This window comes from Salmo salar, chromosome 09, assembly GCF_965601325.2.
Source record: "Salmo salar chromosome 09, fSalSal1, whole genome shotgun sequence".
NCBI classification, from domain to species: Eukaryota; Metazoa; Chordata; class Actinopteri; order Salmoniformes; family Salmonidae; genus Salmo; species Salmo salar.
In genome coordinates this window covers 18,399,711-18,471,799 of record NC_138299.1, presented here as the reverse complement: position 1 = coordinate 18,471,799, position 72,089 = coordinate 18,399,711, and the positions used below count along the sequence as shown (strand labels likewise).

The window sequence follows — 72,089 nt, the reverse complement described above, 5'->3', positions numbered from 1 at the left end:
ACATGTTTCACCCCCGCTCCACCGGCCGTGGTGGAGGCCTCGCTGTACAACTCCAAAATCAAAATAACTGACCCTGATTTCAATTCTGTTCTGGACTGTTTCAATATTATCCAACATGTCAATTTTCCCACTCACATCAACGGACACATACTTGACCTTGTCTGCTCTTTTTTCCTCAACCTAAGTCATATTTCCCCCTCCCTGTTCCCACTGTCTGACTACAATATCCTTCATTTCTCTCTACCTCATATTCACCCCACAACACTGACAAACGCCTCATCTCCTTCCGCAACGTCAAAGCTGTTGACCCCCTCAAACTCTCTGATGCCATCTGCTCTGCCCTGCCCCTTGACCACGCCCCCAACTCATTCAATCGCTCCCTATCCCAGTCTGCTGTCCCCACATGCTTCAAGATGGCCACAATTGTTCCTGTACCCAAGAAGGCAAAAATAACTGAACTAAATGACTATCGCCCCGTAGCACTCACTTCTGTCATCATGAAGTGATTTGAGAGACTAGTCAAGGATCATATCACCTCCACCTTACCGGCCACCCTAGACCCACTTCAGTTTGCTTACCGCCCCAAAAGGTCCACAGACGATGCAATCGCCATCACACTGCCCTTTCCCATCTGGACAAGAGGAATACCTATGTAAGAATGCATTCAACACCATAGTACCCTCCAAGCTCATCATCAAGCTTGAGGACCTGGGTCTCAACCCCGCCCTGCGCAATTGGGTCCTGGACTTTGACGGCCGCCCCCAGGTGCTGAAGGTAGGAAACAACATCTCCACTTCACTGACCCGCAACACTGGGGCCCTACAAGGGTACGTGCTCAGCCCCCTCCTGTGACTCCCTGTTCACCCATGACTGCGTGGCCATGCACGCCTCCAACTCAATCATCAAGTTTGCAGACGACACAACAGTAGTGGGCTTGATTACCAACAACGACGAGACAGCCTACAGGGAGGAGGTGAGGGCTCTGGGAGTGTGGTGTCAGGAAAACAACCTCTCAATGTCAACAAAACAAAGGAGATGATCGTGGACTTCAGGAAACAGCAGAGGGAGCACCCCCCTATCCACATTGAAGGGACAGTAGTGGAGAAGGTGGAAAGTTTTAAGTTCCTCGGCGTACACATCACAGACAAACTGAAATGGTCCACTCACACAGACAGTGTGGTGAAGAATGCGCAACAGCGCCTCTTCAACCTCAGGAGGCTGAAGAAATTCGGCTTGTCACCCAAAACCCTGACAAACTTTTACAGATGCACAATCGAGAGCATCCTGTCGGGCTGTATTACACGGCAACTGCACCTCCCTCAACCGCAAGGCTCTCCAGAGGGTAGTGCGGTCTGCACAATGCATCACCGGAGGCAAACTACCTGCCCTCCAGGACACCTACACCACCCGATGTCACAGGAAGGCAAAAAAGATCATCAAGGACAACAACCACCCGAGCCACTGCCTGTTCACACCGTTACCATCCAGAAGGTGAGGTCAGTACAGGTGCATCAAAGCTGGGACCGAGAGACCGGAAAACAGCTTCTATCTCAAGGCCATCAGACTGCTAAACAGCAATCACGAACTCACAGAGGCTGCTGCCTACATTGAGAACCAATCACTGGCCACTTTAATAAATGGATCACTAGTCACTTTAAACAATGCCACTTTAAATAATGTTTACATATCTTACATTACCTATATCATATGTATATACTGTATTTTATACCATCTATTACACCTTGCCTATGCCACTCAGCCACTGCTCATCCATATATTTATATGTACATATTCTCATTCACCCCTTTAGATGTGTGTATTAGGTAGTTGTTGGGAAATTGTTAGATTACTTGTTAGATATTACTGCACTGTCAGAAATAGAAGCACAAGCATTTCGCTACACTCGCATTAACATCTGCTAACCATGTGTACGTGACCAATCAAATTTAATTTGATGAACTAGCTGCCCAATTCAATACTGCTCTCCCTCAACTCTCTGGCCCCCGTCCAAACTAAACAAGTCTCCTTTTCCTTCCCCGGGTTTACCCCTGAACTCCGCGCCCTGAAGCAAGCTAGCCGCTGCCTGGAGCACCTTAGCAGGTAGTCTGGGCTCAAAATGTCCACACTGAGGCCTATAAACTCCACCTCTCCACCTACAGAAATGCCTTCAGTGCTGCAAGGTCCACCTACTTCTCCAACATCATCAACAGCTCCAATAAGAACTCCCAGACTACTTCAGCCCTGTGACAACAGCTTCTCTACTACCTCCAAGATCACCAAAATAAACTCATCACTGATCATCATCTCCCTCAGCTGCCCCACCCCGTCAGCCTCCCAGTCGTCACACCTAAAACCCGGCTGTCCGAATTTGCTCCCATTGACTCTCCCTAAATCTCAAAACTCATCATGTCATCCAAGAGTACAACTTGCTTCCTGGACCTTCTCCCCGCTGTTCTCATCAAAGCCTGCTCTCTGTTTATATATCACACACATCGTCAACCTCTCCCTCACCCATGTAACCGTCCCCTCCAACTACAAAACAGCTGCAGTCACCTCCATCTTAAAAAAGCCAGGACTGGACACCACCATCCTCAATAACTTCCGCCCCATTTCCAACCTCCCCTTTCTTGCTAAGACTCTGGAACATACTGTTGCCTCCCAATTACAAACTCACCTGCTAATCAACAACCTGTTCGAGCCCCTCCAGTCTGGTCTCAGCCCCCTCCACATTACTGAACCTGCACTCCTCAAAGTTGTCAATGAACTCCTCACCTCTGCTGACGCTGGTGCCCTCAACATCCTGATTCTCCTGGACCTGAGTGCCGCTTTTGACGCAGTGAGACATCAGATCCTCCTTATCAGGCTTGAGGGTCAAGGTGTTGAGGGATTTGCACTGTCCTGGCGACAATCATACCTCACAAACCAGACCACTACATCTCCCTCAATGGCCACACCTCAGACTCAACTGACTCTGAGGTGTGGCCAATGAGGGATAGGGTGACCCCCAGGGCTCTGTGCTGGGTCCTTTACTCCTCATTATCTACATCCTCCTTCTTGGTCAGATCCTCCGTCACGTCAACTTTGACTTCCACTGCTATACCGATGACACCCAGATCTACCTCAGCACCAAATCCCTCCTCAACCCACCTCTGGCCCACATTGAATCCTGCCTCTCTGCAATAAAAACATGGATGCAACAAAACTTCCTTAAGCTCAACTGTGACAAAATGGAACTCCTCCTCATAGGCAGGAAATCCACCCTCACCAAAGGTGGCAACCTCACCATTGACGACACCACGGTCTCTCCCTCCCTCCATGCACGCAACCTTGGTGTCATCCTGGACACCTACCTCTCATTTGACCACCACATAAGACACACTGTCAAATCCTCATTCTTCCACCTCCGCAACATTGCCAAAGTCAGGTCCTCCCTCTCCCGTCCTGCCGCTGAAATCCTCATACATGCATTCATGTCCTCCAGTCTTGACAACTGCAACTCACTACGCTCCGGGCATCAACTCGAGCTCCCTCCATAAACTCCAAATGGTTCAAAACTCTGCAGCCCAACTCCTCACCCACACTAAGTCCTGGCAGCACATCACCCCTGTCCTCTGTGAACTCCACAGGCTCCCTGTCTCACAATGCATTGATTACAAGATCTTCCTTCTGACCTACAAAGCCCTTCACCACCTTGCCCCCCCTTAGCTCTCAGACTTTCTTCTCCCCCCACCAACCCACACACATACTCCATTCCACCACAGCAGGCCACCTTGTCATCCCCAAGTCGTAGCTCCAGCGCTTCGGCCTTCTCCAGGGTTGGTCATAGGCTCTGGAACTCCATCCCTCCAGCCATCCATGACTCAGAGTCCATCACTATCTTTCAGTCCCTCCTAGAGCCCCACCTCTTTGACAAGGCCTACCCTTAAGCTCCCTGAATGTCCTGAATACAAAGCATTATGTCCTGAATACAAAGCATTATGTACTGAACACAAAGCATTATGTACTAAACACAAAGCATTATGTACTGAACACAAAGCATTATGTCCTGAACACAAAGTATTATGTTTGGGGCAAATCCGACAACATCATTGAGTACCACTTTTCATATTTTTAAGCATGGTTGTGGCTGCATCGTCTTATGTGTATGCTTGTCATCGACAAGGACTAGGGAGTTTTTTAGGATCAAAAGAAAGCAAAGGCAAACTCAGTGGCAGATGCTGTCATATCACCGTGTGGGACTGTGGGTCAATTAACCTTGTCGGAGTGGGCGTCCTGATTCTAGTTTGTGAGCTAGGCAGGCTACTGCCTGGGAAGGTCTCCCACTCAGAAGTATGAGATGGGGAGGGGGGCGGGGGTAGGTTGACCTCAGGTCTCCCCACTGGAAGCCCGAGGTAGGGGGAGTGGGGGAATCTATCAAATAGCACACCTCTAACTTTGTACAGTACTAATGCAATTATTAAAATCAGTCACACTACGAAATCCAACCAAATAAACCACAATTCATTCATAATACTGTGAATATATAGTTTCACAGACATATTGTTGCATTTTTTCTGGTTTGTGCGAAATCGTTAACAATAATATAAAATAGAGGTCGGCCGATTAATCGGAATGGGCGATTAATTAGGGCCGATTTCAAGCTTTCATAACAATCGGAAATCGGTATTTTTGGACGCCGATTTGGCCAATTTAACTAGGCAAGTCAGTTAAGAACACATTCTTATTTTCAATGACGGCCTAGGAACGGTGGGTTAACTACCTTGTTCAGGGGCAGAACGACAGATTTTTACCTTGTCAGCTCGGGGATTCAATCTTGCAACCTTACGGTTAACTAGTCCAACACTCTAACCACCTCCTTTACATTGCACTCCACGAGGAGCCTGCCTGTTACGCGAATGCAGTAAGAAGCCAAGGTAAGTTGCTAGCTAGCATTAAACTTATCTTATAAAAAACAATCAATCATAATCACTAGTTAACTACACATGGTTGATGATATTACTAGTTTATCTAACCTGTCCTGCGTTGCATATAATCGCTTAGGTACACGTTGCTCCAACCATAAACATCAATGCCTTTCTTAAAATCAATACACAAGTATATATTTTTAAACCTGCATATTTAGTTCATATTTCCTGCTAACATGAATTTCTTTAAACTAGGGAAAATGTGTCACTTCTCTTGCAAACAGAGTCAGGGTATATGAAGCAGTAGGGGCCGCCTGGCTCGTTGCGAACTGTGAAGACTATTTCTTCCTATCAAAGACAGCCGACTTCGCCAAACAGGGGATGATTTAACAAAAGCGCATTTGCGAAAAAAGCACAATCGTTGCACGACTGTACCTAACCATAAACATCAATGCCTTTCTTAAAATCAATACACAGAAGTATATATTTTTAAACCTGCATATTTAGATAAAAGAAATCCAGGTTAGCAGGCAATATTAACCAGGTGAAATTGTGTCATTTTGCGTTCATTGCACGCAGAGTCAGGGTATATGCAACAGTTTGGGCCGCCTGGCTCGTTGCGAACTAATTTGCCAGAATTTTACGTAATTATGACATAACATTGAAGGTTGTGCAATGTAACAGGAATATTTAGACTTAGGGATGCCACCCGTTAGATAAAATACGGAACGGTTCCGTATTTCACTGACAGGAAAAATGTTTTGTTTTCGAGATGATAGTTTCCGGATTCGACCATATTAATGACCTAAGGCTCGTATTTCTGTGTGTTATTATGTTATAATTAAGTCTATGATTTGATAGAGCAGTCTGACTGAGCGATGGTAGGCAGCAGCAGGCTCGTAAGCGTTCATTCAAACAGCACTATCGTGTGTTTACCATCAGTCCTTCGCAATGCATTGCGCTGTTTATGACTTCAAGCATGTCAACTCCCAAGATTAGGCTGGTGTATCCAATGTGAAATGGCTAGCTAGTTAGCCGGGTGCGCGCTAATAGCGTTTCAAACGTCACTCGCTCTGAGACTTGGAGTAGTTTTTCCCCTTGCTCTACATGGGTAACGCTGCTTCGAGGGTGGCTGTTGTCGATGTGTTCCTGGTTCGAGGCCAGGTAGGAGTGAGGAGAGGGACGGAAGCTATACTGTTACACTGGCAATACTAAAGTGCCTATAAGAACATCCAATAGTCAAAGGTATATGAAATACAAATCGTATAGAGAGAAATAGTCCTATAATTTCTATAATAACTACAACCTAAAACTTCTTACCTGGGAATATTGAAGACGCATGTTAAAAGGAACCACCAGCTTTCATATGTTCTCATGTTCTGAGCAAGGAACTTAAACGTTAGCTTTCTTACATGGCACATATTGCACTTTTACTTTCTTCTCCAACACTTTGTTTTTGCATTATTTAAACCAAATTGAACATGTTTCATTATTTATTTGAGGCTAAATTGATTTTATTGATGTATTATATTAAGTTAAAATAAGTGTTCATTCAGTATTGTTGTAATTGTCATTATTACAAATAAAAATTAAAATAAAATAAATAAAAAAATAGAAAAAAACGGCCGATTAATCGGTATCGGCTTTTTGGCCCCCCCAATAATCGGCATCGGTATCGGCGTTGAAAAATCCTAATCGGTCGACCTCTAATATAAAATCAGTCTGCAATCCACCAAGGTGAATTGGTTTAGTCTTGACCCTTGGTTGACAGTGTTGGAGGATGGGTAATGTATTGATGCTCGAGTGCCAAATCAACACAAATGGATAACAAAAGGTCTAAGCCATCAGGTGTCCAGTTTAGGAAAAAGAGGAAAGAAGAAGAGGAGAAACATGCAAAAGATAAAAGGTATGCAGCTATGTCATCTCTTTATGAGTATAATATTATGCATGTAATGAAATAGGCTAGTATAATACATTTGTTAGCCTATGTTGCTTGCTATGCTATTACACATCGGGCAACAATATTCCGTTTTCTGTCCAACTAGCTTACATAACATTGGATATAATTTCACACAGTTCCATCATGATAATGTGTGTAGCCTGCAGCAAAACGATTACAACCTAACTAGCACATTATTGATTTGGTTAACTTTCATTGAGGTGACATCATAAAGGTTTTCTGTGATTGTATTGACTAGGTCCTGAGCACAGTAAGGGGAATTTCCAATGCTGTAGGCTAACTTAAAAGACATCTATATTATGCATATTTTGTGATATATTGAGTCTTTTGGAGTGTCTTATGCCTAGAACTTGCCAAGGAGGTTAAATGGTTCATTTAGTTCCTATTCTGAAAGTTTGATAAATTGTGCATAATGACAGGTATATTTAATTGTACAACAAATGTATTTAGGGTGTCAGACTCATATATTGTATTTCAATGCAAATTCAGGGGCACTCCTGAAATATTTTGAAGCACACTCTGGCACTGGCCAGGATGAGGAGCCATCCACCTCCTCAGCCACACAGGTCTCTTCAGAATGATCTCGGAGCCTTGGGATGAGGAGCCATCCACCTCCTCAGCCACACAGGCCTCTTCAGAATGATCTCGGAGCCTTGGGATGAGGAGCCATCCACCTCCTCAGCCACACAGGCCTCTTCAGAAATGATCTCAGAGCCTCAGAATGAGGAGCCATCCACCTCCTCAGCCACACAGGCCTCTTCAGAATGATCTCGGAGCCTTGGGATGAGGAGCCATCCACCTCCTCAGCCACACAGGCCTCTTCAGAAATGATCTCAGAGCCTCAGAATGAGGAGCCATCCACCTCCTCAGCCACACAGGTCTCTTCAGAAATGATCTCGGAGCCTCAGGATGAGGAGCCATCCACCTCCTCAGCCACACAGGTGTCTTCACAAATGTTGTCTGAGCCTGAGGATGAAGACCCATTTGCTTCCACTTCTCCCCAGCAGGATTCTTCAGGTGTGTTTGTGCGCACGTGTGTGTATGTGTGGGTACACGCACATGTGTTTGTGTGTGCATCCCTGCATAACATAAAATAAAGAATTTCCCTTCTGCAAAGTTTTAAGTTTCCATATTGTAGGTAACAATGATGATTTTATTATTACTGGGTATGTATGTGGGATGTTCCACCAGTATAAATACTGTGAATAACATGTGTAAACTAATGCCCATGTGCTCTCCATTAGAAATGCCTGTAGCAGCATCCCCACCAAATCCTGCTGCTGAGGATGAACCACTGTCTACAGACACTGTCTACAGACCCTGCTGACTGGCCTTCAATAAACCAAAACACAAAGCCAAATATTCACCGGTGTTGCTTACCAAGAAGACATTGAATGTTCCTGAGTGGCTTAGTTATAGTTGTGACTTAACTCTGCTTGAAAATCTATGGCAAGAGCTTGTAGAAGTTTTTAAAGAATGTGTAAATATTGTACAAACCAGGTGTGCAAAGCTGTTAGAGACATACCCAGAAAGACTCACATCTGTAATCGCTACCAAAGGTGATTCTAACGTTAACTCAGGGATGTGTATATTTTTGTAAATGAGATGTTTCTGTATTTCATTTTAAATAAATTTGAAAACAATTCGAAAAACATGTTTTCACTTTGACATTATGGGGTATTGTGTGTAGATAGGAGAAAAAGTATAAAAGTAATCAATTATGAAATCAGGTTGTAAATGTAGAATAAGTCAAGGGGTATGCAACATTATCACAAAAGTATTCCAGCCTCAAATATCTAAACCAGTCATTGACAAAAAGCCTTTTCTTTGTCATTTCTCTCACGGACAAACAGACAAGCCTATGAGTGCGCCTACCGCTCGTGAGGCAGGCATGAGTAATCAAAGAGGAAATAAGACGTAGCGTCTGAGCGAGGCCAAGCACAGCTCTACAGATCTGGAGCCAGCCCATTGTTCTGGCCTGCTATTGTTTCCTCCACTGCCTTCAGAGTGGATACCTGCCCACCAAATATTATACAACACTGTACTGTACAGGTCTCAGACAGGCTAGAGTGGGCAGACGCTACCTGGCTGGGTGAGTGACTTGGGAGAGGAGGACATTATGTCACGTCAGGTGTGTCACAGGTAGAGTAGCGGGGAGAAGAGGGAGGTTACTGGCACATCAAAATGATAGCAGAAAGACAAGAAATACTATAAAAAGGAAAAACAGGAAATAAAAATATTGAAAATGAAAATAAAGTGGTTACATGAGGAATCGCAACATTAAACAACATCAGTACAGTATATCATGAATGCCACTTTATGAGGGGTGCACAGCACAGTCTGTAATACCTACAGGTTTCATGCAGACCACCATAGTCCCTGTGCCCAAGAACTATCACCCGTAGAACTCACATCTGTAGCCATGAAATGCTTTGAAAGGCTGGTCATGGCTCACAACACCATCATCCCAGACACCCTTTACCCACTTCGATTTGCACATCGCCCCAACAGATCCACAGTTGATGCAATCTTTATTGCACTCCACACTGCCTTTTGCCACTTGAACAAAAGGAACACCTACGTGAGAATGCTGTTCATTGACTACAGCTTAGCGTTCAACACCATAGTGCCCTACAAGTTCATCACTAAGCTAAGGACCCTGGGACTGAACACCTCCCTCTGCAACTGGATCCTGGACTTCCCCCAGGTGGTAAGGGTAGGCAACAACACATCCGCCACGTTGACCTTCAACACAGTGGTCCCTCAGTGGTGCGTGCTTAGTCCCCTCCTGTATTCCCTGTTCACCCACGACTGTGTGGTCGCGCACAACTCCAACACCATCATTAAGTTTGCAGATGACACGTTGGTGGTAGGCCTGATCACTGACAACAATGAGACAGCCTATAGGGAGGAGGTCAGTGACCTGGCAGTGTGGTGCCAGGACAACAAGCTCTTCCTCAACGTCAGCAAGACAAAGAAGCTGATTATGAACTACAGGAAATGGAGGGCCGAGCACGACCCCATTCACATCGCCGGGGCTGAAGTGGAGCGGGTCAAGAGCTTCAAGTTCCTCAGTGTCCACATCACTCAGGATCTATCATGGTCCAAACACACCAACACAGTCGTGAAGAGGGCATGACAACACCTCTTCCCCCTCAGGAGGCTGAAAAGATTTGGCATGGGCCATCAGATCAAAAAGTTCTATAGCGACACCATTGAGAGCATCTTGAATGGCTGCATCACCGCTTGATATGGCAACTGCATGGCATCCAACCACAAACCACATTCAAGATCCAAGATGGCGTAGAAGTCAGACGTCTTTGTCTTTGTCCTGTCGTGTCCCTTGTATATATCTTTTTATATATTTTTCTTCGCATATCTTTTTAAAATATTTTCCTAAACCTCAACTTCTAAATACTCTCCTGCAACCCGCCTCACCCAATGTGGCTTGGATCTGTTTTGTTTTCTAAAATATTTCTATTTACTCCGGATCTGGAATCCCTCAACTGAAGCTAGCCAGCTAACTACCTACCAGCTATCAGTCAGCAAACCACTGCTAGCGGTCATCAGTTAACCTTTAGCTCGGAAAGCTCTCGCCAGTTCGTACAACGTGACTCAAACCAGAGCATAACGGACCTATTTTTTTCTCTCCATATCCCTGGATTCCTACCGCAAACTCTGAACATTTTCATCTGGATCTTCGCAACTAGCTAACCGCAATCCCGGGTGACTACTCCTGGCTAGCGTTTCCATCCCGGAGCAAGCACCAATTAGCCTGAAGCTATCCCGGCTAGGGCTCCTGGGCTACCACCGAAGCCCACTCCTGGGCTACAATATCCGGACCCCTTCTACTGCCGGTACAGGGCACGGAACCCCGCCAATCCTCTATGACTGGAATACCGACAATCTGCCCGAGGATTCCAACAGGCCCCTCAGGCGCGACGTCCGCTGAAGGCCCATTCTGTTAACCACGGCCTGCTAGCTACCTAGAGCTACTTGGAACCCTACTAATCCACGACTGGTCTATCGACATCACCGCACGAAGAGGCAAAAACAGACATACCTCCATCGCGACGTCCCCCAAAGGCCCTTCTGCTAACTTGCTAGCCCCGGTCTGCTAACTGCTAGCTTGCTTGCCCCGGTCTGCTAACTGCTTGCTCTCATTTGTTGACTTCTGTAACCGTAAAAGCCTTGGTTTCATGCATGTTAACATTAGAAGCCTACTCTCTAAGTTTGTTTTACTCACAGCTTTAGCACACTCTGCCAACCCGGATGTCTTAGCCGTGTGTGAATCCTGGCTTAGGAAAACCACCAAAAACCCTGAAATCTCCATCCCTAACTATAACATTTTCCGCCAAGATAGAACTGCCAAAGGGGGCGGTGTTGCAATCTACTGCAAAGATAGCCTGCAGAGTTCTGTCTTACTATCCAGGTCTGTACCCAAACAATTCAAGCTTCTACTTCTAAAAATGAACCTTTCCAGAAACAAGTCTCTCACTGTTGCCGCTTGCTATAGACCTCCCTCTGCCCCCAGCTGTGCCCTCGACACTATATGTGAATTGATTGCCCCCCATCTATCTTCTGAGCTCGTGCTACTAGGTGACCTAAACTGGGACATGCTTAACACCCCGGCCATCCTACAATCTAAGCTTGATGCCCTCAATCTCACACAAATTATCAATGAACCTACCAGGTACAACCCCAAATCCGTAAACACAGGCACCCTCATAGATATCATCCTAACTAACTCGCCCTCCAAATACACCTCTGCTGTTTTCAGCGATCACTGCCTCAATGCCTGCATCCGTAATGGATCTGCAACCAAACGACCACCCCTTATCACTGTCAAACGCTCCCTAAAACACTTCTGCAAGCAGGCCTTTCTAATCAACCTGGCCGGGGTATCCTGGAATGACATTGACCTCATCCCGTCAGCAGAGGATGCCTGGTTATTCTTTAAAAAGTGCCTTCCTCACCATCTTAAATAAGCATGCCCCATTCAAAAAATGTATTACTAGGAATAGATATAGTCCTTGGTTCACTCCAGACCTGTCTGCCCTTGACCAGCACAAAAACATCCTGTGGCATTCTGCATTAGCATCGAATAGCCCCCGTGATATGCAACTTTTCAGGGAAGTTAGGAACAAATATACACAGGCAGTTAGGAAAGCTAAGCCTAGCTTTTTCAAACAGAAATTTGCATCCTGTAGTACAAACTCAAAAAGGTTCTGGGACACTGTAAATTCCATGGAGAATAAGAGCACCTCCTCCCAGCTGCCCACTGCTCTGAGGCTAGGAAACACTGTTACCACCGATAAATCCACTATAATTGAGAATTTCAATAAGCATTTCTCTACGGCTGGCCATGCTTTCCACCTGGCTATCCCTACCCCGGTCAACTGCCCGGCACCCTCCACTGCAACCCGCCAAAGCCCCCACCATTTCTCCTTCACCCAAATCCATATAGCTGATGTTCTGAAAGAGCTGCAAAATCTGGACCCCTACAAATCAGCCGGGCTAGACAATCTGGACCCTCCCTTTCTAAAATGATCTGCCGAAATTGTTGCAACCCCTATTACTAGCCTGTTCAACCTCTCTTTCATATCACCTGAGATCCCTAAACATTGGAAAGCTGCCGCGGTCATCCCCCTCTTCAAAGGGGGTGACACTCTAGACCCAAACTGCTACAGACCTATATCTATCCTACCCTGACTTTCTAAGGTCTTCGAAAGCCAAGTTAAACAGATTACCGACCATTTCGAATCCCACCGTACCTTCTCCGCTATGCAATCTGGCTTCAGAGCTGGTCATGGGTGCACCTCAGCCACGCTCAAGGTCCTAAACGATATCCTAACCACCATCGTGGGTGGTCATGGGTGCACCTATAAGAGACATTACTGTGCAGCCGTATTCATCGACCTGGCCAAGGCTTTAAACTGTCAATCACCACATTCTTATTGGCAGACTCGACAGCCTTGGTTTCTCAAATAATTGCCTCGCCTGGTTTACCAACTACTTCTCTGATAGAGTTCAGTGTGTCAAATCGGAGGGCCTGTTGTCCGGACCTCTGGCAGTCTCTATGGGGGTGCCACAGGGTTCAATTCTTGGGCCGACTCTCTTTTCTGTATACATCAATGATGTCGCTCTTGCTGCTGGTGATTCTCTGATCCACCTCTACGCAGACGACACCATTCTGTATACTTCTGGCCCCTCTTTGGACACTGTGTTAACTAACCTCCAGACGAGCTTCAATGCCATACAACTCTCCTTCCATGGCCTCCAACTGCTCTTAAATGCAAGTAAAACTAAATGCATGCTATTCATTCGATCACTGCCCGCACCTGCCCACCCGTCCAGCATCACTACTCTGGACGGCTCTGACTGAATACGTGGACAACTACAAATACCTAGGTGTCTGGTTAGACTGTAAACTCTCCTTCCAGACTCACATTAAGCATCTCCAATCCAAAATTAAATCTAGAATTGGCTTCCTATATCGCAACAAAGGGGGGCCAGCACAGAAAAAAAAATGTATGAAATGTATGTATTCACTACTGTAAGTCGCTCTGGATAAGAGCGTCTGCTAAATGACTAAAATGTAAAATGTAAAAGTATCCTTCACTCATGCTGCCAAGCATACCCTCGTAAACCTGACCATTCTACCAATCCTGGACTTCGGCGATGTCATCTATAAAATAGCCTCCAACACTCTACTCAACAAATTGGATGCAGTCTATGACAGTGATATCCGTTTTGTCACCAAAGCCCCATACACTACCCACCACTGCGACCTGTACGCTCTCGTTGGTTGGCCCTCGCTTCATACTCGTCGCCAAACCCACTGGCTACAAGTCTCTGCTAGGTAAAGCCTCGCCTTATCTCAGCTCACTGGTCACCATAGCAGCACCCACTCGTAGCACGCGCTCCAGCAGGTATATCTCACTGGTCACCCCCAAAGCCAATTCCTCCTTTGGTCGCCTTCCCTTCCAGTTCTCTGCTGCCAATGACTGGAACGAACTGCAAAAATCACTGAAACTGGAGACTCATATCCCCCTCACCAGCTTTAAGCACCAGCTGTCAGAGCAGCTCACAGATCACTGCACCTGTACATAGCCCATCTGTAAACAGCCCATCTATCTACCTACCTCATCCCCATACTGTATTTATTTATCTTGCTCCTTTGCACCCCAGTATCTCTACTTGCACATTCATCTTCTGCACATCTACCATTCCAGTGTTTAATTGCTATATTGTAATTACTTCACCACCATGGCCTATTTATTGCCTTAACTCCCTTATTTTACCTCATTTGCACTCACTGTATATAGACTTTTTTGTTTTCTATTTTTCTACTGTGTTATTGACTGTATGTTTTGTTAATTCCGTGTGTAACTCTGTGTTGTATGTGTCGAATTGCTATGCTTTATCTTGGCCAGGTCGCAGTTGCAAATGAGAACTTGTTCTCAACTAGCCTACCTGGTTAAATAAAGGTGAAATAAAAAAATTATAAAAAAATGTAAAAAAGGCGCTACTGCGTACGGCCCAGCTGAGCTCCCTGCCATCAAGGACCTCTATACCAGGTGGTGTCAGAATGCCCTAAAAATTGTCCAGCCACCCATCATAGACTGTTCTCTCTGCTACCGCACGGCAAGTGATACCGATGCACCAAGTCTTGAACCAACGGGACCCTGAACAGATTTATTACAGACAGAAATACTCCTCAGTTTCATCAGCTGTCCGGGTGGCTGGTCTCAGACGATCCCGCAGGTGAAGAAGCCGGATGTGGATGTCCTGGGGCTGGCATGGTTACACGTGGTCTGCGGTTGTGAGGCCGGTTGGACGTAGTGCCAAATTATCTAAAATGACATTGGAGGCGGCCTATGGTAGTTAAATGAACATTAAATTATCTGGCAACAGCTCTGGTGGACATTCCTGCAGTCAGCATGCCAATTGGACGCTCCCTCAAATCTTGAGACATCTGTGGCATTGTGTTGTGTGACAAATTCTGCACATTTTATAATGGCCTTTCATTATCCCCAGCACAAGGTGCACCTGTGTAAGGATCATGCTGTTTAATCAGCTTCTTGATATGCCCCACCTGTCCGGTGAATGGATTATCTTGGCAATGGAGAAATGCTCACTAACAGGGATGTAAACACATTTCTGCTCAAAATTTTTGAAAAATAAGCTTTTTGTGCATATGGAAAATTTCTGGGATATTTTATTTCAGCTCATTAAACATGGGACCAACACTTTAAATGTTGCATTTATATTTTTGTTCAGTATAGTTAACCAAATAGATATCTGTTCTGCATTGACTCTTTTTGCAGTAACTTTGACTCATCACATACACTGCTGCTACTGTTAACCATCTGTCACTTTATTCCTAGTTATATGTACATATCTACCTCAATTATCTCGTACCCCTGCACATCGACTCGGTACTGGTACCACTTGTATATAGCCAAGTTATTGTTACTCATTGTGTATCTATTATTACTGTTTTACTTTTCTATTATTTCTCTATTTTCTTTCTCTCTGCATTGTTGGGAAGGACCTGTAAGTAAGCATTTCATTGTTAGTCCACACCTGTTCTTTACGAAGCATGTGACGAATAAAATGTAATTTGATTTGACAGCAGACAGTGACTTTCATTGGGTCATCATCCATAAAATGCAGATAATTGTAAATGAGTATGATGCAATGGCTGACACTGTGGTCTACTACTGATGAGAGGGTTCCAAGTCAGACATGCTCATCAGCACGTTTACAGGGAAAAGAATACAGGCCCCTTTCTCAAACACCCTCAGAGGCTGCAGTTACAGAGCTTCAGAGGTAGAGGAGAGTTTTGGCCAAGGCACTGGAGTGGCACACACACACAGACCTGCTGATGACTGAGCAGAGATGGACACACACACACTGAAATGCCTCAGTCTGGTGCAGACGAGGTGTTGATTTTTACTGTAACCAGCGGCAACCAGGCCAATGGAGCTGTTTAATATGGGCTGGAGAGAACGGGGGAGGCTCTCTGTTTTATGATCTGTGGAAAAAAAGACACATTTCCAACCGATGCTCCGTCCCAGGTTATGCGGTTGAGCCACAGGAGAAATGGACCCGCTGGGCTTCCGTAGCTCAATGAGTCTACTGAGCATTGGGGCAGACAGAAAACAGGGACTATTCCAAAAATGGCACAGACACAAGCACACACACACAGACAAACGTCCCTTTCCCGGCAGACATCTCAGTGGAAAAATGTGGTCACAAAGTGAAGGCCCAGGAGCCTGAGGGAGAGCAGGACAGAGCAAGAGAAGGAGCAAGGACACGGTGGCTCTCTTATGGACTGGCCTGGGGAGAAGGCACCACACCCACCAGGGACAGAACCTAGAGGGGCAAGCTTGGGCAGGATATCCCATCCCAGGTCTCTGAACTCTCTATAGAGGATTTACTGGGATAGTGAGAGAAGATCAAACCAATATACTGATTTTCTGAGGCAGTCTTTCAGTTCAATTTATAGGCACTACAACAAGGAAGTATCATGAAATACAGGTGGATTGGTGTGTGTATGTGGGGGGGGGGCATGCATGCATGCGTCAAATGTGTGTTTCTCTGTGAGTCTGTGTCTGAGGCTTAACCCATGGCTGTTGTACCATCAAAGCCAGACTTACCCCAAAACTGCCATGATATGAAACAGTGAGGCTACAGAGCTTTTCACTGTAACCGAGGGGGACCTCAATCCTAATACATAGCTTTTATAAAAACAAGATGACCGCCTCTACGTCCCGGGAAACAGAACCAGACACCAGTGAACAACAAAACCGACCGGGCTCCTCCAACCTACGCTGCCTTTCAAGCCGCGCCAGCCAGGCGACCCAGCTCAGGGTTCTGGTACCAAATAACACTGATCCACTTCAGACCCTGTTCCACATTAGCCCAACCTCCCCTCCATCGTTAAAGGTACTGAACCACACCCTTGTTCAATCTCCTATTCTTTCTTCAGGAGGTCCTGTGCCGAGCCAGAGCCTTTACTGCAACATGTCCTGTGAGATTATCAGCAGACGGGGTTGAGTCTGGCCACAGAGATCACAGCTCCCTGCAACAAAGGAGCAGGCTAATATGGGCTTTGTGGAGGTCTTATGTTCAGAGCAGGCCTCCTGGTGAACTGACATCCTTCAGGAGTAACACTTTCCACCTTATTAATGGTTAAAGCATTTTGTCTAGCCGTCTGTTACTTACGTAAAGCCTGCACTGGGCCTAATTGAGGACTAAAAGCCATTAGGAGAGACAACCTGCCTCAGACACTCACGGAGGCCCTGTGTATTGTCTACTGTGGTAAAGCGGCAGGGCAATGGATATAGGCCGGGTTTTCCTTCCTTCTCCCCCTCCAGTGTTCATTTTAAATGCGATGGCATCCATTATGGCTCCTGGCGAGTAAAGTAGACACCTTGCTTTGGAGATCAGAGGACTGAGAAGCTGGGGGCGGAGGAGCACCCGCGGTAAGAGATCAGAGGTTCACTTTGGAGAGTGTCACACGGATCTCATGCGCCTGCTGTGATCTACTCCAGGGTTTCCCAAACTTGGTCCTGGGTGCACGTGTTGGTTTCTGCCCTAGCACTACACAGCTGATTCAAATAACCAACTCATCATCAAGCTTGGATTGTTTGAAATCAGCTGTGTAGTGCTAGGGTAAAAAACAAACGGGCACTTAGAGGGACAGCCAGACTGAGTTTGGGAAACCCTGCTATACTCTACTAACTGTGCTATGTTTGACCCTACTCTATTCTACTGAACAATGAGTATTCTCTACTCTACTCTTTTCTATCGAACACAATACTGTGCTCCAACACTCTACTCCACTATAGTTCTCTATATTGTGTTCTGCCCTACACTAAAGCATTCTGACAGTATAATCATCTCCTCGCCATATCTTTAAGTTGTGCTCTGAGTAAGTACTCTAGCTGTAGTTTCACCATGGAGACTCGGTAGGGAGGGGTAGGAGTCGAGTGAGCGTTTCTCTTTAATAGCCCTGGCCTCTGCAGTAGCTGGCGTGAAATGAAAGCCAGCAATTTGGAGATGGATGGCAGACCCAGCACTTCAAAGGCCTCTTCCCCCTGTATACCGTATGCCACAGGTCTAAAAAGGGAACCTGCTCATTCAGTTTAGTACAAAGACACACACAAACACGCACTCCCAGACACACACACGCCTCGGATTATCTGTTTGCTAAACATACTGGTGTTTCCTGGTTCTTTTCCAGGGAATAACATTGATACTTTTAGGTTCTATATGCTAAACATACGTATACAGGCTTAAACAAACACACTAGCATGCACGCACACACGCACACTCACACAGCAATAATTTGCCACATACCAGACAGATATGCCCTGCGGGCAACTCTGACACACTAGCATAGCATATAAATTGCAAGGTAAATCTTCTCGTGGGGGCGGAAAGAGGGGTGCTGACGGAGCAAGTCTTTTATGTCTAATAGTTTGTCACAGACAAAACAAAACAGACAGCTATTGTAATCTCATAAAGCCACCCTTCACAAATGACCAGACATACCAGTCAAGAAGAAGATACTTAACTCATGTAGAAGGCATGTAACTTATACACAAACTTCCTACAAAAGTGCTGACCGTAGAGGAGATGAGAACAATGGCAGGTTTCCCAGTGGTAGTTTCTTAAGTATGGGTAACTGCTAGTCGACTAAACTCAACTCCACAATTTACGATGGAGTTGAGCGGCGACTAGTGTAGCCGGACTCGAGTCCGACTTCACATAAAATTACGTTTTAATCAAACACTACTGATTTCAGCACCCAAAGAATAGCCCACAATAACATAGACCGTCAGCACTCCAGGCCGCACACATTAGTCACCACTCAACTTCATAGTAAATCATGGAGTTGAGTTTAGTCGGCTGGTAACCGCATACTCGGAGTGTGTGTCGGAAAGCGGGTGGATTAACAGTGATAGGTGTAACATCAGTGGGTGGATTAACAGAGATGGTTGTAACATCAGTGGGTGGATCAACAGAGATGGGTGTAACATCAGTGGGTGGATCAACAGAGATGGTTGTAACATCAGTGGGTGGATTAACAGAGATGGGTGTAACATCAGTGGGTGGATCAACAGAGATGGTTGTAACATCAGTGGGTGGATTAACAGAGATGGGTGTAACATCAGTGGGTGGATTAACAGTGATAGGTGTAACATCAGTGGGTGGATCAACAGAGATGGTTGTAACATCAGTGGGTGGATTAACAGAGATGGGTGTAACATCAGTGGGTGGATTAACAGAGATGGGTGTAACATCAGTGGGTGGATTAACAGCGATGGGTGTAACATCAGTGGGTGGATCAACAGAGATGGGTGTAACATCAGCGGGTGGATCAACAGCGATGGGTGTAACATCAGTGGGTGGATTAACAGTGATAGGTGTAACATCAGTGGGTGGATTAACAGCGATGGGTGGATCAACAGAGATGGTTGTAACATCAGTGGGTGGATCAACAGCGATGGTTGTAACATCAGTGGGTGGATCAACAGCGATGGTTGTAACATCAGAGGGTGGATCAACAGAGATGGTTGTAACATCAGTGGGTGGATCAACAGAGATGGGTGTAACATCAGAGGGTGGATCAACAGCGATGGTTGTAACATCAGTGGGTGGATCAACAGAGATGGGTGTAACATCAGCGGGTGGATCAACAGAGATGGGTGTAATATCAGTGGGTGGATTAACAGAGATGGGTGTAACATCAGCGGGTGGACTAACAGAGATGGGTGTAACATCAGCGGGTGGATCAACAGAGATGGGTGTAACATCAGTGGGTGGATTAACAGAGATGGGTGTAACATCAGTGGGTGGATTAACAGCGATGGGTGTAACATCAGCGGGTGGATCAACAGAGATGGGTGTAACATCAGCGGGTGGATCAACAGAGATGGGTGTAACATCAGCTCTTCATTATTGGTTAGACCAGCCATAGCCCGGAGCACCGCGGGTCAGCTTCAATGTTTACATAGCAGTTTAGGAAAACTAACGTAGCAGGTTAGGAGACTCATCGTGCAGCCCAATCAGCCACGAAAAACCGCCTTGAGCAGCAACAGATCTGCCCAATTAGCTTATTCGCTTTCCATACACCCACTTCTGTTGATCCACCCACTTATTTACCACGCCCACTTTCGCACACACTCCATGTATGCAGTTATCCATCGGTGAATCCCCCCACTCCTACCAACTCGCTCGGAGAGCCTTCTGTTGTCACATGTTGCTGACGAAACTCAGAGGGTGACTTCCAGGAAGTGGCGATGGGATCACTAAACCCATCAACTTCAGGACACACTCCTGGCTTGAACGATGCAATTCAAGTTCCACTTTTAAATAATAAAACAAGCATGAAATTCTAATAAACAAATCACCACTGTTGTTTTTACAATATATAAACCTATGTAATGTGTGTCAAGTCTCACAATCAGAGATAAACAAATGCACGTGGCATAATTAGGCCTATCCATTATTTTGTATGAAATTGCACAAACTCCAAACATATCGCAGTGCATGTCGGGATAGCACTTCGCTCTGCAGCCTCGGTCGAAGTTGATGAGGGTCTAATTAGCCCCTACACCCTCAATCATTTTCACTCCCTCAGCTTTGGGACACTTGTGCAAATGGCGGAGGCGTACATGAATGCGCAAATGGGGGGCGAGGGGCAACGGGAAGTGGGTGAGTTGGGATTCAGGCCATGACTCCAGTTTCTGCCAGTTCAGGAAAACTGTTCCCTCCAGGCTTGCTGTGGTACAGTGTCCTCTAGTGGGGCCTGAGGGGCTGTCTCACAGACCACCCTCCACAGACTGTAGTAGGCCCCTCACTGCCAGGCCAGCACAGAGCCACACTCACCACAACGTGTGAGTGAAGGGGCCAGAGGGGTGACACCAGACCAGCTCACTGGGCAGCCCAAAGGGACCACCACAACGCCCTATCTCCCACAAGAGTCCCCCATGCCCTGCTGAGAAACCTACCCTCTCTCCCACATCTTAATGAACCCTCAAACAAACAGTGTGCACACAAACCTGCCATGGCTAACTGCAGGCAATACAGGGAGCGGCTCCTCTGAATAGAAGTCTTTCCATTCGTAGACCGCCCTGTTAAGAGGATGGAGGGGTGACACGGCGCCACAATGCCATAAGCTGTGTGGTAACTGGCACAGAACTTGTATGTACATGCCCTTTAATGCTGATGTCACCCTGCTGTACCCCAGTCACATCTACTGTGTGTTACTGAGCCACTGGCCTGTAAATGAAACGGTCAACCATCAGAAGAAACATGTAACCAGTCAGTCAACTGCAGTTAACATCTGATAGCCCAATAATAAAACATTGACTTCTGATATAAACCAAAACTTAAAACACTTCATATGAAATTCTTAGCAGCACAGCAGAGAGACATACAGTAACTAGCCTACCCACAACCCCCCAGGGGAAAGGCCTATACCTCTGCTATTTAAGGTGATTGAGGCTGTATTTGTTGTAGAGCAGTAGGCCTACGCAGATAATAACAGACAAGGCCTCTAACACAGTCAAAAACAAATACGTAAGTCCTAGGAGCACGATACATGGTGCTTATGACTTTCCTAAAGCCGGATAGAGAAACACACCTTGTTGGAGGATCAACATGTCCAACTCACGGCGCTTTTCTTTCGCTAACAAGTCGCAGACACCATGTTTTTCTATAGGGACGTGTCGGATGCCAACATATTTTCTCCATAAAGCCAACACTGCCGAAGATGTAAGGCGCAGATAAAGTGCATGGAAAGCATTATGGGACTGTGAGATTTACAGAACTGGAGTCAGGGAGGAATGTTTCTGCCCCGTCGCCTTCCAAGAGCAACAACACACCGCGTGCCCGCCTTGCCAGAAGCGGGCGCTTTTCGCGTCTCGGGTGGGTTGGTGCGTGTGAGGGGTACGTTAACGTTTTTCAACAGGACAGCCTGGGCCTATACAGTGAAAGCTAAACACTGTGCTTTGTATTGCGGCCCGTGGCACAAATCAACAGTGAACAGCTCTTGGCAGTCAAAGTGGCAGCGCAAAAACGATAATGAAAATAATATTTGTCCATAAAAGTTAATTTAACACCAGTCTCTGTGCCTCTAATATAAACATGTTCTTCATCAGGAGCCATGGGGATGCGAAAGGCCAGATAATGACTATGAATGGCATTTTGTTTCATCAAGACGACAGTATAAATCCACTTTAGACTGTCTGGCTCTATCAAACTAAATTGGACTCAGCATAATTCAACTGTATTCAGTATAGAGAAGTGTGTAGGTTAAGATGGCCTGCTATCCCCTAATGTTGCCTTCCCATCAACAACCTGATGTCCCATTCTAGACCTAAGGTAACCAGAGGGTTGCAGGTTTAAAGCACAGTTGGGACATCACTATGTCCTTTTGAGTGAGATACTTTGCTCGGGTAAATATTTATCCAGCTGTATAAATGGGTGTTGTGTGGAATGTGTAAACTGTGCTGGCGCTGCCCTGGACAGGGTCTAATGCCAGGTACAGGCATAATAATACCTTACTGTGCTCTGAGATACCAGTCAGTCACTATGCGAACAGACATGAATTGGGAAATTTGGGAAAATATATTTTTTCTATTGGATTCTTGTGACAACAGATAAACAAGACATTCAGTTCTAAAGAACAAGGGTATTGGCTGAACAATTGTCTTAAGTGCATTTGATATTGTTTGGTAAAAAAAATAAAAATCCTTTCAACCACTTGCTAAAAAACATAATTTAACACTATTCATATGGCCATATAGTAACCAGACACATGTCATCTTCTCTCAGGAGACAAGGCCATTGCAGATCATGGTGACTGGCTCCCCCTGTTGGTCTTCTGGTTCCTGCTTCCATGTTCTCACCCGGAGCAGAGCAGACACTGGAACACAGTACGGGCTTAACATTTCGGACACACAACCCCTCCCCACACACAAATTACACAATTACCCTAATACACTATACCAACCTCCCCCCTAATGAATGTGTGGTCTGACTCTAAATGATAGCCAGCCTTGTTTTAGTCAGACAGAGACACAGACAGACACACACAGCTCCAGTCCATCTGTTTACGTCTGGGTGGATTTCCTCTGTGTGAGTTATGAGGAGAGACTGTGTGGCAATGCTATTCGGTTAAAAAAAAGAGAATGTCTGGGAGTGAAACACAATACTTTAATGATCTGGAGGGCACCCAACTGTACGCCCCCACACGTCTTCCTGCTTGCACAACTTTGGGAATTATCTGCGAGTAGAATTGACTTGTTTGTGCAGTGGAACAGAAGAGAATGAGAAGCAGACAGGCTCCAAAACATGAAGCTGGAGGCTGATTTTGAAGGCGTCTTCAGGGGGGAAGGAGGGGTTAGACATTCATTCCACTATAGTGAAAACTATGAAGAGGTCTATTAGTTAAAAAACTGGTCTTAGTCCAGCTCCTCTGTCTACCATCAATAACACATACTGTAACCAGTGGTGGAAAAAGTAGACATTCTATTTAAAATGTAAGTTACTCAAGTAAAAAAGTGACCCAGTAAAATAAGTAGTTGGAACCAAAATACTTTAAGTATAAAATGTAAACGTAATTGCAAAAATATACTTAAGTATCAAACAGTAAAAGTATAAATCATTTAAAATTCCTTATATTAAGCAAAGCAGACGGCACCATTTTCTTGTTTATATATATATATTATTTTTTTACGGATAGCCAGGAGCACACTCCAACACTCAGTATTTGCAAAAGATGCATGTGTTTAGTGAGTCCACCAGATCAGAGGCAGTAGGGGTGACCATGTGTTCTCTTGATAAGTGTGTGAACTGGACCATTTTCCTGTCCTGCTGAACATTCGATATGTAATGACTACTAAATAGTCATTATAGTAAAAAGCACAATATTTTCTTTAGGAATGTAAGGAAGTAAGTAGTCAAAAAAATATAAATAGTAAAGTACAGATACCCCCAAAAACAACTTAATACTTTAAAGTATTTTTACTTAAGTACTTTACACCACTGAATATAGCACAAGGACATACACTAACTGTAGGCCGCTAGGTCATTAGTCCAGTGGGGTGTTCCAGAAAGCAGGATCATTAGGTTAGCCAGCTAACTATGACAAGCAGTTAAATACATCTTGATTGTCTGATTCATTTAGGAAGCTTAACTTGTCTTGAATATGGGTTGTTGATTAATGAGTAAATTATAGCATGCAAATTCCAAATCTATATTCCTCAAAAATATGGTTATTTTTGCATTTTTAGGACAGTTAGCTGGCTAACTCATGGATCCTCTTTTCTGGAACAACCCCCAGGCAAATCACACCCACAAACCAGAGTGCCAATAATAGGTTTATTTCAATAATGTCAATATTGTTTTTTTTTTTAAAGCCATGACATAGCCTGGATCTTTTCTTCTGAAATGGACATACACATGTCGTAATTGCAGTGATTTTTGAAAAACGTTTGAGCTAGAGAAAACAAATAAGGCCAGAGGAGATGTCTTCTAGTACTAAAACCCAAGCAGGTAAAAAAGGCTCCCCCCCCCCCCACCCCAATTCAAACCAACCAATGAATGTATACAATTTACACATTGAACTCTGAATAATCAAAACAAATATTTACAAATCCTTTTATCAAATTTGTATTACAACAAACGTCTGAAAGGATGGCAAAACAAAACGATACATATTTTTGCTTTATTCACACTAAAGCATTTTCAAACTATGACAGAATATCCTTTGAAAGCATTCTAAATAATGAGAAAATAAAATCCTAAATGATAGTCATAACATAACCAGTCTCCTCTCCCCAATGCCTAGCCTCATAAATATCTTTAGTGTCACCTTTTCTGATGGCTGATTGGGGTTCGTCTGTATGCTATAGGAGAAAGATGGTGAGTGGGGTTCGTCTGTATGCTATAGGAGAAAGATGGTGAGTGGGGTTCGTCTGTATGCTATAGGAGAAAGATGGTGAGTGGGGTTCGTCTGTATGCTATAGGAGAAAGATGGTGAGTGGGGTTCGTCTGTATGCTATAGGAGAAAGATGGTGAGTGGGGTTCGTCTGTATGCTATAGGAGAAAGATGGTGAGTGGGGTTCGTCTGTATGCTATAGGAGAAAGATGGTGAGTGGGGTTCGTCTGTATGCTATAGGAGAAAGATGGTGAGTGGGGTTCGTCTGTATGCTATAGGAGAAAGATGGTGAGTGGGTGTTTTTTCGTTTGTTACTTCACTAGTTTATCTAAACAGGAGTCATTCAATCCACAGTGAGACCTGAATAAAATGTCCCCTTTTCGGTGGCTGAAGTATAATATAAAACTACCACTGCTGCCATCACAACTCAAGCTAAAGATTTCCCTTCGTACTGTACAGGAGAGAGAGAAAAAAAAGATGTTAATTTTGGGCAAATTGAGCATTACTGCCAGGAGTGTCAGTGTCTATATGGAGCAGTGATGAAGGGCAGTTTGTATTCCCATACAAGTCTAAATGGTTGATTTTGTTTGTTACATAGTACCTAATATTTCATGCATCTTAGGTTCCCTTGTTCTGAAAACATCTAATCTAAGGACCTGGCACAGCTACATCTAAGCCTACTGTAGACTGAGCTCAGGTAGCATAATTGTCATGGATGTTTGCACCATGTGTCCACATACAAGGTTGTGGAGTAAATGGTATCAGAGCATGGACAAAACAGGTAGCCTTACCTGTATTATAGTTATACCAATTGAATCAAGCAACGCAACAGTAAAATGAAGCATATCGCGCTGATATGTCAACTGTGGTTTGGCCTAGCGTCTAATGCAGTACATGCAGTGAAACCTGCCCTCATTTACTCTCTAGAGCCAAAAACACTGAAGCTTTCAACACTGTTTAAACCAACACAAAGTCAATAGCAAGCATGAAATGCAAATCAATATTGAACAGACAACAGAAAAAACACTTGCGACCATATTTCCGTGTGGAAACAGAGGGTCAGCCGGAAGGCCACTTTATAGTGTGTGTCGATGGCCCTCCAAAACTGATAAGCTCGGATACACACTAGCCTGCGTCCAATCTGGCAGGTAGCGCGACCGCCTCGCCAGTCAGATGCCTCGAAACAGTCATAACAAAAAGAAAACTAAAAAGCAATAACCAATGGACCTTTGAACTTCATGTACTCAATAAATCTTCCAAAAATAAAAAGGGAAAGGTAGGAACAGAGATTTATGCATTAGGTTTGCTTTAAATGAGTGGAGGAAAGGTAGTCCATAGTTCTTTCTCATGTCTGAACAGACCAGTCCCAGTGCTGGGGGGGGGGGGGGGGGGTCGTGGATGTGGAATAGCCCTATTTGACCAGCCTCTTGGCCACGTCTTGGTAGGCGATCTCAATCTCTTTGTCGCTGGGGCAGGTGTTGGTGAACTCCTCGCGCGTATAGACGTTCTGCAGGTACTGCCAGATGCCCGTCATGTCCTTGGGAATGTCAAAGCCTCTGTACTTCTTGGTCACCACCTGTGGATGGAGGTGGACATTGATGAAGTCAGTCTCAGAACAAACTTCTAGAGAACGCGTCCCTCTACAGGCCAAGAGTGGTACAACATGACTTGGTAGCAGAATTGCATATGCAAGATACCCATACATAAAAGATGTTTTGCAAACACCAGCATGCCAGCATTGTGCTACCTTATCAGCAAAATTAGCTTTGATAAGTGACCACTATAATAGTCGGTCAGGCTCACTTGGGGAATAATGGCGCTGGAGGAGATGGCTGCTGTTTTACGGGCTCCTAAAATATTCTGTAAGTAAGCATTTCACGGTAAGGTCTACACCGGTTGTATTCGGCACATGTGACAAATAAAAATAGATTTGGGGTGACGATGTGGCAGTCATTTTTTTTAGAGTTGGAAAATGTAGGATAGCAGTGCAGGACCGAGTTTGTGAAATGCACCCACAAAAGGGCTTTATAACAGACATTGGTTATATTTTCAGAATCACTGTATCAGGGGTTCCTTTTTAAAGCAATGTATACTGGTAATTCTGATATGTACCCTAGAGGTCAAAGGTCAAAGTTCTGTTGAAAAATTGGTCTGATGGATAGCTGTGAATCAAAACTTTCCAATTACACATGGTTAAAAAGGGTAGACGTGAGCAACAACTTCTTGTATACTGATATTGACCCTAATAGGGAAAAATGAATGGGAAGGAGGGAAGAAAGTGATAACCAGAGAAAGAACCACTTCCTGCACGACTACCATATATTTTCCAACTCTAGGACCATAGACGAAAGAACTCACTGAGACATTGTAACCCCAAGTGAGCCCAAAGGCATAAATTTGGGGGTCTGGCTCATGAACTATATGGAGTCTGCTAATGTGTGTGGAATATCCTGTTTAATACCCTCAATCTCACCTTGACGATGTGCAGCTTGGGCAGGAGGTTGCAGTCAGCCAGTGTCATCTCGTCACCGTCCAGGAACTTGCGAGTGGAGATTTTGATGTCCTCGATGCTGTTGTGGTCGATCTCGTCAGGCAGCGGGGAGCGCAGGTACTCGTCCAGCTTCTGCAGGGTCTTCAACAGCCCACGCTCCAGACCTACAGCACAAAAAGGAACGTTCATCTCTCATTACACCATCACAACAACTGACAACTGCATTATAGCATTCACAAACCAGCCTGCCTGCATTGTGTTGAATAATCTGGACTCCTTCCCAAACAGACACTACAGGAAACACACAGCAGAGGGCAGCATTTCATAGCAAGATGGCAGAACTAGAGCTGCCTGCGTAAGTACTTTCACAGACATCCCTCACTGACAGTTTTTAGCATTTTCTTGAGACCCCAAATAAGGCATGGTCCATGCAGCCAACATAGATAGCAGGGGTTGGACTCATTGTGGTTTATTGAGCAAATCCTACAGATTTCATTTGATTGTAGAGTATGTAGCCAGTTGGAGAGGGTGTGACGAGGCATGCGTTTTACATTTTAAAGTCTTATAAACAGGGCCTGCTTATCATTCAGATAGGACTGTCAGCAGTAGTGTTGACATAGCCTAGAAGGAATTCAAAGCCAAACATCACTATGGGTCAATATTACAGCAGGGTGGAGAATAGAAACCATACCATCCAAGATACAGTATCAGTTCATGTCCTTTGGTATGTCATAAAACAGCTGACCCCAGATTAACATAGCATACAGACAGAGAAACATTAGCCATTTTGACCGAGGCAAAGCTACAGTATACCATCACCTATTGTCTTGTACAAATCATGTCTTCCCATGGTCATAACACAATATGATAGGGAAGAGAGGTGCTTTGAGCTCATGTCCAGGCCATCTCTCTCGGTTGTTTTTTCCAGGCTGTTTGGAGAGCTCAGCCAGGTGACATGGGGGACAGGAATGGGCCTGGGGACAGAGTGAGGCCACCCCAGAGAACAAAAGCCCTGTGTTCCTGTGTCAGACCCCCACTCTCACCCAGCCACCAATCACCTCAGGCTAGCACTGTCGCTTAGCAACCACAGAACTCTTCCTGCACCACCAGTGTAACTCCATTTCTAAGTATTGCTTGTCCACTGACTTCTGAGTAGTAACCTGGAACTAAAATGTGTGTGTGTGTATATATATATATATATATCTCGTGTAGGGATGGAAAGCTCACCCTCGTTGGCATCTGGTTTGGAGTTCTTGATGAAGGCTGAGAACTTGGCAAAGATGTCCATCCCAACTGTGTTGGACTCAGGGTGTCTGGTGCCAAGCTTGGTGAACCTACACACACACAACACCGAAGATACACCTGGTTAGATCTGACAAGCAGAGTGTATACTGTATCGTAGGCATCTACTCGTGGAGGCAGTCTGATGTGAAGTGCCTACTGGGTGTGAAACACTGTCGCCAACCAGACGACTCACTTGGGTGGGCTGAGGACATCCTCTAGGAACTCCTCGATCCTGTTGACGTCGGTCTTGACCTCCCCATTGAAGGTGATGAAAGGAGGGTGTGTGCCTGGGGCCAGGTTCTGGAGGTCTGCAGGCTTCCTAGGGAGCAGAGAAGAGAGGGGATTTAGTGGCCATGTCACAACGCACTGGTAACAGCCAAACGATTATCTTATACTGTGTTAAGGGAGAGCCTGGCAGGTAGGCGCATTGGGCCAGTAACTGAAAGGGTCCTGGATCGAATCCCAGAGGTGACGAGGTAAAAATCTGTCATTCTGCCCCTGAGCAAGGCAGTTAACTCACTGTTCCCCAGGGGCCAATGATGTGGAAGTCGATTAAGGTAGCCCCCCACACCTCTCTGATTCAGAGGTTAAATGTGGAAGACACATTTCAGTTGAATGCATACAGTTGTACAACTGACAAGGTATCCCCCTTTCCCTCTCCTTGATGTTGTTGAAAAGGTCTGTCTTGTTTGTGTGGATGACTTCACTACAAAACCAAGTTTCCCCTATGGATAATAAAGTTCTCTACTCCAAAACTCAGCCATCACGGATTACTCACTAATCTATCATTTTATATCCCTATAATCCATCTGGTCTATCTACTCTTTAAAATCATCAAAGCGTTATTCTGTGTCTCCCAGGGCCCAGTTCTATTGCAGATCAGTGGAAGGGGCTGTGGCCAATAGGGACAGGGATGCGTGTCCTGTCTGTCTCATGCTAGACTGTTCCAGACCACTCTGGCCCTCTACAGTCCTCCCCACTCACACACCCTGGGCTGGACTTTATTTTCAACAGGGTCATGTATGCGCGTGTCCATGTGCATTCTTCTGTCCACAGTGCTCGTTTTGTTTTGTTTTGTTCCAGATGTCTCTGGGAGGCGAGATATGATGAACACACAGAACATAATGAGTGAGTGGTGAATGACCAATCAACAGCACATAGTCCTGAGTCATGTTCTATAATCACCCACAAAAACACATTTCCAAAGTAAAAGCAGATAAAAGTCATTGTGTCTGCTAATTATCAGGGTTGTCATGTCTGAGCAAAATTGAAAAAAAAGAAGTGAGGCGCAAATTAACTTTGATGCAGAGAACAGCCTACCACTGATGGAGCCATAGAGACTGCTTCACATGCAGGCCATGTCACCATGCAATGGTATGTGCAAAGTACAGCGGTTACGGTCTCCCTACAAGGGCAGCTGTGAAACAGACTCGTAAGACCAACTAGTCACGGGGGCACCAAAACAGGAAGTGATCTCAATCCTTTGGTATGAGCACAGGAAGCACCCTCGCCCCATGGCAACATTAAGGAACAGTGGAGGGGGTAAGTGTACTCTCAAAAAGATAAATAAAAATGCATTTATATGTTATTCAAATTGAGCCAAAAAGGCTTTTTGAATAGTTTTCCAAAGCAAGGTCATAACATTAAGGTTAGAAAATGTACTGTCCTTGAGTTCCATACAGCAATAAAACAAGATTAAATAGGACACATTTGTGCAATACTTTGTCTCGTTCTGTTGACTGGAGAGTGACCACACTACGGTGTGGAAAAAGTGAAGACTTTATCAGTCATTTAAAAAATTTAAAAAAAAGGCCAAAGCAGTATGTGGTCAGAACTGAACAAAGACATGTTTGACAAAAGAGGGGGAAACAGACACTTAAGCGGGCGGACATCCTCCACTGCCTTTTACAAGACCTCTGGAAGCTCGTTTCGTCTTACACACCCTCACACACAGTTATAGATACATATGCAAATACATTCAGATAGCCAAAGACAACTTCCCTGTGCTTCCAAACGTAAAAGAGAAGGTTGCTCTGTGTACTACCCCGTCTTGTTTCCAACTCTAGATTACCCACAGGACCAACCCTGGCAGAGGTAGCAGTGTTTGAGCTTTCTCAGGAGAAGAGATGCTAAGCGATGCATAAGTATCCGCATGGCTGAGCTATACCCTCTACAACACTTCGTCAGAGCCTCCTGTATACTATACTGTCAGTCAGACAGCAATGATTTAAGGCCCATGGAAATCAAGTCCATTACTATATCTGAAAATAAATCACACATACTGTATGGTAACAGCCCTGGCCTGGGAAGAGGAAAAACAATCAGGAAGTGATTAGATGATGCATTGAGGAATAATGGTTGGGCAAGGAGCTGCCAGGCAGCCTTCTACAGAACATGGACAAGAACGTTTACTGCAGTTCCAGCCAAGACTAAATAGACTTCAAATGACTTTGGGAGGGGAAGCTGATCCTTTTAGATTCTGCTTTGATTTTAGAGTAAGAAAAATACAATTTACCCCCAAAATCTAGGGAGGGAGTGAGGGCAACCTCAAATAGCCTCTCCAGAATGCAGCTTGTTTATTTTCCAGATTTCTCCGGGTTGGGAAAGGTCATGGGAAAAACAAATAAGCAGTAAGGGTGGTGAAAATGCTTGAGGTGGGGTTGGATCAGAATGTTAGTGGAGAGCCCAGAAAAGCTCTGAGAGACAGAGACAGCGAGAGAGAACATTCCCCTGGCTCTCCAGGAGCAGAGGAAGTGTAGAAGGCAGACCCCTTCTGGGGGAATGAGCTAGCTAGCGGGACGTGGTGGTGGTGGAGTGAGCGAGAAGGCTAGCGGGACGTGGTGGTGGAGTGAGCGAGAAGGCTAGCGGGACGTGGTGGTGGAGTGAGCGAGAAGGCTAGCGGGACGTGGTGGTGTGTATTCTCCCTCACCTTTTCAGGTCCACTGTGGTGACGTTGAAGACCACTCCCTTTAGCCACAGGATCATGAAGAGTCTCTGTGAGAACGGACAGTTCCCAATGCTCTCGCCATCACTTCCCGCCTGAGAGATAGGGAAGAAGGTCAGATTACGTCAGCATTATTTACAGATAATGGATGACACTCGCATGATTGTGTTTGTATGATAGCTCCTGTAAAACCAAATAAAATGCACCAGCCTGCATGGATTAGAGAAGTGGTTCTCAAACTTGACCCACAACCCCCCCCCCCCCCCCAAAAGTGGTTCAAACCTCAATCACTGCACACGCAAACAATCTCTGCGCAAACGTAGCCTGTCATCATAGCTAACAGTGATGCATTTTCAAAAAGCAAGATTAAAGACCGTTTTACACCTGCATTTTGAGCTGAATGGAATTCATGTTTGCAGCCAATATCAACTGGGGATATCATGTCATTTCTCTGGAGTCCAGAGCAGGATCAGACAGAAAGCATGGTCTGTCTGTCGCCTTTTTCTTCCTCACAAATAATACCGTCACCAGAATGTTACATCTTCATCCCATAATTATTGAAGGCAGTGTGGTGTTAGACATATGTGAATTCTGAAAATGATCAATGAAAAAGCAGTAGGTACCCCATTGTTCTGGTAAAGATGCATCGGTAGCAGACAAACGAGCGTTTTCTGGTCACTAATCTGGATATGCGCCCACCAATGCTGATGACTGGTCAACAGTCAAGATGCGGTTCTGAACGACAGGATGGTTTTTACATGAATTTGGTGCAGTACCGTAGTTCAATGTTATTAGCCAGATCGAATAGGCAAAGGTATGAATATAAAATACAAATATAAACCTAGTGTACAAAACATTATGAACACCTCTATCTATGACAGACTGACCAGGTGAATCCAGGTGAAAGCTGTGATCCCTTATTGATCACCTGTTAAATCCACTTCAAAATCAGTGTAGATGAAGTGGAGGAGACAGGTTTAATAAGGATTTTTAAGCCTTGAGACATGTATTGTGTATGTGTGTCATTCAGAGGGTGAATGGGCAAGACAAAAGATTGAAGTACCTTTGTACGGGGTATGGTAGTAGGTGCCAGGCGCACCGGTTTGAGTGCGTCAAAATTGCCACGCTGCTTGATTTTTCACTAACCGTTTCCAGAGTTCATGCCCCAATTGAGTCTGTTCTGAGGGCAAATACAGGGTGCAACTCAATAATAATAATAATAAAATGTTCCTAATGTTTCGTACACTCAGTGTATATAGCCTATTAAAATACTGTTTCACACTCAGGACCCCCAGTTTGATAACCACTGGAATAGAGGCAGACAATCAAACATGGCTGACAGATCTAAATGAGTCTTGTAAGCGGATCCCAATAAAGTCAAGGTTGAGCCTTAAATGCAGAAGGGTCTTGGAACACTGATATTATCAGACCTCGACTGTACACTTTCCAATGACCAGTGGCGTTTCACTACACTGACCCAGCACAGGCCTATTTTGAGCAGAAAATTATTCTTCCACACAGTTGAGAGACTAGCTCCTTGACACCCAGAGAGCAGGCTGACCTTTGTCTCAAACACTTTAGCACACTTCCACAGCAGCCTCCATTCTTCCACCCTGGCAGTCAGCCTGGCAGTCAGCCAAGTGGAACACAAACCCCAGATGTGACTAAGACGGAGCAGGACGGCGGTCTTGCGTTTCATTAGGCCGTGTATTAGAGTGAGAGGGGAAGGAGGATATGTCTGACAGTGCTTTAATCAGCCTGCTTGTCCTTCACATATGTTGAGTTGTAAAACATTTAGTTCTTAGAAGAACTGTTATCAGACCATCTCTGGACATGGGGGGGGGGGGGGGGGGGGGGGGAACAAGGAAGTACCCAGTAGTAGAGATCCCACCACCACCCAGGGGATTTTCCCCTTCCTCAAATAGATCTGTTACTTTTACCTCTGCTGTATGAAACTACTACTGTGCATTGGAATAATGTACACACAGACCTCCAGTCCAAGCAGTAAAAAGGAGGCAGTGAGCAGAATATACCAAACACTCCACTGGCAGACAGTGTCCTAGAAAACAGAGATATCTCCAACTACCACTGCTAGCAAACACTCCCCCTCACCCACTCCCCCCTCCTCAAGTGGGTCCATATCAATAGGGCTCTTCAGTACAGGCAAGTGCCAGTATCCAGTTTAGTGAGTGAGTGGGGTAATAGATGTGGGAGTGAGGAAGAGACGGGATCCCAAAGAAGGAGTTGAATGCAACTAACTTCTCATGTAATATTAATATGTTACACGTGTACAGTAATATTAATATGTTACACGTGTACAGTAATTACTAAATTAGGAAAGTGGGTAAGACTTTATTTGGATAGTTTGTAGAACATCTACAGATGGACTATCAGTAACATTTTAACTAAGCTTAATCCTAACCCCAAACGTAACACTTTAGCCTAACCCTTATTCTAAACCGTAACCTTAGCAAGCAGTTGCTTATCATCAGATTGTCTATCCAAGTAACCGGAAAGTGAAATTAAAATATGAGTAAAGATCTTGTGTAAGCAAACATAGTAGCCTTTGATTTCACTCCAGTAAATAGAGTACTTTCAGTTAAAGCCAACTCATTCTGAGTTTGTGCTTTGATTTCTGGCATTGACAGCGATACCATACTACTCACATCATCTTGCTACTCTCACTATTGATCGCTCTACAACTGTATTTTCTGACATCAGTCCAACTTCAATATGTTTTTCCCTCTTAAGCGGATCAACTCAAGCAGTCGCAGCCCCATCCACATGGTCGAAATCTTCCCCCTTCCCAGATTTACACAACTGGTTATGGAGTGCTCCATAGAGACCGTGAGCTCATAGAGGAAGGCCATTCTCAGAGCCAGTTCATTCTGAAGAATGCCCAGTATTCATCCATTCAGAAGGGCAGGGACTGAAGGTCATCAGAGCCTTGACGAAAAGGAATTTCTTCCCTCTCCCACTGTAACAAGTCTTCACTAAACTGAATGGTTGCACATTCCCTCTTGGATCTGTGTACTTCTCATCAGTCACTTTGTATCTGTTGATATCCTCTCGCCTATCCATCCTCGTCATATTTCTCTCTTGTGCCCGCTCTCCCTCTGACCAGTGCAGAGGGTATCTTGAGGAAAACTCCTCTCAGATTCAGTTCCAACATCAAAGACGTGCATACACTAATTAAAATAGCATACCACAGACTTGAGTTATGGACTGACGGACCTGTGCCAAGATGGGGCTTTCTGGAACGTGAATAAAATCGTATTACTTCACATGGATCTAACGTTCCCCTCTACCACTAGAAATATGTCCCACCCCCCAAAAAATTAAAAATAAAAACACGTTGCCAAAAATCTATTTTTTATTTTCAAGGTTTTTTGGACTAAAGTCATCCTATGAATGAATAGGGGACTTTCCAGACTGTTCCAGGCAGTGTGTCCAGCTAGCAGCAGCCTGCTGATTTGCTCTCTCTGTGGTGTGAAGGTCCGGTGTGTTCTCTCAGTTTGATCTGCCTGCTGCTAGAGGCTGGAGCTGCTGTTCAATATCTCAAAAAGGTTGTATTCGATCACAGCCTTTGTTCAATGTCCCCTCCTTTTGATTCCATTACTATCCTGTGTATAAAAGGTTTGCTATCAAATTGTCGTATTGCTCTGTTTGAAACCTCAGATAATTGTTAGCTACCAAGAGTCCAGAGAGATTAGTTCTTGTTGGTTAATGTGTCAGGGGTAGGAATGACCGTATGACATGGTGACTGTTCCCATGACAAGCCGCCCATAATAAAAAGAGATGATTATCATTTCAGAAGTTTCCATGTGAACGGCTTCAGAGAATAAAATGCTAAGTAGACATAAGACATGGATTTCAGCCATGTTTAGTATACAGTGCCTCCCCTCCTCTCAATCTACACACAATACCACATAATGACAAAGAAAAACGGGTTTAGAAATTTTTGCTAATTTATTAAAAATAAAACCGAAATATTACATTCACATAAGTATTCAGACCCTTTACTCAGTACTTCGTTGAAGCACCTTTGGCAGCGATTACAGCATCAAGTTTGATTGGGTAGGACACTACAAGCTCAGCCCACCTGTATTTGGGGAGTTTCTCCCATTCTTCTCTGCAGATCCTCTCAAGCTCTGTCAGGTTGGATGGGGAGCGTTGCTGCACAGCTATTTTCATGTCTCTACAGAGATGTACGATCGGGTTCAAGTTCGGGCTCTGGCTGGGCCACTCAAGGACATTCAGAGACATGTCCCGAACCCACTCCTGCGTTGTCTATGTACTTTGGGGTCGTTGTCTTGTTGGAAGGTGAACCTTCATCCCAGTCTGTGGTCCTGAGCCCTCTGAAGCAGGTTTTCATCAAGAATCTCTACTTTGTTCCGTTCATCTTTCCCTCGATCCGGACTAGTCTCCCAGTCCCTGCCACTGAAAAACATCCCCACAGCATGATGCTGCCACCACCATGCTTCACCGTAGGGATGGCGCCAGGTTTCCTCCAGACGTGACACTTGGCATTCAGGTCAAAGAGCTCAATCTTGGTTTCATCAGACCAGAGAATCTTGTTTCTTATGGTTTTAGAGTCTTTAGTTGCCTTTTGGCAAACTCCAAGCGGGCTGTCATGTGCCTTTCACTGAGGAGTGGCTACCGTCTGGCCACTCTACCATAAAGGCTGATTAGTGGAGTGCTGTAGATCTGGTTGTCCTTCTGGAAGGTTCTCCCATCTCCACAGAGGAACTCTAGAGCGCTGTCAGAGTGACCATCGGGTTCTTGGTCACCTCCCTGACCAAGGCCCTTCCTCCCCGATTGCTCAGTTTGGCCGGGCAGCCAGCTCTAGGAAGAGTCTTGGTGGTTCTAAACTTCTTCCATTTAAGAATGATGGAGGCCACGGTGTTCTTGGAAACCTTCAATGCTGCAGACATTTTTTGGTACCCTTCCCCAGATCTGTGCCTCAACACAATCCTGTCTCAGGGGCTTTACAATTTCTTCGACCTCATGGCTTGGTTTTTCCTCTGACATGCACTGTCAACTGTGGGACCTAATATAGACAGGTGTGCCTTTCCAAATCCTGTCCAATCAATTATATTTACCACAGGTGGACTCCAATCAAGTTGTAGAAACATCAAGGATGATCAACGGAAACACGATGCACCTGAGCTCAATTTCCAGTCTAATAGCAAAGGGCCTGAATACTTATGTAAATAAAGTATCTGTTTAAACATTTTAATACATGTCTAAAAACCTGTTTTCGCTTTGTAATTATGGGGTATTGTGTGTTGATTGCTGAGGAAATGTTTTTATTTAATCTATTTTAGAATAAGGCTGTGACGCAACAAAATGTGGAAAAAGTCAAGGGGTCAGAATACTTTCCAAATGGAGTGAGCAGCAGCGTTAGGGGTGAGCTCAAGCAAAGCCAGTGCACAGAGATGGCCAGCCACAGTAAAACAGATGATAAACTGTCAGTCAGAACATGGCAGGGATCTTGTCCACTGGAGGCTGCAGACTGCTAAAGCAGACATCAAAACAAGGCCTCGGTCTGATCTTCCAGGTACACGTCAGAGCTGCAGAGAGCCAAGAACTAGTCTGCTACTGCCACAGACTTCCTGCAGCCCTGCCTTCTCTGAGATGGAGGGTGGGAGGGAGAGAGAAATGGTAGAGAATGAGGGAAGACAGAAATAGACTGGTGGAATTAGCATAAATCTAGTTAAGGAGAAAGGGAGACAAAAATAATAGATTGAGTGGGTGAAAAGGGTCCAGGGGAAAAACAAGCAGAGCACAAGCCAACTAAACATTATTAGTGGGCTGCTTGGTGCTCTCCTCATATCACCCCCCCATCCCGGGCCCCTCACTAGAGGCAGGGGGTAGAAACTAGTCCAGAAATGAGGATGCTTGTAGCGGTGCATTTCTGCTGTACGTCCCCTCTGACACAGCTGTATCTTCAACACACAAAGAAACCATCTTAAGACACATACGGTTTACAGTGACGTCGTGTAGATATTCACAAAGCCACAGAAAAAAAGGTTGAAGACATTCAAATCAATAAGATTACTTATTATTTAAAAATATATATTTATGAGCTACAAACTGTTTAAAAGTTCCTAGCCATCCGATTTTAGGGTATTTGACAGACACAGTAGCTGTGACACTAGCCGTGTCTGTTAACTGTCATAACTAAATCATGGCTTAGTTCCGTCCCTCTGAGTGGTGTAACAGGCCCTCCAACACAGTTCTCTCTCAGTATCCATTGCTTTGAGCAGTGTCCCGAAACCGTTGCATTCAGCATTGTGAATACAGAGCTCCTTTTGGGGAATACCCAGCAGAAACTGTTTGTGGACGGTTCTGTGCATGTTACTGGATAAAAAATTAAAAAAGACCAATCAAATTTCATGAGGTAAGAAATTATTTTGGGCCAGCACCTAATATGGTCATGAGATCACACTGATGTACGTTTATTTTAATTTTCAGTGATTCAGCAGTGATCATAATTTCACATTTTATATGTGGTAAGAAAACTGCAATCCTACAGTACTTACTGAAAAATATTACTTAACAAGTCGGCCATCATTCACTATATGATTTAGCCTAGCACTATCCATTTATCTTATTCATTTCCTGGTTAAAATGAGTCAGGAGATGTTGATTGACAATTTGGAATATGATGCAATGTTCCTATTTTACTTACAGCAAGCAATACATGCTACTAGAACATTAGGCTTCTGAAAAACATAATTTGTATTTTTTATTGAACCTTTATTTAACTAGGCAAGTCAGTTAAGAACAAATTCTTATTTACAATGACGGCCTACTGGGGAACAGTGGGTTAACTGCCTTGTTCAGGGGCAGAATGACAGATTTTTACCTTGGGGATTCGATCCAGCAACCTTTCGATTACTGGCCCAATGCTCTAACCACTAGGCTACCTGATTCAACAAAGAGACAGAGTTGTCCGTCCAGTGGAGAGGATGACTCATGCCGAAGTCACTGAAGGTCCAGGGAGGCCCATCGGAGCACAATGGGACCTCAGTCATCCCCCTCCCTCACCCATCTACAGGAGACACGCACCGCCACGTTACCCGTGTTGCGGTGACCTCAGCTCATGATGTCACTTTCACGCTTATGGAGCTACTTCTATAATGACCATCTTGAGGCATGTCAAGTCTGATGACACTGTAGGTTTTAAGCATCAGGATGTTGTAATAGACTGGCTAGTCAGCATTTAAACTGGCATAACAAAATGGCTATTCTTCCTCATGTCCCATAACATTTTATGGCTAGGAACATCCCAGCAATAGAATCATGAGCTGTCCCACTGCCTCCCTCACGAACACACTTTAGGGAATGTATAAATTACCAGTTGTAATAAAGATCATCTATCTAACCTTTTTAAAAGTCCTCATCATTGAGGCCAAAACTCTCCACCAGAGTGGTGGCTGATCAACACTTCAGACCAGGACTGGTAACACGTCTATTATGTTCCCTTTGGAGAGTTCTGCCCTGTCTGATCCAGGCCTAATTTTAGTAACATGATGGTCATGTCCTCCCCTCACAGTTAACATTCTAAATTGGGTGGGCTCGAGTTCAGGCCACACTTTTACCGAATAAGGAGCTTGGTGGGGGTCGGCCAACAAGCGTTCCGCTGCTCTCCTCTCGCCCCGTGACACAGGCGGAATGTCCTCTGGGAAGGGTCACGTTATGTCACGCCTCTCCTAGGCTGGACAAGCATGCAAACTGGGTGTGGCTGGGCTGGGATGACTGGGGCCGCTGGGACTGACTGGGCAGGGATGGCTGGGGCCGCTGGGACTGACTGGGCTGGGATGGCTGGAGTTGGGCTGGCTGATGTAAGGCTGTTACTTTGAAGGGAAGGGACTGATGCCGACTTGGCTAGGGCTAGGTTTGTGGTCAGAAGGATGAGTGTGGAGGAGTCCGGCCCAACAGGAAAGGAAATGCCTCACACCCTGCTGTGGCTCTGACTCATGTGAACGACATGGAGTGGAAACCTAACGTCTCCCAGACAGACAGGCCTACAGAGGTAGAGGACTTTAAACTTGCAACATGAACGTTTCTTTGGGACACTGACCAAGGGGTGGAGAGGGATAAGATTTAGCTCACTGAGTCATCAACAATGTGACCCATTACTCTCTCCAGGTTAAGAATAATAATACAAATATTAAGTCAGGTATGAATGAGTGAAACATGATTCAGGTAAAGTTGGAAGCAAATAAGACAGAAACCAGGGAAGGGAGAAAGACAGGCAGATGTGCAGGAGAAGTAAAGACGAAACAATTCCTGCTGATCTGTGTGACGGTTGTTTAAAGAGTGTGTTCCAACACAAACTCGGCCCTGGCCGGCTCACACCGAGGTCTGGGTGTACTGTGACGCTCCACCTCGACGCAAACAGACCCCAAACAGGTGCCTCAGACACACACTGCATTCCTCACCTTCCCCTACACACCTGTAAAATACCCCATTTAGCCTTCTACAATCTGATAGAGGCAACTTTAACACTAAATGCAGTGATTCCCCAAAAGACTACTGAAGTCCAGACCATTCTGAACAACCCCTTGGCTCCAGTATTATGCTATAGGTGTAAGTCAGTTCACATGGCAGCAAAGCCTGCACCATCGCCATATACCAACACCAGCCTCATTTGACATTTGAACTACACTAGGCATGGCTCGCTATCCCCCATTTTACCAGTGTAAAGCAGGATGTGAAACGTAAGCAGATGGGATCGAATTGGGTTACACTGCCTGCCCTCAGGGTAGATTCCCTACATTTCTGAGGTCCAGCACTCGAGCACCCTGTTAGCCAAGTTGATATACCAGAGAGCTAAATATATCAGAAGCAATGCCCATCTGTAAACTTGATTAAAACTGATCTATAAAAGTTGTATTTCTGTCCCAATTGTTGCCTGCCCTATCCCAACACATCCTGAACCTCTCCATGTTCCTCCTTTCTCCTCCATATTCTCGCTGCCCATCCATCCATCCATCTCATTCCTTGTCGTTCAAGTCAGTCTCACTTCCTGTCATTGATCTACAGGAGAAATGCCTCATTAACAGAGGGCTTCCTTGGGAGCAGAAGGATTAATACATCAACTTCTTAACAGGCACCAAGCCTTTCCTCTGAACAGAATGGCATGAGCACACAGCATGCTTACCATTCACCAATAGAGTTAAGTGTCCAGAACATTTAAACAAATGTGACTGTTGAAACTCAACAATATAAATAAAATATTTATCCGGTAAGACACTGAGTGTATAAAATATTAAGAACACTTGTTCTTTCCATGTATTGGACTGACCAGGTGAATCAAGGTGAAAGCCATTATCCCTTATTAAAATCAACTAAAAATCAGTGTAGATGAAGGGGAGGAGACAGTTTATAGAAGGATTTTTAAGCCTTGAGACATGAATTGTGTATCATTCAGAGGGTGAAGGGGCAAGACAAAAGTGCCTTTGAACCGGGAATGGTAGTAGGTGCCAGGCGCACCTGTTTGAGTCAAGAACTGCAACGCTGCTGGGTTTTTCACGTGCAACAGTTTCAAGAATGGTCCACCACCACCCAGAGGACATCCAACGAACTTGACAACTGTGGGAAGCATTGGAGTCAACATGGGGAAGCATCCCTGTGGAAGGCTTGACACCTTGTAGAGTCCATGCACCGACAAATTGAGTCTGTTCGAAGGGGAAAAGGGGGTGCAACTCAATATTAGGAAGGTGTTGCTAATGTTTTGTACACTTAGTGTATATGGTCAGGTCTCTTGAAACAATCACTAATATAGTGCATTATAACATGTGGCAACCTGTCATTCAGGTGTTTCAGCCTAGATCAATGCTTTCTGTGGTGGTGGGGCAGCCTGCGGAAAACACGTAGTGTAGGTGTTGGTAATGTTCTCTGGTTGCACCATGATTATCTCTGTGTTCTGTCCCTTGTGTGGACAGTACGTCACCGCCAAGTCTAAAGGGTAAACCTTGAAAATCCAAGCCCCTTGTGTGCTGCCATAGAGTTACATTAGAAGTGCCTATCCAAGAAGGCTCAAGGTCATTGGCCACAGATAAAATGACGTTTATATCCACATTAGCTTTGATTGGACTGTCAATATCATACTTTCAAAATCTTAGCTAGCAGTCATCATGAATCAAGTCGACAATCTACTGGCAAATCCTTTTAAATCCTTGTCATATCAAGAGAAATAATGAAGAGAAATTATAGATAAAACGTATCGGTGCTCATCGGTTAAACATTACACGACAAGTTGGAAATTGGAAATTCAACAATGAGTGGTTTGGGTGGAATCAGTGACAGTGGCTAACTGCAAGCATTGCAAAGCAATCACTAGCCTGCTATTCAGTGGAGTTGCTGTGTGGTCCCAAATCTGGGATTAAGTGTCTCTTTTCCTAGTTTAAAAATGCTAAACATTCATGCTGTCAATTAAGCATGATTTGTGCCGTGCTCAAAACAACTGGAAACTTGGCATTGGGAAATCAGACTTCAGTGAGTTTAAGACAACTGTGAATTCCGGAAAAAACGAGCTCCGACTGGAAAATATGTTTTGAATGGTCATTCAACTCAGAATTGTAAGTCGGGAACTCGGGCCTCTTTCTAGAGCTACGACCTGAAGATCAATGACGTCATGATTGGACCTTGTTTTTTTCCGAGTTTCCAGTTGTCTTGAAAGCACCATAAATCCAGAGAATGAGAGAGATGACAAAATTTGCCCACGAATTTGCCCACGAAGAACCTTCCTGGACAACACTAAGAACAACCCATGTTCTGAATTCTGCCGATGTACATTTCAAAAGTGCCGAACAAATATTTATATAGACTACGTCCATCCTAGCTCGCTCATTGTCTTAATAGAAATTACGGATTGCCTCTTAGCCGCTCGTCATTCCCTTATGCCATAGTTTGTACATCTCAATTGTCAGTAGAAACCACATTTGTTTAAGCAAGTCAGCCATATCAACTCTGTTTTGTTTTTTTTAAAGGCAGTAAATGAGGCTGAATGAACTGTAGCAGTGGTAAGGTGTTGGGAGTTGTGGCTTTGCTGGCATACATCCCACTTTTTTTTACCTCAACAAGATTTACATGTTTATAAAAAATTGCCACTTATTAGAACTAGGGGAAATGGGGATACCTAGTCAGTTGTACAACTGAATGCCTTCAACTGAAATGTGTCTTGTGCACTATTTAACCCAACCTCTCTGAATCAGAGGGCTGACCCCAATTAGTGGGTTGGGTCAACCAATATTTTTTAGTCGAGCAATAACAAATGAAATAAATATATGCACACACACACAATGCATTCGGGAAGTATTCAGACCCCTTGGCTTTTTCCACAGTTACATTACAGCCTTATTCTAAAATGGATTGAATGTTTTTTTCCTCCTCATGGATCTACACACAATAATGACAAAGAAAAGTTACTATTGACAAGTTACAAAAAAAATATATATATCTCCACACATGCAGAGATCATCCGTTAACCTACTCTGCTTCTCAAAGACACAGCGGTTGAAACCAACAAAAACGCACAGTCGGACTCATCAGACCAAAGGACAGATTTCCACCAGTCTAATGTCCATTGCTCATGTTTCTTGGCCCAAACAAGTTTTCTTATTATTGGTGTCCTTTAGTAGTGTTTTCTTTGCAGCAATTCGACCAGGAAAGCTTGATTTCACAGAGTCTCCTCTGAACAGTTGATGAAATGTCTGTTACTTGATCTCCGTGAAGCATTTATTTGGGCTGCAATTTCTGAGGCTGGTAACTAATGAACTTATCCTCTGCCGCAGCGGTAACTCTGTCTTCCTTTCCCGTGGCGGTCCTCATGAGAGCCAGTGTCATCATAGCGCTTGATGGTTTTTGCGACTGCACTTGAAGAAACTTTTGAAGTTCTTCACATTTTCCACATTGACTGACCATGTCTTAACTTCTTTGGGGTAGGGGGCAGTATTTTGACGTCCGGATGAAAAGCGTGCCCGTAGTAAACTGCCTGGTACTCAGGCCCAGAAGGTAGGATGTGCATATTATTAGTAGATTTGGATAGAAAACACAGAAGTTTCTAAAACTGTTTCAATGATGACTATGAGTATAACAGAATGGCAGGCAAAAACCTGAGAAAAAAAATCCAACCAGGAAGTGGGAAATCTGAGGTTTGTAGTTTTTCAAGTGATTGCCTATCTAATATAGTGTAAATGGGGTAATTTTGCACTTCCTATGTCTTCCACTAGATGTCAACAGTCTTTAGAACGTTGTTTCATGCTTCTACTGTGAATGGGGAGAGAATAAGAGCTGATTGTATCAGGTGTCTGAGAAAATGACATGAGCTCAATCAGGCGCGCGCCCGTGAGAGTTAGGTGTGTTCCTTTTCATTTCTGAAGACAATGGAATTGTCCGGTTGGAATATTATTTAAGATTTATGATAAAAACATCCTAAAGATTGATTCTGTACATCGTTTGACATGTTTCTACAAACTGTAATAGAACTTTGACTGAACTTACTGCATTTGGATTACTCGACTGAACGCGCGAACAAAAAGGAGGTATTTGGACATAAATATGGACTTTATCGAAACAAGACAAACATTTGTGGAACTGGGATTCCTGGGAGTGCATTACGATGAAGATCAAAAGGTAAGTGAATATTTATAATGCCATTTCTGTCTTTTGTTGGCTCCGCAAGATGGCGGGTTTCTATATGGGTTGTTGTTGCTGAACGCTGTATTCAGATTATTGCAAAGTGTGCTTTCGCCGTAAAACTTTTTTGAAATCTGACACAGCGGTTGCATTAAGGAGAAGTGTATCTTTAATTCTATGCATAACAGTTGTATATTTTATCAACGTTTATGATGAGTATTTCTGTAAATTGATGTGCTCATTCACCGGTAGTTTTGGAGGCAAAACATTTCACGCCAATGTAAAATGGGGTTTTTGGATATAAATATTAACTTTATCGAGCAAAACATGCATGTATTGTGTAACATGAAGTCCTATGAGTGCCATCTGATGAAGATCAAAGGTTAGTGGTGAATTTTTGCTGTATTTCTGGTTTTTGTGACGCCTCTCCTTGCTTGGAAAATGGCTGTGTGGTTTTTGTCTAGGTGCTGTCCTAACATAATCTAATGCTATGCTTTCGCCGTAAAGCCTTTTTGAAATCGGACACTGTGGTTGGATTAACGAGAAGTTTATTTAAAATGGTGTATAATACTTGTATGTGTGAGAAATTTGAATTATGAGATTTGTTGTTTTGAATTTGGTGCTCTGCTATTTCACTGGCTGTTGGCGAGTGGGACGGTAGCATCCCACATACCCCAGAGAGGTTAAAGTAACGGACTGTCATTTCTCTTTGCTTATTTGAGCTGTTCATGCCATAATATGAACTTGGTCTATCTTCTGTATACCACCCCCACCTTGTCACAACACAACTGATTGGCTCAAACACATTAAAAAGGAAAGAAATTCCACAAATTAACTTAATGCACACCTGTTAATTGAAATGCATTCCAGGTGACTACCTCATGAAGCTGGTTGAGAGAATACCAAGAGTGTGCAAAGCTGTCATCAAGGCAAAGGGTGGCTATTTGAATATAAAATATATTTTTGTTTAACACTTTTTGGTTACTACATGATTCCATGTGTTATTTCATAGTTGATGTCTTCACTATTATTCTACAATGTCGACAATAGTAAAAATAAAGAAAAACCCTGGAAGGTGTTCTAAAACTTTTGACTAGTAGTGTAGCTATGTGCCCATTTGGGGATCTGATAGTATTTCTGATTGGCTTATCGCACCACCACCTGTGGAGCTTCTCAAAGTAAACGTTATCTTCACTTCAAACAGCAAGCAAAGACAGTTTTTACATCCATTGAGAATTAAAATAATCTCAATGCATTTGAAAAATGTTCAAGCGCTCTCCCTTTCGATAACCACTCAGCGTGAAAGTGGAAAATGTCATGCTTGACTTGGACCGAAATAGGTTCCGGTACTCATTTTGGGTGCTGTTACATATTTTAGGTGCAGGACAATAATTTTGAGGTAATATTCTACAAGAGGAACAGGAGCACAAGCACTAGAAAATGAGGTGCTGGTACTCTGCTCCGGTGAGCTCCTGCCCAAGTCAAGCGCTGCTTCGTATCCCTTGCGCAAATAGCTTACAGCTGTGTCTTGTCCCAAGCTCACTGGCATGGGAAACTGTAAGCCCAGAATTTGTTATCCAATGTTGCAAGTTCGCTAGGCAAGGTTGGGCTGGACCAAGAAGTTAAAAGTGGATACAATGTTTCAAATTCCTTGCAGACAGGCCATGTGCAGCCAATGTGACTTATAGGATATAAAACATTTATTTAAAATCAGGATATTTTCTACTTGCAGGCTGCAATGTTTTTAATTTGTTTGCTTTATGTAGGCTATTTTTACATAGTTGGCAATAGAAGTTAATAAAAATAGATACCTAAAAAGTAACTACATGACAATGATTGAGATATGAAGACATTCTTAGAAATGTGCATATGAAAACCTTAACTGACACGCAGATCGGTAGAAATGGTAAGATAAATGGTCATTCCACATGAAAGGGTGCCGACTCCTTGTGTAGACTATTACCTGCAACTTCAGGAGGGTGATGGCAGAATCTGCCAAAGCCAGCAGGAGGAGTATAGTTGGCTAAGGTTAAGGTTTTTCCTCTTCAGGTTATGTAGATTTCTAGCGCCCTCAAGGCATTTTTCTTATTTCATCAAACCATAAGCTCAATGCATATAGTTGATTTTATTTTAAAAACATGGGGAGTGTCTATACCAAAAAAAATACATGTTCACATTTTTCAAAAGAACAGACTACTTTCGGTTGACAAAGATAGTTTTTTGTTGTTGGGGACAGCCAGATTATAATACCCCCCTCATCTTGTGTTACATTGCTGTGTCCATTTGGCCGAGGCCCAGTCCTAACAGTTTTTAATGATGAAGCATTCTCACAGCTACAGTACTGCACAACAGACCAGTTACAGACCATTAATCTTTGTCCCCCAACTCATGATGCTGACTGAAGCATAATAGTGCTTGGAGAGAATAAACTGCTATATTGATTTTACTATAAAAAAATAAAAATGGGCTACTCAATTGCCTTTGTGCCACTCAGGGGAGAAGGAATGTGTTATACTTAAAGTAATTATGCAAACAAGTGGCAAATTGAGATTGACATGTAAAATGCCATCAGCTGAAGTCAAGTTGATACGGGTATATATATATATATATATATATATACACACTTGTGACACAAGTTAAAGTTACTGCAGGGACACAAACAACGCATTGATGGTTAACCCAGAGCGTGTAAACTGTGGATCTTGCATTTTTAGACAATTACAACAGAAAGGCATGACTAAGCAGAGGCAAAAGAGGACCGAGTTGCCAAGACATCAAGAAAAGTAAACATATCCTGTTTTTGCCCATGTTCAAGCTGTTCCTAATAATTCTCATACCAAACTATTATTATCCTATGATGGCATATCTCACATGACATGGAGTCACACAGCCAGACAGTACAGGGAGGGAAGTGTAGGACGTGAGCAGCTCTTTTCGTGATGTCTCTCTGGCCTGAGACTGAGGGAGAAGTGTGTTGACCTTTAGGATTTTGTCCTGGGTGGACATCCCTGCGAGGGGTTCTTTAAAAACCAGTGACTGGTACATAATTGGGCTCTGTCGCCATAGTTTCCATGTGATTCTCTCCGAGTAACACAAAAATACAGACGGACCCCCTCCCAGCCACGGGACATAAGAATGGATTACTTTCGATGTTTATTGGCACAGATTTCATCCATGGAAATAGAATCCATGGATTCTATGCCTTCCTCATTGGTAGGAGCTGGAGGTGTGCCTTTATCCCAGCCTTGGCACACTTGCTGGCAGAGAGACAGCATACAAACTAAAGATGAAAGCATGTCCTTTCGGAGTTCTGTATTGCTTCCTGTTCCATACAGTAATTTAGCATGATATTGGGGTGCTGGGTCATTGTGCATTTGTGTGCATATCGATGAGCGATGCCCTAAGTCTTATGGTAATATGGGTCATCAAGGAAAGATTACCACACTTCCTGTCCAGTGCTGGAGGGTCAAACCAAAGTGATTAGTGCATATGATGAACAGTGCTCTCCTAAAAGGAACTTCATAATAATCACTTAGTCATTACTCTAGCACCATCTGTCACAGCGTTCAAAGAAAACCTTTACAGCCTACAATGCCTCCACCCGGAACGTTTAGTCAGTTTAATTAAATTAGCTAGTGGGTGATTCTTCACAAAACAAGACCATGTTTTTGGCATATCATAAGTTCTAGAGTGGGATCTCTGCTAGTTTGAGTTATGATCCAATTTGTAAGCATTTCCAACAGAGTGAATGTGAAAATGGATTCAAAATGATCACTGCTGATAATTCGCAATATGCGCAATAATGCAAGTAAAAAGGCTGTGAATGGTTAAATTGCCTACTATGCCAATTTCTCTGTACACAATGGTTCATAACTTGAAAACTAGCAGAGATGCCACATTGGAATGTTGATATACACCCACAGAGCAGGGATGGGCAACTTGTGGCCCATGCCCCCATTTTGTAGGCCTGCCATCTGGGTTTCAACTTACTGTTGAGAGTTAGAATAGAATAGACAAAAGTGCAATTTCAAAATGAAGTTGTGTATCAGCAGTTTCTCTTGTTATGTCAGTCACTAACCACATTTCCATCCAGTTATGTGAGTAAAGTCATAACGGGAAGAAAAAAAAATGGAAACGGGAAGTTTTGGTACAATTTTATAAAATGCCGACAGATCATTTGTTTGTTTGACATAGGATTTTTTTGTGTCGGTGAAAATAAGTATGCGAAAAATGGCGGCGGAAACACAATTAAGCGCAAATATTGATATAACCATCATATTGAAGTAAACTTAAGAGTCACACGATATTACTGTATGTTGTGTGGTCCTCCCACTGCGACTCCGAAAACCACGCAATTTATTGGGCTACAGATTGAATAAATGCTGAACTTCACAGGATGGTGAAAGTGCAAGGTGATGAGCTTGATGCTCCTTTCCAATAAATATCGACGGTCTTATTCTGGTGACATGATGAGCGATGTTTGACTGCCGTTTGACAAATTAAAAAAAATCTCATGTAGACTAGCCTACCCACACAATATCTGCAAGCTGTTGGCTAGCGCGCATATCGCAAATGTGCCTACCAGAATAGGCACATTCGCGATACAACGCAACAGTTTGTGACAAAACTATTGGTCGAGTTGAAAATCCTACTCTAGTATTGGTAGAGTTGAAAACTGTCGCCAATTGGAAGGAAACCTAGCTACTAACAGTCAATCAATTAGCCATGTCAGCTAACAATTTTGATTGTTAAGTTAATCTAGCCAGTTACCATGGCCGAATACCGGCCGGGCACGCAGGGTTTTTATTTTGTTAGTCACTCTCACTCAGATATATTAACAATGCATATGGCATGGCAAATGGTATAAAATTGCGGGAAACTAGTTTTAAAACTGCAAATAAGTATCTCCACCCCACGGCAAAATGGATAGAATTGCAGCACCCCCTGATAAATAAAAAAAATAAAACTGTATTGCTCCTGTGAGCAGACAAAAATTCTCCTCTTTACTGATTGAGAGACCGAGGCGAACCAAACACCCACATGGACAGCCATACACAGTACCCGAGGACAGCCCACCAGCCAGGCACCAGCCAGCCAGGCACCAGCCAGGCACCAGCCAGGCACCAGCCAGGCACCAGCCAGGCACCAGCCAGGCACCAGCCAGGCACCAGCCAGGCACCAGCCAGGCACCAGCCAGGCACCAGCCAGGCACCAGCCAGGCACCAGCCAGGCACCAGCCAGGCACCAGCCAGGCACCAGCCAGGCACCAGCCAGGCAGGCTACAATTGCAGGGGCTCAAGGGTTGATTTTACATCAGGTTAATTCTGCAATTCCACTTTAATAAAACCTCAAGGCCTGAACTCACCGGAACAACTCACCTCTACAATCAAAACTGTTTCCATAGAAACCTTGTAAGACAACAGTACACACTGCAGCAGGTAGATTTAAAGCAGGCAATAACCTCATATCACCACAATCTAGGTGGGTCAGCTAGTTTCAAAAGGCACTAAAGTCTCTCCCCTCAGACGCTAGCAGGACGATGAACGGGGATCAGGAGCCACTAGGCCAGTCCATGCAGAGAGCACACAGTGAGCCTTATCAGCTGTTCCCAGTGGCCACCGTTTGTGTGGTGCCTATGGCAACGTGCAAGCCTGCCTCATTGCCTAAGACGTCTGCCCGTGTTTAAAGCAGCAGAGCGGGAACAATGATGGACATCCTGGAGCATCAATAATGGGTGAGTTGCATGTCTGCCTCTACACAGAGCAATGGATAGGATGTAGGGAGAGAATGTGCCACCTATCAAAGTCTCCCTTGCTGTGTGCACACGCTGACAGAAACAAACATGGACAATGGGGGACGATCTTGTGTACACTAGCACACATACCACAAGAGAGGGTTGGGCTGGGAAGCGGTTGTAGCAACATAAAGTCACCTGGGATGATGTAACTGCTCCTGTATGCAGCGAGGGATGGCTGACTGAGGTAGCTAGCTAGCACTAACACCTCCCTGTTAGTGATGCGCAGGTTGACTCATAACACGCAGTACTCATGGTTATGTCCTCGAAGCGGGCTGGCTTAGGGTCAATCGCCAAATGCTTTTGGGAATGGGCAGATAAAGTTCATGTCTATCCACTGACACAAAAATATCCACTGGCAAAAAGGACAATGTCAAAGTTTAATTCAATAAGAGAAAAGCTGCAAAATAAGTTAAATACAGAACAGATTAAACAAATTCGACAGTCACGAGACAGGGACTTCAAATGGGCCTATGGCAGAACAGAGCCACATGTGTCTAGATCACACTGTCAGCATCATAACCAGTGATGATCATAATCACCAGTGAAATACTGCTCAGAGGGGGGCAGTGAGTTTACGTCACCAATAAAGCTTGGTTTCAGGATCAAGGCCCCGTGTAAGTTTGTTTCCTAATTTAATACAGGCCCCCAACCCCCCTCACCCCACTGGGGTTCCACCACCTCACCCTGTTTTCCCCTCTCCTACTCTGCCAAGCAACAGGCAGAAGAAAATAAAAAAAGATTCCCTGATCACAAACAGGATTGATGGGAGTCAATAGGTGGCTCAAAATGCATACTACTGTGCTCCAAGCATCCAAATTGGAGCACGTGAGAGTCCAAATCAAAGTATGCGAAATGGAGCACAGAGGGCACGTATCAAATGTGTAACTCCATTTGTACATATTTTGAAGCATGCATCGATGCATACTTTCCACACTTTCCAAAATGATGCAAATTCTCTTGAAATCAACGGTGGCCATTGCTTGAGCTGAAGCGAGAGAAAATATACTCAGACTTGAGAATGAAATGTTGCCTATTCACATCTCATATGTTGCATGAGTACAATATTTTATCCTACATTAATAAATACATGCCGTGTTAATTTTGTCATGGTTCCCTGCCTACAATACTCATTGTAGGTCGTAAGCCCCATAGTAAGATAATAGAGCTAACTGGCTAGCTACTACTGTTAACTAGCCAGATGGACACAAAGAATTTGTTAGCTAGCTACCCACCCACGAAGAATTGACATCTACCTTGGATAACATTGGTTTTAGGTCATTTTTGCCTGTTACTAGCTGGTTAGCTTCATTATTACTATTCACATATACAGTAGCTAGCTGATAGTTATGAAGTAAAACTTTTGCTTTGTGTATATCTTGTTTAGTCTCTATTGGTGCCATTGTCGTGGCTGGAATACGGTTCAGTGAATGGGGAGATGCAGCGTGAGGTAATACAGTAGGGGGAGTGTGAGGGCTTCTCAAATGTAATGTTTTATGCGTTCTCCACACCCTTGTCCTAACAAGCAAGCTAACAAGCTGGCTCCCGAGTGGTGCAGCAGTCTAAGGCACTACATCTCAGTGCTAGAGACGTCATTATAGACCTTGGTTCGATCCCGGGCTGTATCACAACAAGCAGCGATCGAGTGTACCATAGGGCGGCGCACAATTGGCCCAGCGTCTTCCTGGTTAGGGGAGGGAGGGTTTGGCCGGGGTAGGCCGTCATTGTAAAATAAGAATATGCTCTTAACTGACTTGCCTAGTTAAATAAAGTTTAAATAAAAAATAAAAACAACGTACTCAAGAGAACATCCTTGGAGAATGCACTTGGAGCATGAGAGTGAGGAGCAGGTACAGTGGGGGAAAAAAGTATTTGATCCCCTGCTGATTTTGTACATCTGCCCACTGACAAAGAAAGGATCAGTCTATAACTTTAAATGGTAGGTTTATTTGAACAGTGAGAGAAAACAACAACAAAATCCAGAAAAATGCATGTCAGAAATGTTATAAATGCATTTGCATTTTAATGAGGGAAATAAGCATTTGACCCCCTCTCAATCAGAAAGATTTCTGGCTCCCAGGTGTCTTTTATACAGGTAACGAGCTGAGATTAGGAGCACACTCTTAAAGGGAGTGCTCCTAACCGCAGCTTGTTACCTGTAAAAAAGACACCTGTCCACAGAAGCAATCAATCAGATTCCAAACTCTCCACCATGGCCAAGACCAAAGAGCTCTCCAAGGATGTCAGGGACAAGATTGTAGACCTACACAAGGCTGGAATGGGCTACAAGACCATCGACAAGCAGCTTGGTGAGAAGGTGACAACATTTGGTGCGATTATTCGCAAATGGAAGAAACAAAAGAACTCGGCCTGGGGCTCCCTGCAAGATCTCACCTCGTGGAGTTGCAATGATCATGAGAACGGTGAGGAATCAGCCCAGAACTACACGGGAGGATCTTGTCAATGATCTCAAGGCAGCTGGGACCATAGTCACCAAGAAAACAATTGGTAACACACTACACCGTGAAGGACTGAAATCCTCCAGCGCCCGCAAGGTCCCCCTGCTCAAGAATACATATACATGCCCGTCTGAAGTTTGCCAATGAACATCTGAATGATTCAGAGGACAACTGGTGAAAGTGTTGTGGTCAGATGAGACCAAAATGGAGCTCTTTGACATCAACTTGCCGTGTTTGGAGGAGGAGGAATGCTGCCTATGACCCCAAGAACACCATCTCCACCGTCAAACATGGAGGTGGAAACATTATGCTTTGGGGGTGGTTTTATGCTACGGGGACAGGATAACTTCACCGCATCAAAGGGACGATGGACGGGGCCATGTACCGTCAAATCTTGGGTGAGAACCTCCTTCCTTCAGCCAGGGCATTGAAAATGGGTCGTGGATGGGTATTCCAGCATGACAATGACCCAAAACACACGGCCAAGGCAACAAAGGAGTGGCTCAAGAAGAAGCACATTAAGGTCCTGGAGTGGCCTAGCCAGTCTCCAGACCTTAATCTCATAGAATATCTGTGGAGGGAGCTGAAGGTTCGAGTTGCCAAACGTCAGCCTCGAAACCTTAATGACTTGGAGAAGATCTGCAAAGAGGAGTGGGACAAAATCCCTCCTGAGATGTGTGCAAACCTGGTGGCCAACTACAAGAAACGTCTGACCTCTGACTGCCAACAAGGGTTTTGCCACCAAGTACTAAGTCATGTTTTGCAGAGGGATCAAATACTGATTTCCCTCATTAAAATGCAAATAATTTTCTAACATTTTTGGCATGCGTTTTTCTGGATTTTTTTGTTGTTATTCTGTCTCTCACTGTTCAAATAAACCTACTATTAAAATGATAGACTGATCATTTCTTTGTAGTGGGCAAACGTACAAAATCAGCACCACCTCGGCAAGACGGAGCTGCTTTTCCTCCCGGGGAAGGACTGCCCGTTCCATGATCTCGCCATCACGGTTGACAACTCCATTGTGTCCTCCTCCCAGAGTGCTAAGAACCTTGGCGTGACCCTGGACAACACCCTGTCATTCTCCACTAACATCAAGGCGGTGACCCGATCCTGTAGGTTCATGCTCTACAATATTCGCAGAGTACGACCCTGCCTCACACAGGAAGCGGCGCAGGTCCTAATCCAGGCACTTGTCATCTCCCGTCTGGATTACTGCAACTCGCTGTTGGCTGGGCTCCCTGCCTGTGCCATTAAACCCCTACAACTCATCCAGAACGCCGCAGCCCGTCTGGTGTTCAACCTTCCCAAGTTCTCTCACGTCACCCCGCTCCTCCGCTCTCTCCACTGGATTCCAGTTGAAGCTCGCATCCGCTACAAGACCATGGTGCTTGCCTACGGAGCCGTGAGGGGAACGGCACCTCCGTACCGTCAGGCTCTGATCAGTCCCTACACCCAAACGAGGGCACTGCGCTCATCCACCTCTGGCCTGCTGGCCCCCCTACCTCTGAGGAAGCACAGTTCCCGCTCAGCCCAGTCAAAACTGTTCGCTGCTCTGGCACCCCTATGGTGGAACAAGCTCCCTCACGACGCCAGGACAGCAGAGTCAATCACCACCTTCCGGAGACACCTGAAACCCCACCTCTTTAAGGAATACCTGGGATAGGATAAAGTAATCCTTCTAACCCCCCCCCCCCCCCCCTAAAAGATTTAGATGCACTATTGTAAAGTGGTTGTTCCACTGGATATCATAAGGTGAATGCACCAATTTGTAAGTCGCTCTGGATAAGAGCGTCTGCTAAATGACTTCAATGTAAATGTAAATGGATCAAATACTTTTTCCCCCCCACTGTAGTATGCACATTGAGAAACACCCTATAAAACATTAAAGTCCCATTCCAGGTCAGATATCAGCCTGTGATATCCCAAACTTTCTGGTGCATAATATACCTTTTTCAATTGAGTAACTTTACAATATTGAAATGCAAGGTCAAAGAGCTAGCTATAGCTTCCTTACAGACACCATCACTACAACAAAGCTGTATTACTTCATTCCCAATACATGCCAAATAAAGGGGAGGGATCCTCACTTTGGCAGACTTGGAGAGGGAGAAAAAGGAAACATTTGAGTCTGGAAGCCAAATACTTCTGAGTCTTTTCTGTGAAATTGCCAAGCTATTGAGTCACCGATTTCTTATAAACTTGAGGTTTCATTGCAGTTATTTGCACCACACCCCTACCATTATCAGCCTAAACAGGACAAAAAGGCCAGTAATTGTAAATATATTACAACTCTCTCCAATTGACATATCAAAAGTGTTTCTTCCATCTCCTTCCAAACCTTACAGATATCCCCTTTTTGACAGGCTGGAAATATTGTATTTCAATCGGGCGGCTACATTGTTTCGACCAGCGTGCGATCACCCGGTGGCGGTGCTACCCTGTATCGTTTCGATAGAGTGAATGCTACAATGTTGCGCTGGTTAATAAGCTATTGTTAATCTTTACATGTATAATTCACGCTTAGTTTCTTTACATAAAAATCGAGGCACACTTAAAAAAGGAGGATGGATGCTCTTTCTCCTCAAGATGATGGGAAGAGCACAGAGCCGCGGTATCCGCCCTACACGTCTGACATAAACCCACATGGCCACACTTTGGGAGGGTCTCAAAAACTAACCTATACTCGAATTGTTAATATCGTTAAACGTTCGGGAAAACTGATCACCTACGCAATTTGAAAGACGAGTTGACTTCTGTATGCGCAGTACTTCAAGAAACAGTTTATGAAAGCAAATGGCAACAATATAATACAACCAAATGGTACATCAATAACGACAGCACACGTATTCACTGTCCTATGCACTCCAAGAAAGAAAAGTAGCTTATATGTTTACTTTATACCGGTACCTCTCAAAAAACATGCCCGACTACATGCATTTGTTAATTTAGGCCTAATATCTACGTTAAATTATTATTTAGACAAATACAGTCAAGAACAAACTTTTCCCAATGCGACAGACAGCCTGCTGGAGAATCTATTCTGGAACGTACCTTCACAAAGAGCTCGATAACGGGCTCGTTATCCGCCTTGATTCCATTCTGGGGTACCGACAAAGACATTATGAACTAAACTTTATAAACTTTTCCAAACGAAATAGTCTTTCCCCACCAAATGGGTATCTTCAGCCTAATCGCTCTTCTTTGCCACCCCCTTTCCACGGAGTATTCGGATAACCGATTTTCCTAGGCTGGTGCCTCGCTGCAATTGTCACACAAGAGTGGTGGGAGGAGAAAATCAAGCACAAAGATGGCAAGAGCAGTGTGCTATTGGTGCAGCCCGTCCACAAAACTAGATGTTGCAGAACAGCTCCCTTTGACTCTTCGGTATCTCTACGGGATTTCCGTGCACAACAAATGATTGTCGTTTATCAAACTGTTGCACGCAACATAATCATTGATAAATCAGAGGCACACTATATTTCTGCCCTCGTGAATGACCGTTACAACCCCGCCTGGAAAACGCCCTCCAGTCACCTTTTATGGTAACAAAAACGCCCTCATTTACTGTAGGATTTGTAGATGTTGGAACTGGGCCATGATCGTTTCTAAAAGAAAGCACAATAGCAAAATGTTTTACTTTTCTGTAGAGGTGTGGGCAGAATGTATAAAAACTTTTCAGTGACTTAAAAAAAAGTGCATGCATATAGCCAGTTCCAAACACTGGCCGCACATTTTGGTATTGGTATTTTTTTGGTATTGGTATTTTTTCGGTATTTTATTAGGATCCCCATTAGCTGTTACAAAAGCAGCAGCTACTCTTCCTGGGGTAAACACAAAACATTACATACTACAGAACATTAATAGACAAGAACAGCTCAAGGACAGAACTACATCAATAAAACAAATTAAAACTGTGGGAAGGAAGCATTAGAGTCAACATGGGCCAGCATTCCAGTGGAACGCTTTCAACACCTTGTAGAGTCCATGCCCCGACAAATTGTGGCTGTTTTGAGTGCAAAAAGGGGAGGTGCAACTCAATATTAGAAAGTTGTTACTAATATTTTGTACACATTGTATAGTAAAATAAAAAATATATATAGGCGATATGCTGCTATGTGATCTCCTTACCAATGGCAAAGGCATCTGTTTAATCATTAGGCCTACGGTGTTTTATTAGCCTACTATTATTATAATTCCAGTTCATCAAACACCTCATGTCCCCACTTTTTTTTGCAATACAGTTGATCAACTAGAAGTTGTGCGTACTGTGTAGGCATGGTCTGAGATTTGGTTGGATATATGCACACTTTCCCTTCAAACAGAACACATTACCTAATGACCTCCAGGTCTTGAGATTAGGCTCTTGAATTGAATATGCATAAAATATCAGTGCAATGGACATAGTGCTGTCCATTATTCACAATATTTATATTTAAAGTCAATACAGTCTAACTGCAGCCAATCTCTCATGCCGATCATCTCTCAGGCAGGCCCATCTCCAATACCAGGACCCCTCAATGATTTGATTATACTACCACCTACTGGTGGGACGAGTTTTCAGTGTTGAATGAAAATGGCAGAATGAATGTGTATTACCAAATATTTTTTTTAATATTTTTTTTAATCTCGTTCTATCTGTGGTATTACACTTTTGCAGGGATCGTAATGCTTGTGTTTAACTGACACTTTGATATTCTGGATTTCCCCTGATTGTCTATGCGATGAAAATGTGGGTCAAAAGGGAAATCAAAGTATTTATTTTTCATTTAAACTATCATTGTAGTATAATTCATGTGCAACGTTTTAGCTTGACATGTATATGTAATCTGTTGTGTTGGATAGCAGATGTAACACGAACAGAACCGCAGAGCTAGGGTCCTAGCTAGCCACTTCCTTCGCCGTAACTTTAACAGGACCGTGGGAAAACAGTGCTCGCCAAGCGACACACTATGTACGGGTCATATCGTGAGTTGTCCGTTTGGACGCTATCCTCTCTGTGGTAAACAGAAGAAAAAATACTCTTCTCCTTGTGTTAGGCCCGTCGCGCCCTCTGCGGGGTTGAACGAAACCGTTTTTCAGGGGAAGAGAGTCTTCTGCTTTTGTACATTAACCAGGCGACAGTCGATCTTAACTCCTCCACATGTAATGGATTGGTTGAACAGTGCAGAAGATAAATTGGCCTGAGGTTCTCTTTTCATGACCAGAAATAAGGACACGCCGCTCTGGCGTTTTGTTTAGGCCTGGTACATTAGGTTAGCCTGGAAGTGACGGCCCTGGCATTGGAGGAGCCTGCCTGAGAGATGATGGGCCTGAGACGTCTAAACTCATCCAGCCAGTAGGTGGCAGTATAGAAGGACCTGAGATATATCTCCAGTTAGAATCCTCTCAGAAATGGCCAGTGACGTGACATTTTATTGATAACCTATAAGAGACTGGGTAGCTGGCTCAAGTCCCCCTGGCAGCAATGCTGGTGTAGCAGCAGCTTGCTCAATGTCCTCACACTGCCTGTGTCGGGCCGCCTCTGGAGCAGGTGTTACAACAAAAGCGTTAACCATAACAGAGAAGTGTGTTTAGTTACTGTAAAACCCTTACAAGACTCACATCTAGTACATTATATCAACAACTTCAGAATAAACTTTTGTCCATTTACTGTATATTTTTTACATTTGTATTAAGGTCATATGAGTCACAGCTCTGAGAGATGAGAAAATGGCACTATCAGGTAATCAGGCTCTCTACAGTGGATAGCTTTCAATCTCGAGTTGAACTAGTACAGCATGGCATTGTAAAACTGTAATAGAAGTACTGTACCATTTATAAAAATGTATTGGACAGGACAAGCAGTTTGGCCAAGATGCCTAATAGGTCTACTGTGACATGGTGTGCCTATTCCGTTTGCCTTCATATCAGTGCTGATTGTAAAACCATTCAATGTATCTGCCCCCAGCATGCTTGACGGTGCTTTCTACCTAGAACTCCCCAATAAGCTAGAGTAGCTGCTCACAGACCCATTTCATGCTGCACAATTCAAATTTACATATATAATTTTATCCTCTTAATCTAAAATGTAATCTATGCAATCCCCGAAAGTAATTATCACGAGGGTACCATAAACATTAACTAGTAATGCGGCATACTCCAAGAAAGGTTAAAATCTCACCTTTCTAGTAAAAATAGTTCTAAAATGCTGGTGTAGTCACTTGAGGATACGAGCTCAAGTACACGGTACATAGTCGGAAGTTTACATACACCTTAGCCAAATACATTTAAACTCAGTTTTTCACAATTGCTGACATTTAATCAGAGTAAACATTCCCTGTCTTAGGATCACCACTTTATTTTAAGAATGTGAAATGTCAGAATAACAGCAGAGAATTATTTATTTCAGCTTTTATTTCTTTCATATCATTCCCAGTGGGTCAGAAGTTTACATACACTCAATTAGTATTTGGTAGCATTGCCTTTAAATTGTTTAACTTGGGTCAAACGTTTTGGGTAGCCTTCCACAAGCTTCCCACAATAAATTGGGTGAATTTTGGCCCATTTCTCCTTACAGAGCTGGTGTAACTGAGTCAGATTTGTAGGCCTCCTTGCTCGCACACACTTTTTCAGTTCTGACCACAAATTCTCTACAGGATTGAGGTCAGGGCTTTGTGATGGCCACTCCAATACCTTGACTTTGTGGTCTTTAAGCCATTTTGCCACAACTTCGGAAGTATGCTTGGGGTCATTGTCCATTTGGAAGATCCATTTGCGACCAAGCATTAACTTCCTGATTGATGTCTTGAGATGTTGCTTCAATATATCCACATCATTTTCCTCCCTCATGATGCCATTATTTTGTGAAGTGCACCAGTACCTCCTGCAGCAAAGCACACCCACAACATGATGCTGCCACCCCTGTGCTTCACGGTTGGGATGGTGTTCTTCGGCTTGCAAGCATCACCCTTTTTCCTCCAAACATAACGATGGTCATTATGGCCAAACAGTTCTATTTTTGTTTCATCAGACCAGAGGACATTTCTCCAAAAAGTACGATCTTTGTCCCCATGTGCAGTTGCAAACAGTAATCTGGCTTTTTTATGGCGGTTTTGGAGCAGTGGCTTCTTCCTTGCTGAGCGGCCTTTCAGGTTATGTCGATATAGGACTTGTTTTACTGTGGATATAGGTACTTCTGTACCCGTTTCCTCCAGCATCTTCACAAGGTCCTTTGCTATTGTTGTTCTGTTATTGATTTGCACCAAAGTACGTTCATCTCTAGGAGACAGAACGCTTCTCCTTCCTGAGCGGTATGACGGCTGCGTGGTCCCATAGTGTTTATACTTGCGTACTATTGTTTGTACAGATGAACGTGGTACCTTCAGGCATTTGGAAATTCATCCCAAGGATGAACCAGACTTGTGGAAGTCTACAATTTTTTTTCTGAGGTCTTGGCTGATTTCTTTTGATTTTCCCATGATGTCAAGCAAAGAGGCACTGAATTTGAAGGTAGGCCTTGAAATACATACACAGGTACACCTCCAATTGACTCAAATGATGTCAATTAGCCTATCAGAAGCTTCTAAAGCCATGACATAATTTTCTGGAATTTTACAACCTGTTTAAAAAGACAGTCAACTTAGTGTATGTAAACTTCTGACCCACTGGAATTGTGATAGTGAATTATGAGTGAAATAATCTGTCTAATCAATTTTTTTTTTTTAATTACTTGTGTCATGCAAAGTCGATGTCCTAACCAACTTGCCAAAACTATAGTTTGTTAACAAGAAGTTTGTGGAGTGGTTGAAAAACGAGTTAATGACTCCAATGTAAGTGTATGTAAACTTCCGACTTCAACTGTATAAAAATAGACGCATTTCATTTAACAAAACTATAAGGCTTAAAATGTCATACGCTTTTTAAATATAGCATAATCAAATTATAAAACCACTAACTATAAGAGTTCACGTTCCTTATAACTGTAAAATACATGTATGTTTAGTGTTAGAGAAAATGTGCATATTTTCTAAAGGGCTCTCTTGAAAACATCTGCCCACACAGCTGTTAACATCTGAGCTCTATCTTGGCTTCCTGAACTCATTAGGAACTCACCTTCAATCTCATACAAATCTTGTCCATCTATGAAAGTGTTTCTGCTAAAAAAAAAATGTATTTAGATGAATGATTAATAGCCAATCTCTGAATGCGCTATAGTGATGAAATGCTCTCCTGCTGCGCTACAATGTAAGGATTGCAGGCATGTGCTTTGTCAGTGGCTGTGACGTAGGGTTCAGCCAGGAGTTGGACAGTCAGAAGAGCGAATGAAAATGGTAGGAGGGACATTCCATCGATCTGTGGACATCCTAGCTGGTTTCAGATTTCGCATCTTACGCCAAAAAAAAAAAAAAGACTAGCATGTCAGTGGGAACCAGGTCTATCACTCAATGCAAGCCATTTTGATCTACGGTGTCCACAGATCAATTTATAAGCGAAAATGTCAGTGGGAACTTGTACCAGACCCACGCAGGTCCTCTAAAAACAGGGGGCTTTATATCTAAGAGATTTCTTTTAAGTGGCCAACCCTGTTTTCTGGGACAGGCCTTAACCGTGAATTTAGAATATACAACATAATACTTTAGAGTTTTAATATAAAATCTTTTTAATTCTGAAAGGATGACAAGAGCAGGAGTTTTTAAATACAAGTCAAATAGCAGTCCCACAAAAATGAATAGCTCAAAGCAAAAGAGTGGACCAGTGTGAACTCAAAGTATGACTGCATATCAACCCATGTGGGAAATCAAACCCCGGCTCGCTCTGGTGAGGTCAGAATCCTCATGAAAAATCCAGTTCTTTTTAAACTTGTGTAGACTTTTTCAAAGCCAGAATTTTCTGGAAGGCCAAACACCTCTATTACATGACAGAGGGAAAAGGATTGTTTGGATTCATTCCCCATTTTAGAGAGCAAACAGCATAGCAATACCATACAATGCCTGCTGACAAAAGGGAAAAGTGACAGCTTTGATCTGTGTATTTGCTTTTGTTTACAGTCCATTTCATGCACATCAGAGCAGAGACACGCTAGCTGCACATGCAACCCTAAATTCCCAAAGTCAAATCTTTTGCATGTCGTAGTATGAGAAACTTGTACAATGCAAGCATCATAATTAAACCATTCCCATCCCTCATCTTATCTTGAAAATTAAGGGGTCCAACAAAGATAGTTTTACAGTTTGGATATAAGCAATAACACACTTTGGGTAAAATATTAGAAAATAATATTAATTGGGAGATCTCGCGTGACATATCAAGCTCTTGATAAAAAATATATTTCAATAGATTACCAAACCCGTAAAAAGAAAACAAAAACTAAAGAATAAACAATTTGTACATTCTAAAGCTGAACAAGGTTAACAAAAAAATTCTAAACAAAGGGAATGGAAAATTAGGAAAGGAGAAAAAGGGAGGAGAAAGAGGGAGGGGAGTGACCGGGCTTCTCAGGACAGTGGAGGGGACAGCTTTCCAGCTTTCCTCATGGAACGCAGTGCCTTCTCTCTCAGGTGCTTCTCCAGGTCGTCCAGACACTCTTCTACTTCACTGTCTGATTCCTTAAGGAAAGGTAGCATTAATTATATCATATTTCGGTTACGTTGCAAGGTAGGTGGTATGATGCTGCAGCATGCTTCATCATAGTAATAGAATAAAGGAATACATTAGCTGAGTCAACAAGTCAACTTCTACAACCTTGTCTGACTTCGTTAATCTTGAATGAAATGCTTAGATGTAATGCTTAGGTGCAAGGCGCAGATGATATGTGAAGCATGCTAAAACCCCTCAGTAAATCAGAAGAGTAGACTTCACCTTTTTTGGGTTGGAGTCTGCATCCCCCTCCATCCCCTGGTTCTCCTGGTCATCCCCAGCAGCAACCGGCACATCACACTTCTCCTTCTTATGTTTCTTGTGTTTCTTGTGCTTCTTCTCCTTCTTGTGTTTCTTTTCCTTCTTCTTCTTCTTGTTTTTCTTTCCTCCAGGCTCGGTGTCAGAATTCTGAGATGGGGATTACAAAACAATACCACGAGTGACTAAGTATTTCGTTGGCATTTAGTGAGCCGGGCCAAGCACAGGGCATGATGACCTTCATTGTTTAAACCTCTTCACAGTCTTCCAACAAGTTATGGTATTGGTGCCCAGAAACACACACACCAGCTTTCACACACAGAACTCCCCTCTATCTAGGCAATTATTTGAGTCAAACAAAATGTTTAATCTCACGTCGTACTATTAAGACAGCGGCTTTAAAAACTCACCTTGTTTGGAGAAGGGCTGCCAGAGCCGCTGCTGGCCTTTTTAGCCGGGGGTGCAGGTGGGGATCCACTGGCTGAGCGGCCTGGAGAGGGGGAGCCTGAAGCTGGCCGCTTCAGGGCTCCTGGTTTAGGGGAACCAGACGGTGACATTGATGACACTCTCCTCATCGGCTGGGGGCTCTGAGAGGCTCTGATAAGGAGAAACCGGAGAGAAAAGGTGTGATATCTGGAACGTACACTGAATGTACAAAACATTAGGAACAACTGCGCTTTCCATGACAAACTGACCAGGTGAAAGCCATGATCCCTTTTTGATGTCACTTGTTAAATCCACTTAACATAAATCAGTGTAGATGAAGGGGAGGAGACAAGTTAAAGCATTTTTAAGACTCAAGACATTTCAGACATGAATTGTATGGTGTGTGCCATTGATGGTAACTGGGCAAGACAAACTACCTAAGTGCCTTTGAACGGGGTATGGTGGGTGTGAGGTGCACCAGTTGAGTGTGTCAAGAACTTCAACGCTGCTGGGTTTTTCATGCTCAACAGTTTCACGTGTGTATCAAGAATGGTCCATGAACCAAAGGACATCCAGCCAACTTGACAACTATGGAAAAGCATTGGAGTCAACATGGGCCAGCATCCCCCTGTGGAACGCTTGACACCTTGTAGAGTCCATGCCCCAACGAATTGAGGCTGTTGAGGACAAAAGGGGGTGCAGCTCAATACCAGAAAGGTGTTCATAATGTTTTGTACACTCAGCGTACATCTAAAAATAGTGGTGGGAGTTGTTGTGCAGCAGAAGCTATTGCGTTAATAAGACCAATTAGAGGCTGCTTACCTCTGGTTCTTGCGGGGCTCTGGTGTCCGGGACACCCTGCGGATTGCCCTGTTGCCGTGTGAGGGGGACACCTGGCGCCTCTGGCCAGGTGGAGAGGTGTCAAAGCGCCCCTGAGGACTGGCTCGGCCACGGTTGGCAGGGGAAGGGGACAGGCGGTTACTGTGAGCAGGAGGGGGGGAGCGAGTGTCCCGGCCTGGTCGGTTGGATGGGAGCATGGGGCTTCTCCTGTGTCTGGGGGGAGAGGTGGATGAGGGAGGTGTGCGTCTCTTTTGGGGAGGGGGACTCCTGCGCTTAGGGGACCTGGAGGGACGGCGCTTGGGCACCGGGGATAGGCGTTTGGGAGAGGGAGACCCTGATAGCCTTCTTTTCTGTGGGCCCAGGGGAGTGGGGCTGTATCGGCGCTGGATGGGGGGAGAGTACCTTCTTGGGGAGGGCGAGCGTCTGCGAGGTGGTGGAGAGGGAGACCTGGGGAAACAGAGAGGACATCCGAGACAAGTTATTCTTTGAATCTCAGGTGTGGTGCACTGAATTCTGGAGAATTCTCAGTAATGAGGGAACCTAAAACAAGGCGGCGTTAAGTCTTTTACCTGCGCCTAGGAGGAGGAGAGGGAGATCTGCGACGTCTTGGGGGAGATCTGCGTCCTCCGGGGGAAGGAGAGCGCCTTTTTCTGTAGAGGGAAAACAAAGACTTACATGAGGAATGCATATGGGACAGACGGTGTGTGTGTCTTGTTGGTATAGGAAAAACATCCAAAATCTATAATCATGACTGCATGAGAAAACTGTCGGTAGCTGACCTGGGGGAGCCGTCCCGGTGTCGTCTCCTGGGGGAGGAGGGCGAGTGACTACGCCGCCTCCTGACATCCCCGTTCCTCGCCACTGGCCCCCCGCCCGGCCTCTTGGACCCCTCACCCTCTGACGATGATGATGATCCAGCCTCTGTTACCAATCCGAAAGAAAACAACACACGTCATTTCCCAGTAGCAACAGGTGGATGTTTCAAAGGGGGAAAAAAAGGCCACAGCTTCAAGACCCACAAGACGAGGGTGCAAGACGAGACGGACACAGAGTGGGTTAAAAAAAAAAAAAAAAAAAGATGGGGTGAGGTGGGGAACACAAAATAAAAACGCTTGTAACCTGAAGACGTTTCCCGATTCTGCCTGCGATACTGACGTCGCTGCTGCACAGAATCGGCTGTAGCCCCCTCTGAAACGCAAAGCAGTGAGTCTCCATTCAGCGCTATAGAAAAACGCTAAAAACACAAACATCCACCCACGGTGCATCACACCAAACCGAGACACAGGCACAAGAAGGCAAACACACCTGACTCTGATGCCTCAGACTGCCTGGGTTTCGGAACAGGTGACGGTGAATCGTTCCTCGTTCCTGGTTTCTTCTTTGAACCTGAAAATCAAAACTGTTTAGTTGCCAGAATCTTTCCAGCAAGAACCCTCATTCACAAATACAAACGCTTGTATAACACTAGTAGTAGGAGTGACGCATCATGCTTGAAGAGGATGCTTGCTGCAGCCTGAAAAGAGGTTTATGATTCAGCAGTTTCCATTAGTCAAGGCCTGCCAGTAAGGCCTCACAAAGTGTCCCACTTCTGTAACCAGGCCTGCCTAGGAATAAAGTTATCCAGGGATTTGAGATGAAGTAATGTAAACAGTTTCCAGGTCACTGATTGTATATACACATAACCATTCCTGGATGCTCTTTTAGCAGAAGGGTTTATGTATATCACACTCCCACTAACTGATCATGTGACAAGACAGTCACTATGAGGTGAGGGAGTCCCATGTTTGAAAGGTGAGGAAGTTGTATAGGGCTGAGTTCATTACAGACCATCGTTGATACAGTCCCAAAATGTTTTTTGCATGTCTGCAGTCAAGATAATTTTTTAAAAGTCTATATTTAAAAAAAGTGTCACCGGCCACATCATGTTAATGCAATGTCAATATGTTAAACTTGACTGCTGACATGCACAACACTGGGACTGTATCAACAGTGGACTAGTGAAATAAAGACTAAAAGACAGTTTCCGGGTGGATATTCTGTTTAAAGCTGCACTATGCAGAAATCGCGCCGTCATTTCCTGGTTGCTAAAATTTGAATAGTTCGCCTAATTTCAGTTTGTGTGACAAAACAAGCACGTATAGTGTAGAGAATTATTGAACCATCTAAACTGCTGTAAAATATATTTTCCATAAACAAAAAAAAAGCATTTTCAGCTGGTGTACAAAACTAAAAGTAAAAGACTCAAACTTGACATAGAAATGGCGCACATAGAACATGTATACCGCTTCTTAGACTTGCTTTCAATGAGAATGACATAGCTATAACCAGTGGAGTAAATTACTTAAGTCATTTTTGGGGGTATCTGTACTTTACATTTTTACACAACTAACTTCACCACATTCCAAAAGAAAATGTACGTTTTACTACATACATTTCCCTGACACCCAAAAGTAGTCATTACATATTGAATGCTTAGCAAGACAGGAAAATGGTCCAATTCACACACTTATCAAGAGAACACGTGGTCATCCCTACTGCCTCTGATCTGGTGGACACAAACACAGATGCATCTTTTGTAAATAATGTCTGAGTGTTGGAGTGTGCCCCTGGCAATCTGTACATTTTAAAAACAAGACAATTATTTATACTTTTGATACTTAAGTACATTTAAAACCAAAAACTTTTAGATTTACTCAAGTAGTATTTTACTGGGTGACTTTTACTTGAGTCATTTTCTATTAAGGTATCTATATCTTTACTCAAGTATGACAAATAGGTACGTTTTCCCCCACTGGCTATAACTCACATTTGTATGTGAATTTGGTCTGGTCACCCAAAGTCACATATTGCAGATTTAATACACATTAGGGCCATGATCAAAGAGACGGAGGCATACAGTGCCTTTAAGGTATAAAAAAAAAAAAAAAAAACTCTTTACTTTTTCCAAATGCTGTGCTGCAGACAATTTAAAATTGATAAAAATGTAGATGTCACTGATCTATGAACAACAACCCATTAATGTCAAGTATTCAATCCCTTTGTTATGGCAAGCCTAATGTTCATGAGTAAAAATGTGCTTAACAAAACGCATAATAAGTTACATGGACTCATTACATGTTCAATAATGGGTTAACATTATTTTTGAATGACTACCCAATCTCTGTATCCTACACATCCCTCAATCAAGTAGTGAATTTCAAGCACAGACAAAAAAAGACCAGGGAGGTTTTTCAATGCCTTGCAAAGGGCACCGAGTGGTAGATGTGTAAAAATAAAAAAGCAGAATATCCCTTTGAGCATGGTGAAGTTATTAATTAGGCTTTGGGTGGTGTATCAACACACCTAGTCATTACAAAAATATACAGGTGTCCTTCCTAACTCAGTTGCCAGAGAGGAAGGAAACTGCTCAGGGATTTCACCATGCGGCCAAGGGTGATTTTTAAACAGTTACAGTTTAATGGCTGTGATCTGAAGATGGATGAACAACATTGTAGTTACTCCACAATACTAACCTAAAATGACAAAGTGAAAAAGGAGAAAGCCTGTACATAGTAGAAATATTCCAAAACATCCATCCTGTTTGTAACAAGGCACTTAAGTAATACTGCAAAAAAATGTGGCGTTATGTTTGGGGCAAATCTAACACATCACTGAGTACCACTTCATATTTTCATGCATGGTGGTGGCTGCATTATGTTAGGGTATGCTTATTAAAATCAGCAATAACTATTTTTAAGGGTTTCAAAAACAGAACACAGCTATACGCAGAGGCAAAATCCTAGAGGAAACAGTTTGTCTGCTTTCCAACAGACACTGCGAGACAAATTCACCTTTCAGCAGAACAATAACCTAAACCACATGCCCAAATTGACACTGGAGTTGATTATCAAGACATTGAATGTTCCTGAGCGGCAAAGTTAAAGTTCGGACTTAAAAATCAGCTTGAAAATCTATGGCAAGACTTGAAAACGGCTGTCTAGCAAAGATAATCAACTTGACAGAGCTTGAAAAATTTACAAAATGAATTAGCAAATATTGTACAATCCAGGTGTGCAAAGTTCTGAGACTTAGCCAAAAAGACTGCTTTAATCGCTGCCAAATGCGTTTATACAAAGTATGGACTCAGGGGTGTGATATCTGTATTATAATTTAATAATTTGCTAAAAACATGTTTTCACTTAGTCATTATGGGTTATTGTGTGTAGACGGGTGAACAACATTTAAATCCATTTAGAATTCAGGCTATAACAACAAAATGTGGAATAAGTCATGGGGTATGAATACTTTCTGCAGGCACTGTAGCTACATTTACACTGAAAACAAAACAAAGAAAACAGAACACGCAACAATTTCAAAGACTTGAAGTTAGTTCATAAGTAAATCTGTCTAAATAAACTCAGCAAAAAAAGACATGTCCCTTTTTCAGGACAGTCTTTCAAAGAGAATTCGTAAAAATCCAAATAACTTCACAGATCTTCATTGTAAAGGGTTTAAACACTGTTTCCCATGCTTGTTCAATGAACCATTAACAATTAATGAACATGCATTTGTGGAACGGTCGTTAAGATGCTAACAGCTTACAGACGGTAGGCAAATAAGGTCACAGTTATGAAAACGTAGGACACTAAAGAGGCCTTTCTACTAACACTGAAAAACACCAAAAGAAAGACGCCCAGCGTCAATGCTCATCTGTGTGAACATGCCTTAGGCATGCTGCAAGGAGGCATGAGGACTACAGATGTGGCCAGGGCAATAAATTGCAATGTCTGTACTGTGAGACGCCTAAGACAGCTCTACAGGGAGACAGGACGGACAGCTGATCGTCTCGCAGTGGCAGACCATGTGTAACACTTGCACAGGATCGGTACATCCGAACATCACACCTGCGGGACAGGTACAGGATGGCAACAACTGCCTGAGTTACACCAGGAACGCACAATCCCTCCATCAGTGCTCAGACTGTCCACAATAGGCTGAGAGAGGCTGGACTGAGGGCTTGTAGGCCTGTTGTAAGAAAGGTCCTCGCCAGACATCACCGGCAACAACGTTGCCTATGGGAACAAACCCACCGTCGCTGGACCAGACGGGACTGGCAAAAAGAGCTCTTCACTGACTAGTCGCGGTTTTTTCTCACTAGGGGTGATGGTCAGATTTGTGTTTATGGTCGAAGGAATGAGCGTTACACCGAGGCCTGTACTCTGGAGCGGGATCGATTTGGAGGTGGAGGGTCTGTCGTGGTGTGTCACAGCATCATCAGACTGAGGTTGTTGTCATTGCAGGGAATCTCAACGCTGTGCGTTACAGGGAAGACATCCTCCTCCCTTATGTGGTACCCTTCCCGCAGGCTCATCCTGATATGACCCTCCAGCATGACAATGCCTCCAGCCATACTGCTCGTTCTGTTTGTGATTTCCTACAAGACAGGAATGTCAGTGTTCTGCCATGTCCAGCGAAGAGCCCAGATCTCAATCCCATTGAGCACATCTGGGACCTGTTGGATCGGAGGGTGAGGGCTAGGGCCATTCCCCCCCAGAAATGTCCGGGAACTTGCAGGTGCCTTGGTGGAAGAGTGGGGTAACATCTCTCAGCAATAACTGCCAAAGCTGGTGCAGTCCATGAGGAGGAGATGCACTGCAGTACTTAATGCAGCTGGTGGCACACTAGATACTGACTGTTACTTTTGATTTTGACCCTCATTTGTTCAGGGACACATTCCGTTTATGTTAGTCACATGTCTGTGGAACTTGTTCAGTTTATGTCTCAGTTGTTGAAATATTTACACGTTAAGTTTGCTGAAAATAAACGCATTTGACAGTGAGAAGGCGTTTCTTTTTTGCTGGATTTAAATTAAATAGGCCCTAATCTATGGATTTCCCATGACTGGGAATTCAGATATGCATACCTTAAAAAAAAAGGGCCCTAGATCAGAAAAACAGTCAGTATCTGGTGTGACCACCATTTGCTTTATGCAGTGCAACATCTCCTTCGCATAGAGTAGATCATGCTGTTAATTGTGTCCAGTTAAATGCTGTCCCACTGCTCTTCAATGGCTGTGCCAAGTTGCTGGAAATTGGCGGGAACTGGAACATGCTGTCGTACACGTCAATCCAGAGCATCCCAAACATGCTCAATGGGTGACATGTCTGGTGAGTATACAGGCCATGAAAGAACTGGGAGATGAATATAATAATGCCATTTAGCAGAAGCTTTTATCCATAACGCCTTACTGCATGCATACGTTTTACGTATGGGTGGTTCCAGGAATTGTGTACAGACCCTTGCGACATGAGGCCGTGCATTATTTTGCTGAAACATGAGGTGATGGCGGTGGATGAATAGCACGATAATGGGCCTCAGGATCTCGTCACGGTATCTCTGTGCATTCAAATTGCCATCGATAAAGAGCAACTGTTCTTTACCCGTAGCTTATGCCTGCCTGCCCATAAAATAACCCCACCATGGGGCACTCTGTTCACAATGTTGACATTAGCAAACCACTAGCCTAGGCAAAGCCATACACGCTGTCTGTCATTTGTCCTGTACAGGTGAAACCAGGATTCATCCATGAAGAGCACACTTCTCCAGCGTGCCAGTGGCCATCGAAGGTGAGCATTTGCCCACTGAAGTCAGTTACGACGCTGAACTGCAGTCAGTTCAAGACCCTGGTGAGGACGACAATTATGCAGATGAGCTTCCGTGAGACGTTTTGACAGTTTGTGCAGAAATTATTTGGTTGTGCAAAGCCATAGTTTCATCAGCTGTCTGGGTGGCTGGTCTCAGACAATCCAGCATGTGAAGAAAGCGAATGTGGAGGTCCTGGGCTGGCGTGGTTACGTGGTCTGCAGTTGGGAGGAGAGTTGGACGTACTGCTAAATTCTCTAAAACATTGAAGGCGGCTTATGGTAGAGAAATTAACATGAAATTCTATAGCAACAACTCTGGGACATTTTGTCAGTCAGCATGCCAATTGCAGGCACCCTCTAAACTTGAGACATCTGTGGCATTGTGTAAGGTGACAAACCTGCACATTGAAGTGTGGCCTTTTATTGTGTAATGACCATGCCGTTTAATCATCTTCCTGATATGCCACAGCTGTCAGGTGGATGGATTATCTTGGCAAAGGAGAAATGCTCACTAACAGGGATGTAAACTAATTTGTACACAACATTTTCAATAAGCTTTTTGTGCATAATGGAAAAATTCTGGGATCTTTTATTCCAGCCCATGAAACATGGGACCAACAACTTAACGTTGCAATTATAATTTAGTTCATTATGGAATGGAGAAAAGTAAGTAGAGCTAACATACCAGCTGATCTGGATGGGGAGGCTGAGGCCCGGCCCTTTCTGGCCCGCGGGGAGGCAGAGCGTTGTGTCTTCCCAGAGGGACTGCCATTGGGGGCTCTTCTCCTGGAGGGGCTGAGGGAGGGGTCAGCTGCATGGCCGCGGGGCTGTTTCCTGGGTGGTGTGGTTGACGTTCTCTTCATTGCCTTCTTATGAGGTGAATGAGACGTGGAGCTGCTCCCAGAGGATGATGGGGAGCGAGAGCGCCGTCTATGGGAGACAAACAGAACAAATCAACCACAACTGCTGTTTGGTAAGGTAATTCCGAAAGGCTGTTAATGACAGCTTCAGTGAGAGGCACTTCTGCGGCCCTCCACTCGCCTGCGGACAGGGGAGCGACTGCGCCTGTGTCTGGGGCCTGGGGGGCCACGTCTGGGGGGGCTCCTACGACGAGGGGACAACCGTCTCCTGGGGCTCGGCCTCCGCCGGGGGGAGTAAGATCTGGAGCGTGATCTGGGTCGTCTGCGGGAGCGGGAATGGGAGCGAGAGCGGTGGTGGGGCCTTTCTCTCCTGCTGTCCTTCTCCCTTTCCCTGGGCTTGGGCCTCTCCTTTTTAGGAGCCTTATCCGGGGAGGGTTCTTTGACCTCAGTCACAGAGTCAGGTACCACAACCACAGTGTCCGGCTTCACCACGTCACTGGAAAATTAGAACATACTACAAATTAGAATACATTTTGATGTCAAGAATGGAATCAACAATCCGGACAAATCCCATCCCTGCATATTTCCAGATACAGTCGGTGCCCAAACCTTTCCCTTACCTGGTGGAGGAGGCCTCCTGAATGACTGGCTCAGGTATGGTGCTCTCTGAGGTGTCTGGCTCAGGCTGGGGCTCCTCAGTGCTCTGGGGCAGGGTAACACTGACCAGGGTGACAGCTGGGGCTGGTGGTGGAGGGGAGCTGCTGGGACTAGGCTTACGCCTCGGGGAGCGGGAGTGACTGCGCTTCCTCTCCCTCTTCACTGGAGATCGTCGCCGTGGAGACTGTGACCTTGACTTCCTCCTGTACCACAACAACATAAGAGCCAATGCCATATGAAGTCTTTTACATTTTGATTGAGGTCGACTTTCAAGTGCTTTTATTTAATGCGATTCTCACCTTCTGGGGCTCTCCCTTTCTCTGTTTTCTTTGTTTTCCTTTTCCTTCTTCTCATCATC

General features: G+C 44.2%; 2 protein-coding genes across 4 annotated transcripts in view; both read right to left on the bottom strand.

Annotated features, from left to right (window-relative positions):
- Positions 1–25,102: 25,102 nt before the first annotated feature.
- Positions 25,103–55,871, bottom strand: LOC106610816 (chloride intracellular channel protein 4). Its single transcript, XM_014210424.3, has 6 exons — positions 55,504–55,871; positions 31,531–31,640; positions 28,795–28,920; positions 28,545–28,651; positions 27,300–27,481; positions 25,103–26,402 (listed from the first exon to the last, which is right to left on the bottom strand). The coding sequence occupies exons 1-6, from the start codon at positions 55,570–55,572 to the stop codon at positions 26,238–26,240; spliced, it is 759 nt and encodes a 252-aa protein (XP_014065899.1). The 5' UTR covers positions 55,573–55,871; the 3' UTR covers positions 25,103–26,237.
- Positions 55,872–61,065: 5,194 nt separating this feature from the next.
- The window catches only part of srrm1 (serine/arginine repetitive matrix 1), a 20,407-nt gene continuing 9,383 nt past the window's right edge, over positions 61,066–72,089 (bottom strand). Inside the window, exons 5-17 of one of the 3 annotated variants that reach the window (XM_014210421.3) lie at positions 72,031–72,089; positions 71,695–71,934; positions 71,256–71,570; positions 70,900–71,144; positions 64,897–64,977; positions 64,711–64,779; positions 64,371–64,512; positions 64,161–64,241; positions 63,994–64,038; positions 63,574–63,804; positions 62,736–62,922; positions 62,290–62,475; positions 61,445–62,036 (exon numbers count right to left, since the gene is read on the bottom strand). The exon at positions 72,031–72,089 is cut by the window's right edge and continues 36 nt beyond it. In XM_014210421.3, the coding sequence (XP_014065896.1) occupies positions 61,926–62,036; positions 62,290–62,475; positions 62,736–62,922; positions 63,574–63,804; positions 63,994–64,038; positions 64,161–64,241; positions 64,371–64,512; positions 64,711–64,779; positions 64,897–64,977; positions 70,900–71,144; positions 71,256–71,570; positions 71,695–71,934; positions 72,031–72,089 (1,992 nt within the window). In that variant the 3' untranslated portion in view covers positions 61,445–61,925. Of the gene's footprint in view, positions 62,037–62,289; positions 62,476–62,735; positions 62,923–63,573; positions 64,039–64,160; positions 64,242–64,370; positions 64,513–64,710; positions 64,780–64,896; positions 64,978–70,899; positions 71,145–71,255; positions 71,571–71,694; positions 71,935–72,030 lie in introns of all 3 variants that reach the window. The other 2 variants (XM_014210417.3, XM_014210419.3) reach the window with 2 other exon arrangements.

Coding starts and splice junctions, on each gene's coding strand:
- LOC106610816 (XM_014210424.3), bottom strand. CDS start 55,572: ATGTCTTTGTCGGTACCCCAGAATGGAATCAAGGCGGATAACGAGCCC. Junction 28,921..31,530: donor ACCACAGTGGACCTGAAAAG/GTGAGGGAGAAT, acceptor TCTGCTCCCTAG/GAAGCCTGCAGACCTCCAGA. Junction 27,482..28,544: donor CAAACCAGATGCCAACGAGG/GTGAGCTTTCCA, acceptor TTTGTGCTGTAG/GTCTGGAGCGTGGGCTGTTG.